General features: G+C 39.6%; 2 protein-coding genes across 2 annotated transcripts; one reads left to right on the plus strand and one right to left on the minus strand.

Moving 5' to 3' along the window:
* Positions 1-10,462: 10,462 nt before the first annotated feature.
* On the plus strand, positions 10,463-22,698 carry LOC137270137 (uncharacterized). Its single transcript, XM_067803929.1, has 5 exons — positions 10,463-10,491; positions 16,035-17,134; positions 17,528-17,697; positions 17,971-20,055; positions 20,379-22,698. Exons 2-5 carry the CDS (start codon positions 16,071-16,073, stop codon positions 20,726-20,728), a joined length of 3,669 nt encoding a protein of 1,222 aa, XP_067660030.1. The 5' UTR covers positions 10,463-10,491; positions 16,035-16,070; the 3' UTR covers positions 20,729-22,698.
* Positions 22,699-28,379: 5,681 nt separating this feature from the next.
* LOC137270134 (leucine-rich repeat and immunoglobulin-like domain-containing nogo receptor-interacting protein 1-B) lies at positions 28,380-31,825 on the minus strand. Its single transcript, XM_067803927.1, has 2 exons — positions 31,760-31,825; positions 28,380-29,336 (listed from the first exon to the last, which is right to left on the minus strand). The coding sequence occupies exons 1-2, from the start codon at positions 31,772-31,774 to the stop codon at positions 28,380-28,382; spliced, it is 972 nt and encodes a 323-aa protein (XP_067660028.1). The 5' UTR covers positions 31,775-31,825.
* Between the last annotated feature and the right edge of the window lie 40,264 nt (positions 31,826-72,089).

Consider the following 72,089-nt stretch of genomic DNA (forward strand, 5'->3'; position numbering starts at 1 on the left):
TACTTATTGGATGGACATATGTTGATCAGGCACAAATACTTGTGACTGGCTACTTATTGGATGGACCTATGTTGATCAGGAACATATACTTGTGACTGGCTACTTATTGGATGGACATATGTTGATCAGGCACAAATACTTGTGACTGGCTACTTATTGGATGGACATATGTTGATCAGGCACAAATACTTGTGACTGGCTACTTATTGGATGGACCTATGTTGATCAGGCACAAATACTTGTGACTGGCTACTTATTGGATGGACATATGTTGATCAGGAACATATACTTGTGACTGGCTACTTATTGGATGGACCTATGTTGATCAGGCACAAATACTTGTGACTGGCTACTTATTGGATGGACATATGTTGATCAGGAACATATACTTGTGACTGGCTACTTATTGGATGGACCTATGTTGATCAGGAACAAATACTTGTGACTGGCTACTTATTGGATGGACCTATGTTGATCAGGAACATATACTTGTGACTGGCTACTTATTGGATGGACATATGTTGATCAAACACAAATACTTGTGACTGGCTACTTATTGGATGGACCTATGTTGATCAGGCACAAATACTTGTGACTGGCTACTTATTGGATGGACATATGTTGATCAGGCACAAATACTTGTGACTGGCTACTTATTGGATGGACATATGTTGATCAGGAACATATACTTGTGACTGGCTACTTATTGGATGGACATATGTTGATCAGGAACATATACTTGTGACTGGCTACTTATTGGATGGACCTATGTTGATCAGGAACATATACTTGTGACTGGCTACTTATTGGATGGACATATGTTGATCAGGCACAAATACTTGTGACTGGCTACTTATTGGATGGACATATGTTGATCAGGAACAAATACTTGTGACTGGCTACTTATTGGATGGACCTATGTTGATCAGGCACAAATACTTGTGACTGGCTACTTATTGGATGGACCTATGTTGATCAGGAACATGTACTTGTGACTGGCTACTTATTGGATGGACCTATGTTGATCAGGCACAAATACTTGTGACTGGCTACTTATTGGATGGACCTATGTTGATCAGGAACATATACTTGTGACTGGCTACTTATTGGATGGACATATGTTGATCAGGCACAAATACTTGTGACTGGCTACTTATTGGATGGACATATGTTGATCAGGCACAAATACTTGTGACTGGCTACTTATTGGATGGACATATGTTGATCAGGCACAAATACTTGTGACTGGCTACTTATTGGATGGACATATGTTGATCAGGAACATATACTTGTGACTGGCTACTTATTGGATGGACCTATGTTGATGAGGCACAAATACTTGTGACTGGCTACTTATTGGATGGACCTATGTTGATCAGGAACATATACTTGTGACTAGCTACTTATTGGATGGACATATGTTGATCAGGCACAAATACTTGTGACTGGCTACTTATTGGATGGACCTATGTTGATCAGGAACATATACTTGTGACTGGCTACTTATTGGATGGACCTATGTTGATCAGGCACAAATACTTGTGACTGGCTACTTATTGGATGGACATATGTTGATCAGGCACAAATACTTGTGACTGGCTACTTATTGGATGGACCTATGTTGATCAGGCACAAATACTTGTGACTGGCTACTTATTGGATGGACATATGTTGATCAGGCACAAACACTTGTGACTGGCTACTTATTGGATGGACATATGTTGATCAGGAACATATACTTGTGACTAGCTACTTATTGGATGGACATATGTTGATCAGGCACAAATACTTGTGACTGGCTACTTATTGGATGGACCTATGTTGATCAGGAACATATACTTGTGACTGGCTACTTATTGGATGGACATATGTTGATCAGGCACAAATACTTGTGACTGGCTACTTATTGGATGGACATATGTTGATCAGGCACAAATACTTGTGACTGGCTACTTATTGGATGGACCTATGTTGATCAGGCACAAATACTTGTGACTGGCTACTTATTGGATGGACATATGTTGATCAGGAACATATACTTGTGACTGGCTACTTATTGGATGGACCTATGTTGATCAGGCACAAATACTTGTGACTGGCTACTTATTGGATGGACATATGTTGATCAGGAACATATACTTGTGACTGGCTACTTATTGGATGGACCTATGTTGATCAGGAACATATACTTGTGACTGGCTACTTATTGGATGGACCTATGTTGATCAGGAACATATACTTGTGACTGGCTACTTATTGGATGGACATATGTTGATCAAACACAAATACTTGTGACTGGCTACTTATTGGATGGACCTATGTTGATCAGGCACAAATACTTGTGACTGGCTACTTATTGGATGGACATATGTTGATCAGGAACATATACTTGTGACTGGCTACTTATTGGATGGACATATGTTGATCAGGAACATATACTTGTGACTGGCTACTTATTGGATGGACCTATGTTGATCAGGAACATATACTTGTGACTAGCTACTTATTGGATGGACCTATGTTGATCAGGAACATATACTTGTGACTGGCTACTTATTGGATGGACCTATGTTGATCAGGAACATATACTTGTGACTGGCTACTTATTGGATGGACATATGTTGATCAGGCACATATACTTGTGACTGGCTACTTATTGGATGGACCTATGTTGATCAGGAACATATACTTGTGACTAGCTACTTATTGGATGGACATATGTTGATCAGGAACATATACTTGTGACTGGCTACTTATTGGATGGACCTATGTTGATCAGGAACATATACTTGTGACTGGCTACTTATTGGATGGACCTATGTTGATCAGGAACATATACTTGTGACTGGCTACTTATTGGATGGACATATGTTGATCAGGCACAAATACTTGTGACTGGCTACTTATTGGATGGACATATGTTGATCAGGCACAAATACTTGTGACTGGCTACTTATTGGATGGACATATGTTGATCAGGCACATATACTTGTGACTGGCTACTTATTGGATGGACATATGTTGATCAGGCACAAATACTTGTGACTGGCTACTTATTGGATGGACATATGTTGATCAGGCACAAATACTTGTGACTGGCTACTTATTGGATGGACCTATGTTGATCAGGAACATATACTTGTGACTGGCTACTTATTGGATGGACCTATGTTGATCAGGCACAAATACTTGTGACTGGCTACTTATGGTATGGACATATGTTGATCAGGCACAAATACTTGTGACTGGCTACTTATTGGATGGACATATGTTGATCAGGAACATATACTTGTGACTGGCTACTTATTGGATGGACCTATGTTGATCAGGAACATATACTTGTGACTGGCTACTTATTGGATGGACCTATGTTGATCAGGCACAAATACTTGTGACTGGCTACTTATTGGATGGACATATGTTGATCAGGAACAAATACTTGTGACTGGCTACTTATTGGATGGACCTATGTTGATCAGGCACAAATACTTGTGACTGGCTACTTATTGGATGGACCTATGTTGATCAGGAACATGTACTTGTGACTGGCTACTTATTGGATGGACCTATGTTGATCAGGCACAAATACTTGTGACTGGCTACTTATTGGATGGACCTATGTTGATCAGGAACATATACTTGTGACTGGCTACTTATTGGATGGACATATGTTGATCAGGCACAAATACTTGTGACTGGCTACTTATTGGATGGACATATGTTGATCAGGCACAAATACTTGTGACTGGCTACTTATTGGATGGACCTATGTTGATCAGGCACAAATACTTGTGACTGGCTACTTATTGGATGGACATATGTTGATCAGGAACATATACTTGTGACTGGCTACTTATTGGATGGACCTATGTTGATGAGGCACAAATACTTGTGACTGGCTACTTATTGGATGGACCTATGTTGATCAGGAACATATACTTGTGACTGGCTACTTATTGGATGGACCTATGTTGATCAGGCACAAATACTTGTGACTGGCTACTTATTGGATGGACATATGTTGATCAGGCACAAATACTTGTGACTGGCTACTTATTGGATGGACATATGTTGATCAGGAACATATACTTGTGACTGGCTACTTATTGGATGGACATATGTTGATCAGGAACATATACTTGTGACTGGCTACTTATTGGATGGACCTATGTTGTTCAGGAACATATACTTGTGACTGGCTACTTATTGGATGGACCTATGTTGATCAGGCACAAATACTTGTGACTGGCTACTTATTGGATGGACATATGTTGATCAGGAACAAATACTTGTGACTGGCTACTTATTGGATGGACCTATGTTGATCAGGCACAAATACTTGTGACTGGCTACTTATTGGATGGACCTATGTTGATCAGGAACATGTACTTGTGACTGGCTACTTATTGGATGGACCTATGTTGATCAGGCACAAATACTTGTGACTGGCTACTTATTGGATGGACCTATGTTGATCAGGAACATATACTTGTGACTGGATACTTATTGGATGGACATATGTTGATCAGGCACAAATACTTGTGACTGGCTACTTATTGGATGGACATATGTTGATCAGGCACAAATACTTGTGACTGGCTACTTATTGGATGGACATATGTTGATCAGGCACAAATACTTGTGACTGGCTACTTATTGGATGGACATATGTTGATCAGGAACATATACTTGTGACTGGCTACTTATTGGATGGACCTATGTTGATGAGGCACAAATACTTGTGACTGGCTACTTATTGGATGGACCTATGTTGATCAGGAACATATACTTGTGACTAGCTACTTATTGGATGGACATATGTTGATCAGGCACAAATACTTGTGACTGGCTACTTATTGGATGGACCTATGTTGATCAGGAACATATACTTGTGACTGGCTACTTATTGGATGGACCTATGTTGATCAGGCACAAATACTTGTGACTGGCTACTTATTGGATGGACATATGTTGATCAGGCACAAATACTTGTGACTGGCTACTTATTGGATGGACCTATGTTGATCAGGCACAAATACTTGTGACTGGCTACTTATTGGATGGACATATGTTGATCAGGCACAAACACTTGTGACTGTCTACTTATTGGATGGACATATGTTGATCAGGAACATATACTTGTGACTAGCTACTTATTGGATGGACATATGTTGATCAGGCACAAATACTTGTGACTGGCTACTTATTGGATGGACCTATGTTGATCAGGAACATATACTTGTGACTGGCTACTTATTGGATGGACATATGTTGATCAGGCACAAATACTTGTGACTGGCTACTTATTGGATGGACATATGTTGATCAGGCACAAATACTTGTGACTGGCTACTTATTGGATGGACCTATGTTGATCAGGCACAAATACTTGTGACTGGCTACTTATTGGATGGACATATGTTGATCAGGAACATATACTTGTGACTGGCTACTTATTGGATGGACCTATGTTGATCAGGCACAAATACTTGTGACTGGCTACTTATTGGATGGACATATGTTGATCAGGAACATATACTTGTGACTGGCTACTTATTGGATGGACCTATGTTGATCAGGAACATATACTTGTGACTGGCTACTTATTGGATGGACCTATGTTGATCAGGAACATATACTTGTGACTGGCTACTTATTGGATGGACATATGTTGATCAAACACGAATACTTGTGACTGGCTACTTATTGGATGGACCTATGTTGATCAGGCACAAATACTTGTGACTGGCTACTTATTGGATGGACATATGTTGATCAGGAACATATACTTGTGACTGGCTACTTATTGGATGGACATATGTTGATCAGGAACATATACTTGTGACTGGCTACTTATTGGATGGACCTATGTTGATCAGGAACATATACTTGTGACTAGCTACTTATTGGATGGACCTATGTTGATCAGGAACATATACTTGTGACTGGCTACTTATTGGATGGACCTATGTTGATCAGGAACATATACTTGTGACTGGCTACTTATTGGATGGACATATGTTGATCAGGCACATATACTTGTGACTGGCTACTTATTGGATGGACCTATGTTGATCAGGAACATATACTTGTGACTAGCTACTTATTGGATGGACATATGTTGATCAGGAACATATACTTGTGACTGGCTACTTATTGGATGGACCTATGTTGATCAGGAACATATACTTGTGACTGGCTACTTATTGGATGGACCTATGTTGATCAGGAACATATACTTGTGACTGGCTACTTATTGGATGGACATATGTTGATCAGGCACAAATACTTGTGACTGGCTACTTATTGGATGGACATATGTTGATCAGGCACAAATACTTGTGACTGGCTACTTATTGGATGGACATATGTTGATCAGGCACATATACTTGTGACTGGCTACTTATTGGATGGACATATGTTGATCAGGCACAAATACTTGTGACTGGCTACTTATTGGATGGACATATGTTGATCAGGCACAAATACTTGTGACTGGCTACTTATTGGATGGACCTATGTTGATCAGGAACATATACTTGTGACTGGCTACTTATTGGATGGACCTATGTTGATCAGGCACAAATACTTGTGACTGGCTACTTATTGGATGGACATATGTTGATCAGGCACAAATACTTGTGACTGGCTACTTATTGGATGGACATATGTTGATCAGGAACATATACTTGTGACTGGCTACTTATTGGATGGACCTATGTTGATCAGGAACATATACTTGTGACTGGCTACTTATTGGATGGACCTATGTTGATCAGGCACAAATACTTGTGACTGGCTACTTATTGGATGGACATATGTTGATCAGGAACAAATACTTGTGACTGGCTACTTATTGGATGGACCTATGTTGATCAGGCACAAATACTTGTGACTGGCTACTTATTGGATGGACCTATGTTGATCAGGAACATGTACTTGTGACTGGCTACTTATTGGATGGACCTATGTTGATCAGGCACAAATACTTGTGACTGGCTACTTATTGGATGGACCTATGTTGATCAGGAACATATACTTGTGACTGGCTACTTATTGGATGGACATATGTTGATCAGGCACAAATACTTGTGACTGGCTACTTATTGGATGGACATATGTTGATCAGGCACAAATACTTGTGACTGGCTACTTATTGGATGGACCTATGTTGATCAGGCACAAATACTTGTGACTGGCTACTTATTGGATGGACATATGTTGATCAGGAACATATACTTGTGACTGGCTACTTATTGGATGGACCTATGTTGATGAGGCACAAATACTTGTGACTGGCTACTTATTGGATGGACCTATGTTGATCAGGAACATATACTTGTGACTAGCTACTTATTGGATGGACATATGTTGATCAGGCACAAATACTTGTGACTGGCTACTTATTGGATGGACCTATGTTGATCAGGAACATATACTTGTGACTGGCTACTTATTGGATGGACCTATGTTGATCAGGCACAAATACTTGTGACTGGCTACTTATTGGATGGACATATGTTGATCAGGCACAAACACTTGTGACTGGCTACTTATTGGATGGACATATGTTGATCAGGAACATATACTTGTGACTAACTACTTATTGGATGGACATATGTTGATCAGGCACAAATACTTGTGACTGGCTACTTATTGGATGGACCTATGTTGATCAGGAACATATACTTGTGACTGGCTACTTATTGGATGGACATATGTTGATCAGGCACAAATACTTGTGACTGGCTACTTATTGGATGGACATATGTTGATCAGGCACAAATACTTGTGACTGGCTACTTATTGGATGGACCTATGTTGATCAGGCACAAATACTTGTGACTGGCTACTTATTGGATGGACCTATGTTGATCAGGAACATATACTTGTGACTGGCTACTTATTGGATGGACCTATGTTGATCAGGCACAAATACTTGTGACTGGCTACTTATTGGATGGACATATGTTGATCAGGAACATATACTTGTGACTGGCTACTTATTGGATGGACCTATGTTGATCAGGAACATATACTTGTGACTGGCTACTTATTGGATGGACCTATGTTGATCAGGAACATATACTTGTGACTGGCTACTTATTGGATGGACATATGTTGATCAAACACAAATACTTGTGACTGGCTACTTATTGGATGGACCTATGTTGATCAGGCACAAATACTTGTGACTGGCTACTTATTGGATGGACATATGTTGATCAGGAACATATACTTGTGACTGGCTACTTATTGGATGGACCTATGTTGATCAGGCACAAATACTTGTGACTGGCTACTTATTGGATGGACCTATGTTGATCAGGCACAAATACTTGTGACTGGCTACTTATTGGATGGACCTATGTTGATCAGGCACAAATACTTGTGACTGGCTACTTATTGGATGGACATATGTTGATCAGGCACAAATACTTGTGACTGGCTACTTATTGGATGGACATATGTTGATCAGGAACATATACTTGTGACTGGCTACTTATTGGATGGACATATGTTGATCAGGAACATATACTTGTGACTGGCTACTTATTGGATGGACATATGTTGATCAGGCACAAATACTTGTGACTGGCTACTTATTGGATGGACCTATGTTGATCAGGCACAAATACTTGTGACTGGCTACTTATTGGATGGACATATGTTGATCAGGAACATATACTTGTGACTGGCTACTTATTGGATGGACATGTGTTGATCAGGAACAAATACTTGTGACTGGCTACTTATTGGATGGACCTATGGTGATCAGGCACAAATACTTGTGACTGGCTACTTATTGGATGGACCTATGTTGATCAGGCACAAATACTTGTGACTGGCTACTTATTGGATGGACCTATGTTGATCAGGCACAAATACTTGTGACTGGCTACTTATTGGATGGACATATGTTGATCAGGAACATATACTTGTGACTGGCTACTTATTGGATGGACCTATGTTGATCAGGAACATATACTTGTGACTGGCTACTTATTGGATGGACATGTGTTGATCAGGAACATATACTTGTGACTGGCTACTTATTGGATGGACATATGTTGATCAGGCACAAATACTTGTGACTGGCTACTTATTGGATGGACATATGTTGATCAGGAACATATACTTGTGACTGGCTACTTATTGGATGGACATATGTTGATCAGGCACAAATACTTGTGACTGGCTACTTATTGGATGGACCTATGTTGATCAGGCACAAATACTTGTGACTGGCTACTTATTGGATGGACATATGTTGATCAGGAACATATACTTGTGACTGGCTACTTATTGGATGGACATGTGTTGATCAGGAACAAATACTTGTGACTGGCTACTTATTGGATGGACATATGGTGATCAGGCACAAATACTTGTGACTGGCTACTTATTGGATGGACCTATGGTGATCAGGCACAAATACTTGTGACTGGCTACTTATTGGATGGACATATGTTGATCAGGCACAAATACTTGTGACTGGCTACTTATTGGATGGACCTATGTTGATCAGGAACATATACTTGTGACTGGCTACTTATTGGATGGACATATGTTGATCAGGAACATATACTTGTGACTGGCTACTTATTGGATGGACATATGTTGCTCAGGCACAAATACTTGTGACTGGTTACTTATTGGATGGACCTATGGTGATCAGGCACAAATACTTGTGACTGGCTACTTATTGGATGGACCTATGTTGATCAGGCACAAATACTTGTGACTGGCTACTTATTGGATGGACCTATGGTGATCAGGCACAATACATTATCAACTTTTCTCCTGAACCGTTTTTTTTCATTCTGGTTTGCTTGGATTAAAGGCGACCTTCCTTTTCATGGTCCAAAGTCTGTTGTAATCACTTTAGTAGACGGCCTTGAATACCATATGTTTTTTCAATACTAGATCATAATAAATCGATATGAAACCATCGTCAGTATGACAGCACATTCTTTTCTGCAACGTGGCAAATATTTTTGCATCAGGTTATCGCTGAAACTAACCAATCAAAGTTCACGCCGCGCGACGACGTAGTCCAGCAGTTGCAGTGTTCGCTCGTCATGCCGCAGGCCCGGGTTCGATTCCCCATATATGCGTACAATGTGTAAATCCCATTTCTGGTGTCCCATGCTAAAAGCTCATTGCTAGAAGCGGAGTAAAACTAAACTCACTCACTCATATCTCAACGTCGTTTTACAATAAGAAACGTCTCTGAATGCACTTTATGAGTTTGCTTCTCTTCGAATCAATTTTTCAGAAATGTTTTATATACATGCTGTAAACACTCTGTCGAGTGAAAGAGTTTACATGTAAAATTACAGCCATTTTGTTCACGTGACTTTTTCACAAGGAAATTATCTCACAGCGATAAACAGCCCGGTCGCACGGAAAGCGAAACTAGGCTCCCTCTGAAAAAGACAAGCAGAAAAAACATTACCTCATACTCAAATGCCGGGACTAACAGAGACGGTGAGATAACATTTTACTGTTGATGTTTCATCATACTGTTAAAATACGGGTAAAAATCAATCGATTCCTTAACTCACCGGGTTGTTCGCTTCTGATTTGACCATTTAATAACAACTTTCGTGTCATCATAGTGTAGAATTTCAGTTTCATTCTCTTTACCGTTATAAATTCGCAGATTTAATTTCTAAGACTCTCACCATGTAGGGATACGTGGTTTTTATGCTGACTTAATTAAGGTAAGTTGTACAATAAACGTTATATTACAACCTTTCATGCAATTTATCACTTGGGGTTTATAAACCATAAATACATGCTCTGTTACAGCTGTAACATCGCTGAAACAAATATCTGCTCATGATATCGTCACAATTGTACAATCAGCTCCTCTTTTCGCAGAAATTTCTAATAGATTTTCGCCTCTATTCACTCATAATGAACCGTCGTTGGTAATAACTAGAGTACATGAACATGTGGACACTGTTAGAGCGTTAGAGGTTTGGGTCAGACAATGAAGCGCCTGGAGAGATTTGAGTCAGTGTATCTATACAAAATAGGTCTATAGCTCACAAAGAATACACACTTCCCTGGTAATGTTTCACTTTCAGTGAGTGAAGTCACTGGAGACTTAAGTTTCATAAGTCATGACTTAACTAGCTTCTATGGCAGTTGAACATCGTTATCCATGAACCCCTGGTGTTGGATGTTTGGTGTAGCTTGTGATATGACTAAGTATAAAGTTTTCAATTTACGTCAGTGTCTCTCATGTACACCACTTTGTAAAAATATTGGACCATTAATGGCAATATAAAACATTACCTGTTTTTTTCTATTACGATGCAACGTTCCTGTGCAGGCCCGTTGTCAATCAAGCGTGTTTTCAGAGATTCATTCATGTGTACACGTGCTTGACAACGGTACAAGAACAAACCTCCCAGTCATAATAGAGTACCGATTTTGTCCTCCACAAGAATATCTTGCCTTTACCCTTTGTCTCCATCTACATATATCAATCCAACAATAATGAATAGCTCAGTCATTAGCCCTGATTTTGAGGAATTTTCCACCGTCATCATAATATGAAGAGCTTCTTTGCGTTTTTAAGCACAGGAATTGTCGATGTATTCCTTGAAAATAAATAATTTCCTTATTTCTGATTGTACGAAATGGGGGTCAAATGTTGATGTAACGTTGTATAATGTATCACCTAATTTGCAGTCTTTGGGAAGCGTTCAGAAATGGTTCCATGGATATACGTATTTACAGTACACGTTCCATTTATGCTAATCCCGTTATCAAGCAAGGAATGAGTACATCATTGTTTGTTGGAACTTTAGAAGTTGGTCAGTCAATAACAAGCCATGCGCCTTTATGGATAACACCTTTTTGTGTAATTGCGTAGAGCGACGTGACAGATTATATACATTATTAAGTTGTATATCAATAAAACTTTCTCTCTTGTTAAAAGTCAAATTTCATCAGAATTAGAAGAATGTCATAATGTTCATTATGGTTCATGGCTAGAAAGTTAATAAGGGATGATAAGGCCACATATAAAAATATTCTTGTTTTTCATATACCGTCCAACCCAAAATACGACCCTGTCTTAATATTCTTTTCAGTTTTATACTCCTTCGAAAATGCAACTTTGACTCAAAATCTGCATGAGCGTTTCACAGTTTTGAATTTCCATGGGAGAAAAGGTGTAAAGTTCCCCCGAATTCAAGATGTTTTGTCATAAAATAGATTTATATGTAAAAGTTAAATCCGCCCGTAAGACACAAACACGCTTATCCCTTCCTCTCGGTACCATGAGTGAGCAAGCGCTGCTTGGGGCGATACCACGTCAGGTCAACAGGTCATACCGATAAGTGAAGTTCAGTGACCATGATGTTGGTGAAACAATAACAGTTTCTCGTGCTGGTGATTCAATGCTGACTTCAGGCACGATTTGAGTAATTCACGTATAAACAGGTAGTGCCCCGTGTTATTAACGTATCGCTTAATGGCACCTTCGCCAACATTCCATCTGAGGCTATGTTCATTTCACTACTAGCAATTGTACACAATTAGCACTCATATCGTGACCCGAAGTCATTTAAGTCTTCACATGAAGATATTCCCTTGTCTGTTTTCCAGCAAGCCAGTCCTCCTTATAAGTAAAACAAGATCGGTGCTTGGTAATTTGATTCATAGCGTTTATCATCCTAAACCACTGTTTATTGTGGATCGTTATATCAATCACTGGATTGTCTTTTTTCTGGCTCCACTATTTACAGATCGCGGTCCTACACATGAAGAAGAAATACAGGGGAAGACGATTTTTGTTCTGACCTACACTGGATGTTTTGTTTTTCATCAAGTAAAACATGCTCTGTATGAGGTTATTGTGCTGATTCTTGAACTATTGCGTCCATCTGTCTGAACTACTCTCAAACGAGCCATTTTATAACAACTCAAACACAATTTTGTTGTTGTTTTTCAAAGATAACTGTTGTCGTATTTACTGTGTTTATAGATTACGGGAGCTTAGATAATATGACTAATTAGGTTAGTGAAACCATTTACACTTTGTCCGAGGTAACGGAGATTTGGTGACATCACACGGAAGTCAGTGAGATGTCTGTGGCAAAAGTATAAATGACATGTCGTCAAACTGGAAGACTTTTTTTTAAGAGTGCAGTAAAGCTTCACCATCCGAGAATGTGCTATTTTAGCAAATTTCATTAAACTCGTCATTCGAGCTTGTTACATGTATTAGTTTAATTGTAGGCTCAAAAGACGCACAACGATACCGTTTAGTTTCTGTGAAGAACTCATTTGTAGCAGTTGAATGAATGAATGAATGAATGAATGAATGAATGATAATTGATTTGTATAGCGCCGGGCTTCCAGATTAAACATCACTGCTCAACGGCGCTTGCTGATGTGAGCTGAAAGTATGAGTTAGAATGGAGTCTTTTGTTGAACGATTTCTGATTTCCCGTTGTTGAACATTCTGCCGTTTTGGAGATGCAAAACATAGAGCCACTTCACCCATTTGCGGACGATTTCAAGCATTAAAGTCCAATTCTACATGGGGTTAAACTTGTTACAATTGCGCCATTATAATGCTTGGTTCTGTGCAAGAAACGAATGCACAGTTCTCGGAAACGTTAATGCACGTTTACGTTTGAAAATGTCAATTTACATGTAAATGTCACAAAACGGTGGTTAGTAATATACATTTTCTGTCCTGAGGAATCCTGAGCAGTCCTTTGCCTACTTAAGGCCTTTTGGCTTTTATACAGAGGTTAAGCAGAGGTTATAAAAGGTTAAGCACCAGCCTATTTCAAAACTAAGATGTGAAGCTGTGGAAAGGCTGAACTAATTGGGAAGACCAATCCACAAGTTTCAGCTGGTAAGTGTTTTAGGGATGTCATTATCATTTGCATGTACAAGTAAAGGAAATAGTGTTACAGATATGATGAAGCCGCTTTTAAAATCAAAATAACTATTCCTGTTGTGCTTATACAAGACTTTTACATTTAGATTTCACTTGTTAACAGTGACAATCATGTGACCATATAACAATCATTTCTGATTTAACTTTTCAAAAGAAGCTAACCTTTTCAGAAAAACAAGATGCATGTTTTCCAAAAGCGCATGCATCTTGTTTAAAGCAAAAGATAATACCTGCTGTAAATGGAAACACTGGATGAGTTGAGGCTGAGGAGTCTCAGTCTGCCGTCACACGTCACCCGTTCACCAGGACTAGTGAAGGTCGGGGTAGAATAGGCCTTCAGCAACCCATGCTTACCGCAAAAGGCGACTATGCTTGTAGTAAGAGACGACTAACAGGATCAGGAGGTCAGGCTCGCTGACTGGGTTGACACATGTCATCATCGGTTCCCAATTGCGCAGATCGATGCTCATGTTGTTGATCACTAATTTTCTGGTCCAGACTTGATTACGTACAGTCCACCGCCACATAGCTGAAGTATTGCTGAGTGCGGCGTAAAACGTAACTCAGTCATCTATTCACCAAGGTATCAGCAGTCGTTTGTGGGGCCGATGTCAACAAACCAATCCTAAGCAACATCAGCCTCGACATATTAGACGTTGGATTATCACTGCAGGATCACTGCCAATCACAGCTTGTCAAGCTGTACGTTGCACTTCAAACTTCAAAGTTATGTTTTATTAAGTATTGACTGATGTATCTGCTGATACCCAGTTTACTGTCGTGAAATATGATAATGCTCACTGCAGGAATAACTGGGCATTCGAAATATGAATTTGAGTCTGCATATTCTGTCGGAATTCACAACAGACTTGTAAATGTTTCTACAATTTACGTGACGTTAAAGATCTAGTTAACAGTATAGGTTCAAGTAACGTTTAGTGGTATCAGGGCAATTTCTCTTCTGGGGAGAGACAAGGGCCAACATATTGAACTCTTTGGGAATCAAACCCATTAAACCACCAGACTCACCCAACGCCTTGAAACAGAAATTAAAGAAGTTCATTAAAATGTAAAATCTTTATGATGGATTTCTTCATCTGTTCTGATTAACTTGATTATATCTGATTATCGCCAAAAACATTCCACTGGGCATGAAAGGAAATATAGTTATGACAACTGTGTGATTTCTAGCTGAAAATCGGAGATTTCACCTGGTAGTCTGTCCTAATCTGAACTGTATACTAAGGATAGAGTGATTATTTGTATGTTGTAAGTAGAGACTCCAAGGTTAAAACCAGGAAGTGGAAAGTGCTGTCAGTGACCCAGGAAATCGAAACCAGAGCCCACAAAAATGATACTATTGATTAACATATCTGCAATATGAAATATGAAAAGCCTTCAGTTAATATTTCCTTCTAAAAACACACGTGGTAATTTAAGTACAATATATGCAAGTGACAATAATCCTGAACATTAGAAACTTGACAACAATATTATTGTTGATAACTGTGAAACTGTGAAGATGGTAATTAGTATTACATTCTTTGTCCATACAGTCAGCAATGACATGTTGCTATATGCACATTGTCTTGACGACATACATTGCTAAACAAGAAGGAAACCATTCAGTATATTTCAAACATAGTTATGCAACAATGCATTACTTATCGTCTGTATTTCAACCTTGATGATAGAAATGAGACACACACCTCTTCGTAATAATGCACAGAGCATTCCTCTGTCGGATTCAGTTTTACAAGTGTCAAGTTTCTTATTTGGTTGAGTATATACATTCAGGTATCAGTTAAGGATATTACCATCCTATACCTAACAGTCAAAAACGTCTGTAATGTTATACTGCAATCTGCATATTGCAATAACGAGCCAAAATAGTGAATTAATGAAAGGTCACCATGACATGCCGATCGTGTTTTTGGATTCTAGTCAACAAGTGTCCAGTAATTTGGTTCAGCATATACACAATTTATGACTTTAGACTGCCTTCCCAGTATCTGTTTATTGTCCAGTTTGTAAGTAGGTAAAGTACATGACTATGTTCTTGTTTCTACTTATTTTAAGTGTATTTCTCTACTTTTTGCAGCCATAAGGTACACCAGGGTCCCTACAGCCAGTCGCCATGGAAACGGATAGAGTCTACGTGAATTGGAAAGGCATTGATCCTACAGGACAAACCATGAGTCTGAACCGCCTTTATAGCAGGGATTCCTGGGATCGCGACGACCCAGTGCTGTTGCACGACTTGTCTTCACATAACTGCAACTTGAGGCGCTCCATTGGAAACCACATCAACCAGACTATGGGTATAGCCGTGCCTTGTGAAGGGATGAACACGTACTTTGATGAACACTTTGACCACCAGGAGCCTATTTATAGCACAGTGAAAAGCACTGCCAAACAAAGAGCCATATGCTTCGAGAACAACTTGTTTGATGAGAATTCAACAAATCTGATAGATGATAGAAAATATTCGGTAAACGTTATCAATATGAGTGCTGATGATACTCCATGCTTGCTGCCAGAGGTGCCGAGGTCAATACCTCTTGGAAAGGCCCAAACAAACTCTAGAACAGAACTGTCTCCAGTAATGTTCCGAAATCGACCACGCCCTTGTACGTCAACGATTCAGTCAGAGAACATATATGAACCTGTGGGGAATCGCAGAGCGATCAGCGCCCCTCGGACGGTTCATAGTCAGTATATTAGCTTTGAGAGAGCGTTGTCGATGGAAGAAACACCACCAAGAATTCCTCCAAGGAATAAAATCAATCTTGACCAGCGCGACAGCTTCCTTTGCAACATGACCAGAAACGAGAGGGCTGAAAATACCAAGTCACACGACAAAAAGATATGTCTGCCAACCCAAATGCAGCCACAGACCATGGCTGGTAGATTATCTTGCCAACGCAAACAGAGTGCTAACCTTAAACCGTCTCAAGACCCAACAAGGAGCTGTTGTCGAACTTGCAAGTCGATGGGGCTGAATGACCCAGGAATATCCTTCTCAGACACTTATGTCAACATGAAGAAAGACCGACAAAGTGAGACTGGTGCTGGGTTATCGAAAGACATGGATTGGAACCTGTATATCAGTACGGTCGCGACAGAAAGAACACCTTCAAGTGGTCATGCGCTTCAAGTACAGCCGACTGCTGTGACGCAAACGTCTGATTTTGAAAACAGGTATTCTCATTACAATATTGTCTAGCACATATTCATTGCAATGCTATCTTGCACGCATTCATTCAAAAATATCCTGCACATACTTGGTTGCATGCTTGAATGCCGACTTGAATAGATTCCGAGTGTTGTCTCACAGTGAGAGTAACTCCCGAAATGATGCATGCCTCAGACGTTTATCACTACTGTTAAGCCCACAAATACGGGCATGATATGATAAACTTAGAATTAACGCCGATGAATCCAACTCACGTACGCAGGTTCCTGATATATCCAAGGGACATACTTTCCACCTCGAATGGGTGGCACCTTACGCCTGCGCTATTCATACCCCATCAACACTAGGTAAGCACTAGTTTTTGCCACTTGAATTAATAAGACATCTTTACCTTTCAGGCAGTCGAGCGTCTTGTCTCGCTCCTGCAGTATTGATACTCTTTCATCGGTGGCCACTTCCATTCACACACCAGCTTGGTTTGATGATTTGATTTCAACCAGTTTCGCTAACTATGCTGTGGGTCATCAGCGACACAGCCGCAGCATTGGCACTCTGCCAGAGTCCATAGGTAAGTACAATGCATCTTAAGATGTATATTATAACCGTAAATTTTTAAAAATGACTCATGATATGCTGTGAAAATTTTATATTTAAATGTAGTTCTTTGTATAGTTGGATAGCAATGTACAACTAATTATTTTGTAAATGCCATACAGGTTTCCATAAGTGTAAGAATGATCGTATCAAACTAAAGTATTTCGTATGATTTCAAGCATATTATAATCATGTGTTTATGTGTCACTATTACTTAGTTATGTTCTGAATAATTTTGTAATTTAAGGTAGTATGGACTTTATGAACAACATCAAAAGAGATCAACGAGTGTACTCAAAGACACATATATACCAACAAGTCAAAGCTCAGTTCAAACGAGATGGTCATATCATCATCACTGGTCGACCAGGGACGGGGAAGACAGCCATGGCCTTTCAGATTCTCCGAGATATTACTGCTGAAGGAGCAACTCCAATTGTTGTTGACACCCCGGGAGACTTTCCAGATCGCAAACCGTGTGAAAATGTCGTCATCCTGATTGATGACATGTTTGGGTCATATAAATATGAAGGCCATGACATTGACTTATGGACGAAGATACTTAAAAGGCTGGAAGGAATCTTGGATGAACAAACTAGAAAGCAGTACAGCAGTCCATCATTTTTCTTTATTTGTACGTCAAGGACGTATGTCTTGAAAGAGGCACTGCCATTTCTTGGAAAGTATAACAGCACGATCTTCAGTAGCGAGTATATCGTTGACTTGGGAAAGGAGGGTGGCTATACGAATGTGGAAATGATGAACATGTTAGACAATCACACGAAGGAAGGAATGATGCGTGGCCGTACAATCGATCGAGCAGAGAAAGAAGACATCGTTCACTGCGGTACATATGCATTCCCACAAACATGTCAGCTCTTTACAGTAAGTCAACAACTGCCTGGAAAGCCATTACTTTTCTTCCAATGGCCCGTGAAGTATCTGGTGGATATTCTTGAGCCCCTGTACCTCAGTGACAAGATGAAGTTTGTTGCTTTGCTCTTGATTGCAATCTATAGGAACAAACTGGACATCACACTGCTTTCAAATGACAAGAATGTTGACGACGATTTTAAGGAAAGCGTCCAACTTGCTTTGAAGTACGCAGACGTGAAGGATCCCACATTAAAGCCGTCAGAAATCTATCAAGTTCTCAAGATACTGACTGGAAGTTTTATAGTATTGGACGGAGATTCCGTTTCCTTTCTTCATCCAGTCATATACGATGCTGTAGTCTACATCATCGGTGAGAGAGATTCTGAATTTGTCCTGAAACACAGCACAATGAGATTCATCTACGACAGAGTCAGATTGATTCCATCAACTGAATCCGGAACGGCCTCACGACCTACAGAAGGGGACAGGTCACATTTTTTTCTCCATTTGTCACCAGCTCACTTCCAAATGTTGGCAAAACGTTTTGGGCAAGAAATATCAGCGGGGCATTTTGCACTCGTTTGTGCGCATGAAGCATGTGCACTTCCTGAGTTTGTGACGATCTTGTTTGAGTACCTTAAGCGTAAAGGGCGAGTGGCACGACCAGTTTCAAAACTCTCCAAGAGACTGGGAGCGAGATGTACAATCCACAATTCTGACGTCATGTATGGTGGCAAGTTCCTGTATTGGACGGTATGGAACAAATCAATGGAGCTTTGTAAGATCTTCCTCGGGAAATTGTTCTTCACAAAGAGAGAACGATGTCAAGCTGTCATAGGATGCGCTCTATCTGGAAATGTCAAAGCAATGTCACTTCTGTTGGATTCACTGGGATCCGACCATGCCACGTACGAGCTTGATTCATCATTGCCCTACCTAATGACGGACCATCCAGAACGTGTACAGAAGCTTGTCCTGCAGATAGTAATCCTCGGTTCGACGCCACTTCACATTGCATCAGAGAGAGGCCGACTTGGAATCGTGAAGCTTCTGCTATCAAGAGATTATGACATCAATGAAAAGGGACCAAGGGTTGCCGCAACACCACTCCACTACGCATGTCAAGGTGGCCACATGGATGTTGTTTGTCACCTACTGCAGAATGGAGCTGACATCAACAGTCCTGACTGGGTGTGCAGGACTCCATTGCATTGGGCTGCGTCTTGTGGAGAGTCAGACGTCGTTAAGATCTTAACGTTCAACAATGCCAATCTTGATGTAAAGGATGATGAAGGGCTGACTCCACTTCATTGCGCAGCATGGGGTGGACATTTGCAGACATGCATTACTCTCTTGAATGGCGGGGCCTCACCTAAAGTTCGGACATGCTATAACAAGACTCCCTTGGACATCAGCATCGATGACAGCTTCAGAAGAAAGTTCCAAGACACAATCGGTATTTTGAAGGTTTTTTGGTAAATGTATTTTTTCCTCTAGCGGCTGTAGAGCAATAAAACTGACATGATAATTTTGTTCCTTCACTGAAAAAGAAATTATGGAACTGAAACATCGTGGCCAAAGCCAAATTCACATTGCTTACAACTAATACAGAGTTAATGTTAAAAACTGATGAAGGAGTTAGCATGCGCTCTGAGACGTTGTGTTGTCCACAAATATATAAGTTGATATCCATAAATCTGACTTTTCATACATACAGCGATTTCCACGACGCGTCAGATCTTGGCGTCAGAATGCCTTATGTCTTGTACGTTGTTTCAGTTTTCGACTTTGATTGCTACGTGGACAATTCCGGGCAGGCTGCATACAGGGTTGGACTCCGTGGACCATTAATTCTGTCGGTTGCAGCGTCAGCAATAATGATCAAGAGAACGAGGAATCATGAAATACTGTTCGAGTGGTCCTTCCGGTCAATCAGGCGGTTTGGCCACACTGAAATATCTTTCAAGTTTGAGGCTGGCAGAAACTGCGAGACTGGGGAAGGGGTGTTCATCCTGCTCACGATAGATGGCGCTGACATCATGGAATGCATCAGAATGAGACTGAAGTCACAAGAAGAATCCACAGAACCGGATCTGTTGATACACAGGAGGGCGCCGCCTGTCTATTAAAGGGTCAGATTTGTGCACTTCAAATCCGCAGTGCCTTTAACGACAAACCAACTTTTCCAAGAACAGTCCACTTAAACATTTGTTGCCAATGCGCCAGATATAACTTCCAATGAAATTTAGACAGGCTGACAGGTAGGACAATTCAAATTGTTCCTGACATTAAAAACATAACATAGACAGTTTAGATTTAGACAGACATATCAAATGGTGTCATAAAGATGTTTCTGACGTAAGAAGCATAAGATTCCAGGATTCAGCATTTATACACACATTTCGTGTCAAATGGTGTCATAAACAGCCTGGTAGAGTAAGTCAAACCTCTTGAAATGAAAATTGTGCCTCTTCGTATTATTATGCATTTTTATGTACCAGCGGAGAGTGTGTAAATAGTCAGTTGTATAACAACTATATTAACCTACACATAAAACGTGAAATGTTTTCCCCTCTTCCCTGAAGAAAATTTGGTTCCTTACAACTGATGATGGTTATGAGTTACGACATCAGTTGTTGGTAGACACACTTGATTACCTGTTAATGTTCTCGATAACAGGAATTGTTGTGCATAATGTCAGTATTGAGACTGCCTTGTCCTCAATGGATTTCTACTCACCACCGTTATACACCTGGAATATCGCTCCAGGTGGCGTTAAACGACAAACGCTTAAAAACATTGCTTTTCCTGAGCATTTAACCTATACAGTCTTGGTAAGGATACGCTGAAAATGTTTATGTCTTCTTAAACTTTGCGCAGTTTGAACACTGAGACAAGGTTTTTGTTTCGTTGTTTATATTTTTATTATTAAGGATTGGTAGATCATTGAACCAGAGGTTGAAAGATTAAGATTAGGTATAGGTCAGACTCGGTCACGGAGGAATGGTCACATAATGAATGGTAGAGGTGATGTCAAATATAGGACTTTGAGGCACAGATAATAAGGTAGTCTAGTACCAATGGGCGTTTTATTGATACTTATCCCTCACTTTAATTGCTGTCTGCTTATTCTGGGCAGATTATGCCCTTTAACTTATAATGTACAGTTCACTATGTATAATGCCCCTGGTTATGACACCAATCCGGTTATGACGTCAGTTTTTGCTAGTATGGATTTCCACCGATTTCATGGATGTTACATTAAAATGCCAATGCCACCGCCACACTTTCTCAGAACAAATGTTCCCGCCCCCTTGTAATGCCACTTTTTGTGCCAAATGACGGACTTTGCAAGTTGGTTGGTCTGATCAGCAGAATCCTCAGTGTGTGTACGGAGTGAAGTAATGCTTTTTTATCATCTGCTTCCTTGGTTATATTGCCACCATGCTTATAACACCAAGATGACGTTATAACCGGGTAGACTACATGTAGATCGTTGTTCATTTATGTAAGGCTCTTTATCACTGGCTTCCCCAGTTATTTTGCAACCCTGGTTATAAGGCCATAAGTGATCCTATACCAATGGTGACGTTATATGTAGATTGTTGTTTATTTATGTACAGTTCCTGGGACGTCTTTTTCAAATTTTTAATTCGTCCAGGACGTTCATGTGTGTTTTGTATTCCAAACTACGGCTGTGCGGTGATTACCTCCCTTCAACTGTTACCCGACCAAAACGCATTCGCATTAGTGTTGTCACGTATATTTTTCCCGGGACCACGTTACTGTGTAACATTTGAGTTTGAAAGGTGAAAAAAACATTGTCTGTTCTTTCCGCTAAAGTCTAGTCCATCGTACCATTCCAAAATATGACACAGACATGTATTAATATCTTACATGAATCATAACATATGGTATGGATACTAAGTTCTCAGGAAATATGAATCAGCATAGGGGAGATGGGGCTTGCGGGGAAGAAATGGGGGGGGGGGGGGGGGAGGGGATTTGTAAATTTGCTATGATAACAATGAAGTTTCATTTTTCCTTAAACACTCCTCGTACTCTTTTTTTAAAATGTTGCTTGAAATAAATTTGTTCTGAATCTCTTATTAAAACGTTATCTTTGCCCGGTATTTTAAAAGTATTTACTGTCTTACTGCAGCTGTTTATCTGACACGGGTTTCGTACAGGCAATGATTTGATTGAATGTGTTTTATGAAACAGTCGTTTAACAAGGAATCGAGGTTGTTTGTGAACTCTTTAACTCTACTTTGAGGTCCGGGTAGGTGGTATCGATTTCATTTGGGTAGTGGAGATATTTCCTGCTGAACTCATTGAATATTCTCGAAGAAGAACTTAAATGTTTCAAATTATATCTAGCCTCCGTGCTCCATTTACCCCAAGAGTTTTAATCAGGTTCTCGTTGAAGGTACATAGTATTAATTTACATTGACCGTTGACATTCAAATGTTACTATTCAAGATTTGAATGCAATAGATGTGAAGTTTCGTTTTGTGTATATTTTTATCACAAAAACTTCTCATGAGCTTCATGTATATATTCCTGAAATACATTTCTAATTCTACTGTCAAATGTTTATGTTGGCATTCGCTACAGAACTGCTGACAGGCAGCTCATGCTTGTTGAAATATACGGCTCGGTGGGATAGCCTTGTGGGTAAAGCGTTTGCTCGTCACGACGAAGACCCGAGTTCGATTTCCCAGATTTAGTGGTGTGCCCCGCCGAGATATTGCTGGAGTAGTGCTAATGGCGGCGTGAAACTAAACTCAGTTACTATATCCGGATTTCGTAGATGAATGGTTGTGATGTCGGTTACGGAATTAACTGGTCTCGACATATTTTACAGAACACCGTCGAGCAGATTTAATTTGCCAGAATACAACGTTAGGCAATAAGCAAAACAAAACGATAGAATTCGAAGCTGATTGCGAAAGTGTTTGCTCAACCGAAAACATATATCTTATTGTTGTTTACTTTCTACAGCGAGAGCGGACTGCCTTGCTCATTTCCAATCGGCTAAATTTGTCAAGGATATTAGGCTTGATACGCGTGCTAAGAAAGTAACTTTTAGAATTCTGGAAGCGGATCTTTGTAAAATAAGAGGAGCAACTGCACCCCAAATATTTCACAAAAACCTCAGCCAAAGTCAGCGTTGAATGTACAGCTTGATCCATGTAAGGTGAAATGTGGCTTAAAGTAACTTTGTTTTATTTTTTAACTTAAAGATGCAGTGCTATATTAAGTAGAACTCTACACCTACACCGGGCTTATGATACTTTGACTGAGATACCATGTGATAGTCCAACCTGGACACCCTTCTCACACACATTACACTGACTCCGACCCTTGAAGATCCGGGTTAGAAGTATTGGTTTTCACACACCCATGCTTGTCGTGACTAACGGGCGACTAACGGGACCGGGTGGTCAGGCTCGCTGACGTGATTGACACATGCCGTCGTATCCCAGTGAGGTCGATGCTCGTGCTGTTGATCACTTGGTTGTCTAGTTCAGACTCGACTTTTCACGTACCGTCACCGTACAACTACAGTAGTATAACAAACACAACCAAGCCTTTCGTCAGTTTATTCATGTAGGACAGCAGGCTGTCAGCTGTCAAGTAGGACAGCATGCAGGGTAAGAACAAGTACCATCTTTTATCGCCTTTTGGTATGACAAACGCCATTGGGGATTCAAACGCCGTTCTTCCGCCCATCCCCACCTACCAGGACAGATATAGGCGTATAACAGTACGTATGCATTAATATTGTACAATATCGACCTCCAGTGGGGTAACCCTCCTATATAAAGTGACTTAGTTTAGTTTTACGCCGCATTCAGCAATATTCCAGCTATATGGCGGCGGTCTGTACATAATCGAGTCTGGACCAGACAATCAACTGATCAACAGCATGGGCATCGATCTTCGCAACTGGGAACCGATGACATGTGTCAACCAAGTCAGTGAGCCTGACCACCCGATCGCGTTAGTCGCCTCTTACGACCAGCATAGTCGCCTTTTATGGCAAGCATGGGTTGCTGAAAGCCTATTCTACCCTGGACCTTCACGGGTCCTCTATAAAGTCATGTCGTATCAAGGTGTCACGATAGCCCTGTGTGGTAATAAATCTGCCACAGGTCAGCTGGGTGTTTGTACGAGTGCGCTATCATGGAGGCCTGCCCGGCTGCCGCTCCTGCTGCATTGATTTACAATGTAACTGGGGACGTATTTACAATGTAACTGGGGACGTATTTACAATGTAACTGAGGAAGTATTAGTCATTCACAAACTACTCTGATCGAATATTTATTAAGACCTGCTCTTTTTGGGGGTACATTACACACGTGACGTCATATTTTAACGATTATGCTTCATGTGAGGATGAACTCCTAAAATCAGAGACAGTACTCGCATTCAAAAACATTATTTCGAACAGTTACTTTTTTATGTATGTACGTGTGCTCACACAATCATTACCTCACAGCCGCGCACACCTACATACATACATATATACGTGCATACACACACATTCTCCCTCTTTCTCATACACACACCCTCACACACATATGTACATGCATACATGAACACGCACACACACACATACACACGTACATACATACATACATACATACATACATACATACATACATACATACATACATACATACATACATACATACATACATACAAAAAATGATGCATGACACAAATTACAAGTGCACTCTACGTGAGAACCATCACATTCCGCACAATCGTAATATCAAACAGTGGACCCTATGATAAGCCTGAACCATCCAAACATTCAATGTGTGACTCAATGGAAAATGCACAAATGAAGGGGCGAAGCAAACGGGCACTGTATATAACATAAACTACGGAGGTGTTAATATACATCACAAATTGTCTTAAGGTAGGCTTGCTTTAATTGTCTTGTCCTGAAATCGGCCCGTGTGTGAGCGCTTATAATGAGTGAATGGGTAATATGGTTTTGCGCCTTTTTAGACACAACCCACAAATATCTCGACAAGGACACTATAAATTGTTTTGACGCAACGAAGGTGAGATGCGGTGAAATGTAGTTTCAAGTAGTATTTGAGAATACTTGAGAATATGTCGCTCATTAGTGTAACGACGTGCGTGCGCATACGTGTGTATGTGTGCGCATGTGTGGCTGCTTGTACGCGTCCTATAAAGTGGTAGCTTACTGAGATGCCATGCCGCAGGTAAGCATCAAACATTATGCTAACTCCGAGCCGACCAGTCCTTCCTGTGCCCATTAATGCCAAGCACCAGGTAGAGAGTGTATAGTGGCCGGGGATTGAACCCGCGACCATGTAGGGGAATCAAACCTGGGCTACTGACGTTATGAGCAACAATTTAACCACTAGGCTATCCACCGCCTGGTCAGTACATAAATTTAAGTGCTGACTGAGTTTTATTTAAGTGATGCTCAGTAATATTCCAGCTACACCTACATACATACATATATACGTACATACACACACACATTCTCCCTCTCTCTCATACACACACCCTCACACACATACGTACATACATACATGCACATGCACGCACACACACACACACACACCCATACATACATACACACACACACATACACACATACACACATACACACACATACATACATACATACATACATACATACATACATACATACATACATACATACATACATACATACACATACAATATATCAGCTATATAGCGACGGTCTGTAGTTTAATTTAAGTGGTTCTCAGCAATATTCCAGCTATATGGGGGCGGTCTGATATAATCGAATCTCTACATAATGAACAATATCGAGACGTGTAATATCACGGTTCCGAACCTGTAAAGATGTACATGAAACGGATGTAATGATATCTGAAACACATAGTTTATTTAGAGTAGAAAAGGAGACGCATTGCACACGTGATAAACTATGCCTATAATACATATTTCAGTATGACAATATATACTTCAGTATGATATATACTTCAGTATGATATATACTTCAGTATGATATATACGACGAGTATTCAACATATGAGTCATATATGTCGCGATGTACACAGCAATCACGACATCCAGTTCCAAAGGTGCAGGTGCACATCTATATGAAGCCTTAACGTTGTTAATACGTGTTCAGAGTCACGATTCAGTGTGTACGTTTCACAGCGACCATGGCCAGGGACTGCAATAGACCAGCGAGCCGGAAGTAGTCACACAGTTTTAGTAAATGCTGCGAACTAGGTCAAGCAGCTGGTTGCAATGTCCTGTTGTCTTGGTGATTTGACTCTGCATTAGTAACAAAGTCAACACTGATGCTGTAAATCAACTACCAGATGGGAAATATTCAGATTTCATATGTGCCCTTACCAGATTACATTTTGAAATGGTGTATGTTAGATACCGTTCGTACATGTCTGTCAGTGATCTTCACTTACCTGAGTAGAATAACACCGTCAATATGCGGCAGTAAATTCAATTATACATCAGTTGAAGGGTCCTATTGCACAAAGCGATCCTAGCCCTAAGACGGTCGTAACTTCCTACTGTATCATAGATCTTAGTCTTAGTTCTACGATCGTCTTGTTGAACGTAGCCCAGGGCCTAGATTATCAAAGCTTTCTTAGCGCTAAGACAGTTCTAACTGCCATACATTCACATTAACTTGACTGTATTAGTGCTACGAGAGTTTCGAAAATCTGTGCCCAGGGTGCCATTGTCCAAAGCAACCTCAGAGCTACGGCTGTCGGATGTCAATGTTAAGGCATGGGAGGTCCGATGAGCCTAGCACTAAGACCGCTCTATACAACGACACACTGGTTACCTTATACAACATAGATTGACAGGGGAATTTGGTCGTCGTCATTTGGCAGACCAGAATAGGCCCCTCTTATTTCTAAATGAATATGATTATCACCGACTTTGTTCCTGTTACCACTGACATCGTATGGGATTGTGCGGTTGTAAATTTATGGTTTTATACAGGCTTCCTGACATAGAGATTTAGGGGTTGACTACATATTGTTTCAGTTATAGAGTCCACAAGTAACAACGATTAAACGTAAAATAACTAGTACTCATTACAGTTTACAGGAGATGCTCAGCGTGGGCGTGGAATGTAATCCTCGCTGATGTCTTGAAGAGGGGCATCAGTAGTATGTGTTTCACGAGACCTTCATGTTACATTTCAATACAAAAGTTTTGTGTGACAGAAAATAAACCGAAATATCAAATGAGACAGAAGTGTATTTATAACAGTAAATAAACCTTCCTGACGTGTTACTGTATCCTGTTCCCTCGATGGTTCCAATAACAAACACATGCAGGGACATATTCATCTGACATCCTTTTTCAAATAATACTTCTAAATGTACCTAAAGTGAGTGAGTGAGGGAGTAAGGGTTTACACCACTTACAGCAATATTTCAGCAATATCACGGTGGGGAACAGCAGAAATGGGCTTCACACATTGTCCCCATGTGGGAAATCGAGGCTGGTCTTCGGCTTGACGAGCGAACGCTTTAACCACTAGACTACCCAACTGCCTTGGATGATGTTTGAACAGTGAAACATGATGTAACAATTGCACACCTTAAAGCATGTGTGTAACACCAAGTCACCACTGTGATCATCTCCATTATTTAATTTCTGACGTTCTTTCTATAGTGAATGTGGATGGTGTACTATGCAGCTATAAGTAGAATTTGTACAATGGACATTTCACACTAAGAGTTATCACGTCCTGTCTCACTGAGCTAGCATACTGACGGAATAACACATCAGATATATGATGAACACACTGGACACCAATGCGTTTCCAGCATTAACATCCGATGTACAGGACGTGGGTGGCGTGGGAGACAGGTTCTGACAATTGGGTACGGACATGCTACTACACAGATCTGTTGCTGTAAGACTTTTTAGGTGAACATGGTGCAGTGATGCTGGCTTGTAACACATAACATCTTCGAGTTTCAAATCAGAATCTCTCTGACTTGCTTCAAGAAGCCACACCAATCCACAGTCGCAGTTTACACGGAAGCTATGAAAGCTGAAGTTGCTCCCCATCTGAGACCGCAGCGTTTCGACAGTATTGCATTCAAGGTAATTGAACGTGGCATGGTAAATGTCCATGGTTTTAACATTCGTGACATCGCTAATTGCAGAGCTCTGCATTTCAGTGATGTTCATATCAAACATCATGAACTCGTCAATATTGCTAAACTTATACATGGCAAATGATTGGATGAGTTCAACTTCTGTTGAGTGCATCTGGAACAAGCTGAATCCTTGGATGTTCGTGAAGGCGAAAGACTCAATCCTACTGATGGTTGAAGAAGACAAGCTGAAGTCTTTGGTACCGGAGCCGTGCATGTTGTTAAATGCGTTGGCTTCAATGGTGCCAATCTCACAAAGTTCGAAATCAAAGCCAGTCCCCAAGGATGGGAATGCGCATGGCTTGATGACACCTATGCTGACCTGACGGAAGTGGAAGTACTGAACATTCAGGGCATCCTTGAAGGCGTTTGGTGGTATCTCGGGTAGAGATGACAGATATATCTCCACTCTTTGGGCCGATGTTTTGAAGGGTTGAGGTAACGCTGTCAGTTCAAAACAAACGATGCGGTCGACTTCGCATGTGCATCCCGTGATGCATGATGTCTCACAACTCACGGAATATACTGCTAGCATAAAAACGAGGACCTGAAACAAAAGAAAAAGTGTTTAAAATATATTTGTACTTTTAACGCTGCACTGGGCAATATATTAACTACATGGGGTTGTAAGAATGAAGCTTGGGCCAGCCAGTCCAATGAGTTCTATTAATATAAAAATCAAATTTAATTTGTTAAAAAGTGAAAAGCTGATTAAAATTTTAACCCCATCGATGCCGGTTGATCCCTTAACTAACACACCGCTTATCAGCTTGATGCAGGAGTGGCTGGCTGGGAGTGATGAAAGCCTTCTATGTTTACCATTTTTATGCGGATGCAGGCAAATATATTCGCTAAAAAAGCGTGGGTCGATGCTCATGCTGCTGATCACTGGACTGTCTGGCCCAGACTCGATTATTTACAGAAGGTCGCCATACAGATTGACATTAAACAACCAACCAACTTTTTGATGATGATGATTCATGAGAAGATTATGCTGATTATAAAGTCACAATCGTGCAGCTAATTCCGCTTTCGGTAGGGACTGCTTATACAGGATTAATTGGATTTTCGGAATAGTTTAGTCAAATACAATACAAGTGGAGTAAATGTGAGAAGTCTAAAGCGCATTTTGACGAAGGGGAGTGCGGCGTAAAACTAAACTCACAAAAAAATTTGACGAAGGGACCTACAATGGATTCCCTGCACTGGACTGGTTTAGTTTTACGCCACACTCAGCAATATTCCAGCCATATGTTGGAGGTCTGTAAATAATCGAGTCAATCAGACAATCCGGTGATCAACAACATGAACGTTGATCTGCGCAAATTGGGAACCGATGGTCAATTAACTCAGCGAGCTTAACCACCCGATCCCGTTAGTCGCCTCTTACATCAAACATAGTCGCCTTTGCTGGGTTGCTGAAGACCTATTCCATCTCGGATCTTCACGGGTATTTACCAAACGAAGATCTCATGTAATGATGCTCGACACAAAAGGTAAAGGTGATCATTGAACAGTTACAGGCATTTCTTCTGCAAATACAATCTTGTTGAAATCGTACAGTGTGGCCACCAAAGATTTGACAGACATGGCCTAGTCACAGTATAACCAGGGATATTCTACAACAGGGATAGATCCCTCGCTTGCTTTCTTTACCATTTGTACTAATTAACGTGTGCCTCGTCATGCTCCAACGCAAACAGAGACTTGGTTCATTCCCAGCGCAACTTCAGTTGTGTTTAACAGAACTTCAGACAGTTTATTGTATCAGACGGAATTTTACACTGAATGAATGAATGAATTATAATAAGAATTAAGAGCAAGAATTATGTGAATGAATGAAAGAAATAAAGAAAAAGCATAAAAGAAAGTAGTACAAATGTGAATGAATGAATGATTAAATGATACACCGCGGCCTTCCCTCCTAAAACATGTTAAAGGACGCAAAAGTATCGCGAGAACACATGTTAAGATCAGTTGTCCTTATAAAAAATCTACTTTGATACATTTTGTTTACAATAATAATTAATTCAGATATCTTATTGCATCTGGGGAATGGAATGGACATTAACGAAATGTTAACTGACACTGTCACACTACCCTCAGAAATAAAGTGTAAAACTGTCACAAAGCGTTCTAAAACACCTTTCCAGTTTTGTCAAATAATAAGATCAAAAAGAAAGAATGAAGTTACAGAGCTATAACCCTCAAGCATTAATGGCAAATCAGATCAGATCGGCAATATGTCATATTTTTCACACACCTCAAATACACTCTAACATTTTGTTTTAGATTATGAAACTATCACTATTACTTCATATAAATTAAAGGTGTATGTGAAAGATGTTTTTGAAGTCATAACTAGAAACACTCAAACAACGGCGTGTAGTATTTCAATGGTGGATCAGAACAGATCGGCGATGTGTGATATTTTTCACACACCTCAAAAACACCGTCACCATTTTTTAAAATCATAAAACTGTCACTATTACTTGCACATACATTTCAACTGACGGTATGTTTTCCTTCTAAACTTAAACGAATGTGTGAAAGAAGTTTTACCGGCACAATTTAGTCTATCTTCACGGTGAATCGAGAACAGAAGCCAGTGAGCTATAACATACCGACTTGAAACTTTACTACAAATCTACTGTCATAATACGGACACTAATACCAATTATTTGACTTAAACTGAAGTGACAAGACAATTAACCTATCTTCTGCATGTAGGACTTCAGTTCTTACTACAACAGCGAACTGAAACAGCTCAATCCTAAATACTACGCTGCCACCACATTGGCTACACTGGTTACGTAACGACCCGAGACTTACGTTCAACGGCTTTTCGAGGAGTTTCTTCTCCCCCCTCTATATAGGCTCCCTGATATAACAAAAAAATCCATTTGAACTAGTTATTCGGATCTTGAGTGGACAGTGAGACGTGGAAAAAATATGCCATTTTATACTTACTGTAAGAATAGCCATATCAAACCGGATCGACCTTTCAACAACTCTGCTCGGGAAGGTATGTTCTGTAACTGATTCGTTCTGTTAATTCTAGCGAAGTCGGACCACTCCAGTGTCACTGTTTATTGCCTATGAGTAGCTGTTCTGATACTTTATGGCCGCGTGGTGTAGTCGAGGAGTGCTGGTGTCTATACAATGTGCGTCTGTCTTGCGGGATTGGAATTTTGTATGATAGTAATTGGAAGACGTTGCACTGAAAGCTGTGTGAGGGGTTTGGCATTTCGCCTTGAACAGTTACAACAAAAACGGACAGTAATGCCAAATAACCTTTCATGCTGTATATTAGTGTGTGTGTGTGTGTGTGTGCGTGTGTGTGTGTGTGTGTGTGTGTGTGCGTGTGCGTGTGCGTGTGCGTGTGTTTGTGTGTGTGTGTGTGTGTTTGTGTGTTTGTGTGTGTGTGTGTGTCTATGTGGATCCAGAGAATAATGCCACGGCACGAATTCCCCTATACACTGCTTCACACAAACGCACACATGTACGTATGTATGTAGGTAGGCACGCACGCACGCACGCACGCACGCACGCACGCACGCACGCACGCACGCACGCACGCACGCACGCACGAACTTGCGGGATCGGGTGGTCAGACTCGCAAGGTTGACATATTTAATAGTATCCCAATAGTATTACCCTACAAGGACCGAACAAGACTGACACCGGTGCACATTAAATGCTGACTGCCCCGACAAAACATTTGTTTTCCTTTGATGAAGCATTAACGGATTACGAAACAGTGATTTTATTTCGTACTTAAAGCAGTTCCAAATAATATGTCTTGTGGAAACTTTTGTCGACAGCGGTTTTATCAAAGACTGGTTAGATGATTATGACACTTATTATAGCCCAGCAATAAAGATATCTGACTACGGCTGACTATCCGGTGATGTGTATGTGTGTGTATGTGCGTGCGTGCGTGCGTGCGTGTGTGTGTGTGTGTGTGTGAAGACTTAGGGTAACTCGTACTAGTCCGGAAAACGTCTTGTGAAAGTAGATTTACTGAAACAAATATGAGAATTCTTGTCGGAAATTCAAACAAAAGAAACTGGTAGATTCTATGAGCAACGCGTCATCATTCTAGAAAGAAATACGATACCTAGAAATATGGAGCCCATGTTAAAGACAACATATCCAAAACACAGTGGCTTAGTCATTTTAAGAAGGTTTTCTCAAATGAAACAATATTAGAGACAGAAATTGATGACATGCAGAATGATTTTACTGAATACCATACTGCTGGTGATGAAATATTTGATGTAACAGATCACCTAAAAAGGGGGAAAGCAGCAGGCCCAAATGATTTAATTATTGAAATGCTAAAATGTTCGAGATTTGCCATTATGCCTTTCCTATGCAAATGCTTTAATATGCTATTTGAAAAGGGTGTTTCCTCCAGCTATTGGTCATGTTTCATAATAATTCCCCTGCATAAAAAAGGTGACCGTAATGACCCAGATAACTACAGGGGTATTTCACTGATGAGCATACTAGGAAAAGTGTTTAAATCAGTACTAAATAATAGAATTTCTAAATGGGTAAACATGCGTGATAAAATTCCTGAATTTCAAGGTGGCTTTAGAAAGAATTATTCTACATCAGATCATATATTTACTCTTTATGCACTTATCCATAAGACGTTGTCACGACGAAAACCTACATCATTTGCAGCATTTGTAGATTTCAAAAACAGTTTTTGATTCAGTTGACCTCCCCAAGTTATGGAAATGTGTTCGGAAAGCTGGACTACGGGGGAAAATACTTGCTATTATAAAAGCAATATACCGTAATGTGACATCATGTGTTCCTTTCAGGGAGGCGTGAGAGATCTCTTTGATTGCCCATTGGGTTTAAGACAAACCTGTATTTTGAGTCCTATATTGTTTTCACTTTTCATTAATGAATTATATCTTGAAATAGCTTCAAATGGCAAACGTGGCATCCAAATATTTACAAATCTAATAGAAGTTTTGGTGTTACTGTCTGCAGACGGTGTCATTTTAGTGTCGGATACTGTGGCTGGTCTCGAAAGGCAACAAAATATTCTAGATGCATACACAAATGAACGGAAATTATCTTGAATCTAGATAAAACTAAAATTGTGATCTTTAGGAAAGGTGGTCCAATATAATGGCCAGTTGGTCAATGTAGCGGGTCATTATTCATATTCAGGAATCTGGTTTTCACATACTATGAACTTGAACAAATGTACCAAGGATTTATCATTGCGTGCAAAGAAAGTCCTAATGAGTGCAATATCAGTTGTTCATAAAGTTGGACCCATGCCACCTAAAATATTCTTTAAACTGTTTTATACCCAGATACAACCAATTTTATTACACGGCTCAGAGGTATGGGGATTCCAGCAGTATGAATGTTTGGAGAAGGTCCATTTATTAGCATGTAAAAAGTTTTTAGTGCTGGGTCTTCTAAACCAAATTGTATAGTATATGGTGAATGTGGTAGATACCCCTTATATATTAATTTCCAAATTAGTTTAGAATGCTGGTTCAAACTTCTTCATATGCTCGAACAGCGTCTTCCCAAAATAGCATACCATATGCTTTTACATTTAGACAACTTGGGGAAAAATACATGGGTAACGCATATAAGGAATCTTCTATTTTCCCATGGTTATGGCTTCATATGGTTATGTCAGTCAGTTGGTAGTGTAGATATGTTTCTTAAGGAATTTAGAACCCGGACTGGAAATATGTCTTACCAGGAATGGTCAACTTTAGAAGATATGCTTATTTCAGAACTTTCAAGATTTTACTCCAACCAGAAATTTATTTACCAATACTCACGGCGGAAACTTTAAGGAACCATTTTATTAGATATGAACTAGGTTTATTAGACCTTGTTGAAAATAAGGGAAGAAATGTGTCCATTGCAAAATCGAAACGAATTTGTCAGTTATGCAATATAGAAATAGAAAATTTTATAGTGACATTCGATAGCTTTCGTATATGTTTTAGCTGCTAAAAACGAAGCTGAAATATTAAACCTTTCACTATATATTAAACATGCATTAGTTAAAAGGTATGAATTGCTTAGAGAACGTGTTACTCCCTGTGGGTAACAGTATGTTATATACGTACTCTTTTGTATATGGGCCGGAGGCCTTTTGTGCAATAAACCTTTTGACGTAGTATCTCAGTTGCGTTGATCGATGTTCATGCTGTTGATCACTGGACTGTCTCGTTCAGATTAGATTATTTACAGACCGCCGTCATGCTTATAGCTGGAGTGCGGCGTTAATCAACAACCAAACCAAACTTCAGCGTGACGAGTGAAAGCTTTAACCATTAAGCTACCCCGCCGCCCCTGCCAGTGACTAAACTGACTGATAGAATGTTCAGTGGCAAACATCGGCTTCACAATTTTACTGGTGGTTCAATCGGTTTGTGAAGACACTGTTTCGAATGCAATTGTAATTGTTGACACATTGCATGGCATGTTCTGTGATTTCACACACTGACTGTTGCATGTAGTAATTTTATGTTTTGTCATGACAGCATGTCAGTCTGTTGTGGGAGGAACACCTCAGATAGGTACCTTGGCTGAAACGCTCCAGCATTTTACGGAAACATTCCAACATGTTACGGAAACATGATCAGATCGTACCTGTGACGATTCGGGTTAGAATTAAGTCTTCCGCAACCCATGCTTGTCGTAAGAGGCGACTAACGGGATCGGGTGGTCAGGCTCACTGACTTGATTGACACATGTCATCGTATACCAGTTAGATCGATGTTCATGCTCTTGATCACTGCATAGTCTGGTCTAGGCATAATGTAAAAATCCATGATCTTAATGTTCCACAGGTCAATCAAGTACCGGTTAGGCGGCTAACGGGATCTGGTGGTAAGGCTCTCTCACATGGTTGAGACGTGTCACTGGTTTCCATTTGAGCAGATCAATGCTCATGCTTTTGATCACTAGGTTGTCTGGTCCAGATTCGATTATGTACAGACCGGAATAGCTTGAATAATGCTGAGTGTTGTGTTACGAAACAAACCAACCGACACAACCGAATGGACGTGCCTTAGTTCATTATGCCGGGCAGTAGGTAGATTAACATGCACCATAATTTAGCATCTTTCGCTATGACACGACTGGAAATTGAAGCACCGTTCTTTTACCACCCATCCCTCACCATCTGGGCAGGTATAGGTGTAAAACAGTACGTATCGACAATCCTGTTGTTGATAACTGGATTAACTGGTCCAGACTCGATTATTAACAGGCCGCCGCCATATTGCCGAGTGTGGCGTGAAACAAACCATCAAGACATATGCAGGTATATGAAGCATATATCTTCAATGAAATATGTAAAACAGTGTGAATTCAGAATCGACAAGCATCCCCATCAGTTTCGATAAATTCAATAGGTACACAATGCCTCTTAAAAAGGTGGTTAAATGTAATATTCGTGATTACACTCTCTCAGTAACGTTCAGGTTCTAGAACATTTTGGCATTATTATACAATATTCATCAGCACCACAAAGAGGAAGCTTATACAAGTTTCCAACTCACACACGCGAATGGGAATTGTTTTGCTGATAAGGCAAATAGTATAACATTATATTTCAGCAGTAATCAGTTAGATTATACCCCATACTGACGAAGTCGCGGTAAGTCCTGCCATGATTTAGTGTACACGTTGTCTCCCGTTTGAACTTGCATGTTACCTTGCTGCCACAGACCTGTAGGAATTTAGGATGAATGCGGTAACATAAAGATGTGAAGGACCACAGCCACCCCACCTACGTCAGTCGCCACTGAAGTGAAGTGTGACCACATTGTCGCATTCTAATGGCGACCAGTTATGCAAAAATAGTTACAAAGCTGGTAGTTATTTTTGAATTTCGTTACCCTGGAATATCGACTTGTGTACGTAAAACCTTCAGACATCGTCAGAGAAGTCCCTATGTTGGACCCTTAAAGGTCACATGCAACGTAAAACACAACTTTGCAGATTCTGGTACCTTTCGGTATGCACTTACCGAAACAAATCATAAAAAATGCCAATTCAACCTATAAAGTTGAAAAAAACGCAATGAAAAAAAAGCCCGCGAAATCGGAGTTCAAACGTTTCACTAAATTCCCCCCAGCGCTGGGGGAAAAACTGGTTTCAACTGCTGTGCTGCGCTGCGTCCATAACGCATGCGCAGTGAATAGGTTCGCGGAGCATGAAACAGTATGCATGCTCAGCGTCTGAGGTCGTGAGCAGTAGTCTAATCTTGGTTGTGTACACAAACAAGTAAATAATGTACTCGTTACGTCAAAAAACTTGTTGATTGTGGTAAGCAGTCTCTGTCACAGAGAAAGCTCAATGTCTGATTTATTCACACCTGTATGTCTGTCTGCCTGTCTGCTAAAGACAACATGCAATACACAGCTTCAATCATTGACCACGTGCAATTTAAACTTAGCACCTATCAGACTATACGACATAAAGAAAATAAGTTGATTCATGACTCGTGCACCCGTGTCCCGTGTCTGCCATATTATGTAATTAGGCACGTGTGATACACATGACATGTTTTTATGTCTGTGGGTTGCAAACAAACTACATTCATTTTTTTCGGATGACTGGATCTGACGCAAACTGGTGCAAACTCTTGTCAGTTTCAAGTCCTGCTTTGTACTTGGACGAATGACAGATTCCAGCCACGCAGTAGTTTACCATCTCTATTGACATGGTTTTTTATTGGATCGAGCGCAAATTCAGAGAACAAGTATTTTCCAAACCCAACATCTCTATATACATTCTTCGTGGATAACGACTTCTTTTCGTGTATATGTTTTTGTTTGACAACAGTATATGAATCCATACTGAAACGACGCATCAAGTACACAAAAAGAAGTTGTTATCCATAAAGAATCTTACTTTCTTGTGACTGGCTATACTTCTAAAATGCCCATCAAACAGATCATCTTTCTGTACACACAATGAACCCTCAGCATATCAGCAAATGAAACAGCCAATCGGAAGCCGTCGTTACACTTGAATGCATAGCCACTGGGTTCGGTCTCCCGAGGGCTTCGTTTCGGGGGAAGTAAGCCCAAGTACAAAATATTGCACTTTTGAACCGCGATTGTACGCTTATAATTTTGTTTATTTGTTTTTCTAAAAGCAGCAATGTATATTATATGTCATGATTAAGTGATAAATGTGCTTTAATTATGTTTGATTTTTTGGTTGCATGTGACCTTTAAAGTCGTTTTGTAAGCAAGCGCACGTGAGTATTTGAATCACTCATAGTTCATAGCATTATAAAATTCAAATTAGACAATATTATTTTGTTAGCTATATTCTCTGTAATGCCAAAGACATTCGCCTACTGCCTTGACCGACTTAAGTACTCGGGATTGCTTTTATCAAAACACCTCAATCCTTATGTCTGGTTCACACTGGGTATACGATGGTCTACGGAGCTGGTAAACTGCCAGAAGCTCCGTAACGAGAAGCGATCAGCGTGCGCCCTCCGTACGATCTCCGTACAGCCTCCATACGATGCTCGTAGACAATGTGAACACGAACGTCCATGTCGGAGAGCGCGGTCACCCATGATGGCTTACAAATCGTAGACGACTGTAGCTTCCGGCGCCCGTGAAAAATGCGATACAGGTCTTATGCGTGTTCTGATTGGTTCGTCGTACACGGGGGGTTACGATAAGGGACCAGTGGTGACGAACACAAGAGGCAAACGGGCAAAATACGACATAATGATGAAAACGATTTCATAGCAAAATGACTACAAAGCCGAGGCACTTGGAGTTTCAACATAGTGGCACAACATCCTGAAAACACCACAGAATACAACGCATTTCCCCGGCATGTCCCACTGTTGGTGGATAACATACGGGACCTTTACGATCTTTCCATACAAAATGTCAGGAGAAAAACACAGTTTTTGAACCACTAAGAGTGGGTTTGCCAGTGCAGGTTATCGAAGGATCATGACCCTTCTTGCCGAGGTAGCTATGTTATCCATGAACGATCAGGGTCAAATATTTGTCAGAGGCACCTGTGAGTGTCAAAAGAGGAGAAGAGTCGGGTTGCAAGTCATGCTGACTTTGTTGGTGCATGTCATCAAGTCCCGACTGCTCAGAGCCAATCACTGTATTGTCTCATCCACATCCATTGCGTATAACGGGATGTTGGTAGTTTATGGCTAGATATCTCATAACGAATAAACTACCGGGAAAAGCACGTTTCACCGTACTCATCAGCTCCATAAAGAGAAGGACGTGTTTTATTTATATATTTTACATATTTATAAGATCCACTGATTCATGTTAAAACTGACTCTCATTTAAGGACAGGGTGGCTTGGGCTAAGGTTTTCTCATAATGTTCAAACCTGTCGAAGAGTATCTGATTCAATAAGTGAGTGAGTCAATATTTAACGTGACATCAGCAATGTTTCAGTCATATTCACCTGATACAGAGGTTGTATGTTTCCGATACCAGCAGAGCAAAAAAATCAATTCAAACGTGATCTTTTCATGTAAGCATAAAGACTATACATGGTAAATCTGCAATCTAGTAAGGACAGGGAGGGTTGCACACGCTATGTACCGGTTACTGCTCTGTCTCTCCTTCTGCGTGTGTCTGTGTTCGTGTGTCTGTGTCTGTGTGTCTGTGACTGTGTCTGTGTGTCTGTATGTTTCAGCCTCTATATGTACGTGAATTATTGTTGTATGATATGGGTTTCCTTCTCAAATCTTCCATAACGGTGTTCATTCATGTAACGTGCTTAACGAATCCTCTCTAAAGTTCTGATTTTGACATTTGGCAATACCTACACAACCCCCAAATACTTCGATACGCCGCGCACATAAAGGAAGAAATCCCTCCTCCCTACAAACGCGCGCACGCACACACACGCACTCAAAAAGTGAACTTCCTGAATGAATCATCGATTATGTCATCGGAAACTTCCCCGGTAATATCTTGAGCTCACTGACATAACTCAGCCTTTGAGTCATGAATACATCACGCCAGGTGAAATTCATCGCCAAGAATAACACTTACAACAGTTATAAATTAAGTAGTTAGGGTGTGTCTCGGCTGAGACAACTCCGTGAAATGACCGCTTGTTCAGTCAGGTACTGAGATACTGAGCAATCACCATGTGTTAGTGTGAGTCAAGTCCCGTGTCTACAAGTCGTCACGGTGCTGTCATCATCATCGCAGTCTTCAAGTGTTATTTTATTAACCGATATTTTGTTTTATTGGTATAATTGGTGTAGGATCGGTGTGCACGTGTGTGTGAATATGTGTGTATATGTATCGTTTTGTGTGTGCCCATGTGTGTGAATGTGTGTGTGTGTGTGTGTGTGTGTGTTTGTGTTTGTAATCATCATTGCAGATACTGATATTTTCTAAACACTTTTACGTGTCAGAAACTGTAATTAATATCATAAGAATATTGATGAAATTTCTTTTTATCCAGTACTCCGTACTTGCGAAGGAGATGAAGTGGTGCAGGCAGCTCCAACCCTCTAGAGAGTTGACTCGGTTCTATACAAGTCCAGAGCCAAGTCGGAGTGCAGCATGTTCATGATATATTGCATTTCAAAATGAGACTGTGAAGTCTTTAGCTAAATTTTGCATTTCAAAATGTGACTTTGTAAACTTCAATGCAGTAATGGTGTTCCATGTTGTTTATTACTTCTTCCATTAAAGTATGGTGTGAAGTTTGAGGTGAACCCTGCCTGATCTGTTTGTTTTACGTATTTGTACGGTCACCGCTCTTAATCCCACAACAATACCTGCCGGCTAAAAGAGAACGTGCCGTTTGTAGCAACATGTGAATAAATTCAGCGCAACTAAGACCAAGTATACTGATGGTGTAGATGTCACTATCAAAACATCCAGACCCCTATACACCTAGACCACGCCCAGTCTTACACCGACACCCTCACCCCCTCCCTCAAAGTCAGCAAGTGAATGAGTAATATAGTTTTACACCCTTATCAGCAATATTCCAGCAATATCACAACGGGGAACACTATACCAATATTGTGAATCGACCCGGGTGGTCGGCGTATCAAGTGAACGATTTATATCCCTTTAGCGTGACACTGTGGTTAAACGTCCGACAGTGAAACCATATTGATTACTTCAATGTGTTTAGTGAACACATTTTGAATCCATGTTCGAACTTCATGGCTCCAAACTATGAGAAACTAAAAAAGGCGGGACTGTGAGTTTGAAAGTGATCCATCGTTCTAGAAATCCAAATTGATTCAATAACATATATTGTTTCATGATACAGTATGTTGTAAGTTGTTGCCTACAGAAACAACAGTAAAATGGTTACATGCAGTTAACTGTGTCGTACAACGAACTCCTGGATGTAAAGAACGTTATTTTAGTTCCTGTCACGTGGCGTGTATATTAGTTGAAATGGGTCTACCGATCTAAAAGTATGGGTCCCAATGAGTTCGATATACTGTAGTTCGTTCGTACTGTACGTATGACGTATTGTATTATCCACCGACGGACCTGGTCCATAATTGAACTAAGAACGTTCCCTTGACCTGACGTATTGGGGTCACCAACTGAGATTAGGTTGGTGACACTCCTAATTCCAGTATTATGTCCAGGTCTGATATTGAGCTCGTGTCAAAGCAGATTCATAGCGTGACCTTCATGTTTATTAGCGCTGTGTCATCCTCTGAGGCAGTGCGACTGTCCCTCGCTTCTCCGATAAAAACGCCTGATTAACGTGCAACGTTAAAAACCAAGATTTTGTGTACACGTGACTTTAGTTCACTCGACTGGCAGCGGCCATTGCCTGTATTTATGCTTCTTGTCACAGAAATTAGTTGTGTGTTTTTCTCAACCACGCCGTTCTCATTCACTCCGCAAGCCATATGTGATTGCGATTCTTGTGTTTTCGTGAGCGTTAGCAGGTTAGAGACAAAATACTATGGATGTCAACACTTTTATTTGTGTACACAACGTTTCTACGTTTTTCTTTGTCCCACCGCTAAATATCTGACGTTAGCGCTAAGATCAAAAGGATCTTTTCATAGACATTACTAAGAGCGCTGATCATATACAAACATAACAATTGGTAACACGATAACTACTGACTGAGATATATGGTTTCTCGATGTTTATTTTATTTCAAATTCTGGTGTCTCGCTTATTTATGTACGTGAACGAAGAAGTGAAGAGTCATTGGTTTACAGATGGTTTACAATTTGGATTTCATTAACTGAGTTTTCTCGGATTTCTTCTAAATTTGAAGTATATAACAAAGCATGTAACAAATAGAACAGTTTACATGTCTAGTGGATTATGCGTGTCCATTGAAATATTATGTGGTATTTTCTCATCATTGGAAGACAGATACACCGGATATGTCTAGTCATATGATATATGCTCTACGTCCGTCAAAGAAGTGGCTGAAAGGGTTTCAACGACTCTTTCGTTATGCCTTTCGAGGTTCACCACATGTATAGAAACGGGTAGCCTATTAGTCTATTTCTGACTCCCCCAACCATAATAATGGTAAAATAATGCTAATACGGAGTAAAATAATCCTGAATGACTGTTTCACTCACTGAATCACTTTGATTCACTCACTCATTCACTCACACGCTTACTCACTCACTCATTTCATGCCTCGGAGCCTGCCTAGCTACATATGCCTTCTTTGGAGGCCTTTGAAAGTTTCGCTGATAGGAGTAAGAAACGAGGAAATACAACTTGTACTCCAGTGCTGCTTTCTCTGTATATTGAGAGCAAAATGTCCTCATGTTCCCATGAACAAGTAAGCAGCGGTTTGGGAAAGGTGATATGGCGGTCCTATTTGATACATACAAGGAATGTCACCAGGAGAATATATGCACAATGTACATGCATAGGATACAGACATAATATACTGTTATGTTTGTACTTGTCCAAAATGCATCGTCATGTGAACATAAAGTCAACGCCAATGGATCACGTATCAGTCACACACTGAAACAGATTCCATATGATGTAGAAGGGCCAAATAGCGATGAATGTTATAAATATAATGAATGATATAGGCAAGATGTACACGTGTCACTATAGTGACACAGGACGAGAGCACACTGAACAAGACATAAGCAGGAAAGGTCGCCTAACAGCAACTTAACTGGGTGTTTAAAATCAACAGGGGCGGTGTGCTTGCTCAATGAGGGAATGTCAAAAAGTAGTGAGTCTGAGCAGGACAACGATATAAATGCAGCAGTGTTTTGTTTTATTTTCTACATAAAGTCTGTCAACCTCAAGCAAGTTGATTTGCTGTGTACCAGTCTCGCGATCCCCATTTTGTTTAACTTGTATCTGACCCAAAACGCAACATCTGCAATAAATGCATCACTAACTTCATGAAACAAAATATGCAAGAAAACGTTGAGGTATGTAGAAGTCCACTAAAATCAAGCTTATATATGAAAGTGCATAAGAAAGCGGTTTGAAACTACAATCGCTTGTTAACGTGACACCCCTTTATGTTTTACGAAACAGTTTGTTTTGGAGAAACTACCCACCTCCTTCCAGATGACTTCATCATAAATAAATAACCGATTCACCATTCATACATGATTCCAAGGGGTTAACCTAAATACTGAATAGTCACACATGTGTCAGCATCCATTATATTGTAAACAGTGCCAGGTTACACGTCTGGAAACACTGTTTATGGAAGATTGAAGTAGGGATGTAATTAAAAATAACCCCTGTCTAAATCTAAACCAAACAATCTAAATCATTTGGCTGTTGATTATGGCGGGAATGCATTCAGTATCATTCTGAACATATTGTATATGATATTATGTGAGGACATATCGTTATCCAAGAGGAACCAAATGACATATCGTTTTCATTTTCTTCAATTAGTTCACAAACATTGTATTATTCGCCCGTTGAAGATACTGCAGTGTAATATTTTACGGCAATATTGCACTAGTGTAACACCGCTTGACGTATGACGTTGAAATGGTTCAAAGTTGTGACGTCACAATGCTAATGACGATGTCGCAGTTTTACTAGACCTCGCTTGACTCGCGAAAAGCTGAGAGTCCTCACACTGTAGGGAATTTCACAGCAGTTTCTGTCAATTTACGTTGGCGAGTAATAAACAGAATACTAAACTCGCTTGCGTGAAATATCATTTTTATTAAACTAGTTAAAGATTTTGTATCAAACTTTCTTTCGCTCGTTTGACACCCAATCATTAACACCCAATCATACTAAAAATGGTATTACACAGAAGGTTGTTTAGTATCCCTTACATATCCAATGCGTCGTGATGACTTATACTCGTGAACTACATTACCTACATGGCTTTGCTAATGATCCCATCAAAATGAAATGGAAATCTTACAAATACTGGACATCGAGAATATATTTTGGCTCACTACTTTCTTACATCCCTCGATTTTCCTGTTCTGCCACATCTTTCTCTAGTCTCATAGATTAAGTTCAGTAGGCTGTTCACGGACGGTATTACAATCGCCCATGACTTTCACGTTACTTTTTGAGGAAGATGTTATTATGTTCTGAAGTACAATAAAACACCTCTTACGATCAATAAGTCAACAGGAAGGATATTGTAATAATGGACGATAATGAACTAATTCAAAGGTCAATAGGTTCGTTGAGGGAATACACTTGGAAAACAACCGAAACGACATGTCAAAGGCAAACAAGTAACCATATCCATCAGATAAATAGTTTTTGTGTAACATTCTCTGATGACCTTACGGCTTTGGTTGAAACAGTACTCATATGTACTCATATGTACCATTATTACATTGTTAAGCTCTGAAGCAACAGGTTAATCAGCCAGCTGGATGTATACAGTTATGAATAGACGCTCTATGCTGCTATGGATATGTCTAAGATTAACGAGGAGCATATATAAACTCTAAGCCATAACTACTTCACATATGTGCTATACCGGTAATAACGAATATATACAGATATTATGTTTTTTTTCCTGCAGCATGTGGGCGATGTTCTGAATGATATTACTTTCACCTTTGTTTCTCAAAACATCAAACCTGTAAAATGAAGGTTGAAAATGTTGAAGTGCAATGACATCGATTGGCCTCACACCTTAGTACGTCACTGAGACCAAATATTGTTGATGTGTACATCGAATAGTGGACTTTGCTTGGAAGAAGTACTGTTGCGTACCTTAAATACTGACTTATTTTCAAGCAAGTTGTCATGTCAGCGGATGTAATGGTAGGACATGTTCAACCTATTCCTGAACACCTATTGATATCAACGATGTTCTGTGGTTCATTCATGTGACGTTCCCAGCTAGTTTGGCCTTTACGTTAATTCTAAACAGAAAATCTGTGTAAGGTTTTTCACAGAGTGCGCAGTCCTTCACACTGACGTTACAGATTCGATTGTATAAGTGGCGATACGGTCAGCTGTTCAATTCATAATTTCCTACTGAGAGGAATTTATTGGATGTTTACGTGAGAAAGTATCAATATCAAATCACCATTTAGACGTGTTTCAATAGATGAATTACTTTTAACATGACACGAAACTATACCAATAGGGTGCAGATTGTATATGCAATGTAATTCAAACTTTACAGAGGGTGAAAATCAACTTTATTACTATTTTTGTCAAGATATAGTACCATGAAGAAAAATGCGCCTTCACATTTAATCATCCAAATGTAAATAAAATTTGTTTCCTTGATGAAATCAGTCAATCTTATTATTTGTGTGTTAAATATGCAAAATACAAATATTATAGACCGACTACCAGTATCTTTGTGTTCCAATAACAATTATAACTATAGAATGTCAGTGCAGAGGAATACCCAGAATCGGCTATGCTAATAATCAAATGTAATAGGGTGTAAAGAAAAAAATGTAAAAATAATCTGAACGACTCACTGAGAGTCAACTATAAAACCGCGGTGTTCTGGAAAAGGGTTAGCATATTCTGTCCTATCGGTAGCATCCGCCATTTTTTCCCATCCTATATCATAGTCAACATTTCTGTGTTATTTAACTTTCACTGTGATATCAGTTACGAGATAAACATCATGTGTTGGCCAATTTCCGGTTGTTATTGAGTATTTGAAGCACGGGGATGCATTTGGAACCGACGGCTTAAAGCAGCCTTTCTAAGTTTGACATTTGGCAATGCCTACAGAACCCATGTATATCTTGACGAAACACAGATATGAAATAGAAAACAGCCTCACCTTCCCAACAAAAACAAAGTCAAATCAGTTCCAGCCACATTTAACACTATGACAGATGAAATATCACTTACAATATATAGTACATATAACGCACTAAGATTAAAATACTTGCCATGTATATATCAGAAACAACCAAACTACTATAAATTTAAGTCTCTGTTATCAACGAACAATGAAACAACTTTAAGAAATTTATGTAAATATATCTATCATGCTTATAAAAGCAGGACAATCAAACTCCAATAATTTTTCTTCAAACCACAGGTTCGTACATTTTAACCATATATTTACATTTGTGTGTATATATGTTTATATCACAATGTTATATTTATAGTGACAAGAATCTGTTAATACAATCCACATGTACCATTAATATGTATACCCTGTAATAATTAACTTATATTTGTAACAATTGCGTGTATATTGTATATGGGCCTGTGGCCTACGTACGGAATAAAAATACTTGACATAAGTTCAGTAAGAAGGTGTCTTCAGCATGTGTTGTGACTACCATGAGCCGCCAAAACTGCTCTGCATTGTCTCTGCATAAGTCTTAACTCTTGCAATATCAATAACAGTTGATCCTAACCTTTTGGGCGCACTCGGAAGTAGCTATGCTACGTAGCTATGGTATATATATTGCGAACCATGTTTTTCTTCATGACATTTTCTTTCAAATTGGAACGGTCCGTTTCGAACAGAAACGCACACGAAAGTTTCCGAAGATGCGTTTATGCTTTGTGCGTTCGTTTCATGTACACATATCAGCTTTATCATGGCCAAATTATAACAAAGAGACTCTATTTTATTGTCACCTGTGCATTTATTTCTTAGGAGAGTTTAATTGAAATGCGTTACCTCGATAAAACTGTAGTGTACTGTATTACGTGTTGCAGTAACTACCAACGAACTTGGCCCATCAATGAATGTAAAATCGTTCCCATGACCTGATGGTTTGCGATGATTAACAGATAAGGTCAGTGACACTCCTACATCAGTCAGTCCATTCACTTAACTTTTCTATTTATAAGCAATCACAAAGACGATAAACCGTTCCATGTGTTCAAACAGTGTCGTGCCACTCTTGTTAAAGGCCACGATCAGAGTACATCGTTCAAAACGTTTCTTGACACGTGGTGGACATTTGAGCATCACTGACAAAAATGATCTCCGATAAATTCAAGATTTTGACTCGTATCACATATTCCCGTTTGTTTCAGGTGAACGATTAAACTTTGTATGTGCTTTTGAAGGATGTCATCGGTAACGTTGAATGGGTTCACCTTGATGCGAACTCATAACTCATAACTATTTGAAACTTTGGTACCCTTATGTTTTCTTGTGTTATTCTTTTCTACAGAGGTTTGACGTTCACGTTAAGACCAAAAGGTACAACGTGCCCAGCGAGATTCGATGTAGCTGTCATTTCGCGAAAACGTCATATCTCACTTGACTCAAAACCATTTTCTGTGCATCTATCAAACATTAGGAGGTTTGGGTAACTGGGGTCTCAGTGACTGACCCACCGACCAACAGAACGACTCATCACCGAACCAACAGACCAGCCAGCCAATGAATTAACTGATCAATCAATTCATCAGTCAATCAGTCCACCAGACAGTCACAAGTGCAGCTCAGTCCAATCCCTCCTGTGGTTACTTCCTACATCAACTCGTGAAGATCCGGGCTAGAATTGATCTTCAGCAAACCCTGGTTGTCGCAAGCGGTGACAAACGGGATCGAGTGGTCAGTCTTACGCTTAGTTGACACGTCAAACCAAACAACTAATAAACTGCATTGTCATTGCCAAGTAAATAATCTTTTCTTATTTGTTACTAATAATCTGTTTATTATCAACCATGTTATTTGCTACTGTCTCAAAACTATGTCTTTTCAATTTACAGTTTGACACTGTCACAAAGGCTATCTATTTTCGCACTGATAACTAAATATATTCCCTAACCTGAGGCGTTCACCATGTATAAAGAACACATCATCTCCTACCTGGGTTTCAGAAGGTTTTTGAAATAAACGTTTTCAGATATACGACCAGTGACTTACTTCTTTCTGGGTCAGTTCGCACATACAGTGGTTACATAATGGGTGAAGAGACAGGTGATGAGCTGCAAAGTGGGTCGATCAAAGTTCGCCTGGTTTTATTCATTTTGATTGGATAGCGCTACCCACGTTACCGTCGAGAAAGGCCACGTTGGAAACTATTTCATTCATAAAAGATATCCATCGTCATATAAAATATAGTCAAAGTCAGAGGGTCATGTATCGATCATCCATTAAAACAGATTCCACTAGGCATAAAGGGGCAAAATAGTGATTGATGTCATATGAATAAAATGTGCAAGTCGTACAAGTGTCACTACAGTGACAAAACATATATGGGAATATACACAGAACAGTAAAGGAACCTTGGTTAGGTCGGTAAACTCCTCTTCAACAGACGGTGTACTTGTAACGAATTCCGAAAACATACATATAAACCAACCAACCAACCAGCCAACCAACCAGCCAACGAAAGAAACAAACAAACGAACTTGTTTTGTTGACACTCTATGAGTCGCCAGAGGTTGAATAATCAAAGTCTCTTGTTAGTGTTTTTGGATCCGGGATCCAACACCATTAGAAGGCAAACGGCCAGAACATAAAGGTTACCTGCCATTTAAACCCATTTAAATCATAAAATGTAAGGTCTGCTTTTAGACTAATTTGGCTTTGAAATGTGTTACTGTACAATCACGAAAACTACCTAATTAATAATCGGATACGAAAGAAAAATAGAATCAATTACAAAAGTTACAATTGCCTCTTTTCATGGGCGTGTTTTGAGAGTTTAGAATAAAAAGCAAATGTACATTCATACATAAACCTGAGAATTGAATGAATATCAGAAATGTTTCGATTTCTGTTGTTCATGGGCTTCGGATAAGATAAAGTAAGCGTGACCAAAATAGTAATAGCAATGGCCTCTTAAGGCACAGGTCATGAGAAGTGACATTTGGACCATGTAACTTGTAAGTATAAAAAGTGAAGACGTCAGTGCTCTTCAGTTCTCTTCAGTTGCAAGAATTCAGGTAAGAACAAAGAACAACCTCATGTGCTTTCTGGTGTAATAACCACTTGGTTAATAACTTGACTCTTGTGGCTGTAGAAGCATTTTTCCTACACCACAATATTCTTCTTCATCACAAGCCTTACATTCTAAAGGCTATTCATGCACGGGATCAAAATCACCATGAACATTTTTGTTTACTTTTTGCAGTTGATATAGTTATGCTCTAAATTAACACCATTAAATGGTGAGCTGAAACTACATTGTAACAGGGAGCCTATACAGTGAGGGAGAGGAAACTCCTCGAAAAGCCATTGAACGTATACCTCGCCTCGTCACGCGACCAGTGTAGTCAGTAAGGCGGCAGCTTAGTATTTAAGACTGAGCCCTGTTTACATTCAACAGCTGATTACATTTGCTGAGTATTGTAACAAATGAAAACCTATATGTAGAAGATAGGTTAACTATTTTGTCACTTCGGTTTAAGTCAAACAATTGTTATTAGCGTCAGTATTGGGACAGTAGATTTATTGTTCAGTTTCAAGTCGGTATGTTATAGCTCATTGGCTTCCATTCTCGAATCACCGCGAAGATAGACTAAATTAAGTCGATAAAAACTTCTTTCATGTCTCGTTTAATTTTTAGAAGGGAAATACACCTTTAGTTAAAAGGTATTTGCAGGTAGTAGTGACTGTTTTACGAATTAGAAAAATGGTTACGGTGTATTTGAGGCGTGGGAAAAATACCACACATCCCCGGTCTGTTCTGATCCGCCATTGAAATACTACACGACGCTGTTTGAGTGTTCCTAGTCATTGCTACAAAAACATCTTTCACATACACCTTTCATTCTTATGAGGGGAATATACTATTAGGTGAAATGTAATAGTGATAGTTTCATCATCTAAAACAACATATGCTAGGGTGTATTTGAGGTGTGTGAAAAATGTGACATATCTCTGATTTGATCTGATCAGTTATTGAAATACTACACAGCGGTGTTCGCGTGTTCTTAGTTATTGCTTCAAAAACATCTTTCTCATACACCTTTCATTCTTATGAGAGGAATACATTATTAGATGAAATGTGTGTTTGCAAGTAATAGTGATAGTTTCATCATCTGAAAAAAACATGTTAGGGTGTATTTGAGGTGTGTGATAAATGTGAAATATCGCTGATTTGATCTGATCAGCGATGGAAATACTACTCTGCGTTGTTCGAGTGTTTCCAGTTATATTCTAAACCGTCTTACACATACACCTTTAATTTCTATGAAGGGAATGTACCATCAGGTAAAAGGTATTTGCAATTAATAGTGATAGTTAAAAAATATGATTTTAGAAAAATTTTTGGGGCGTATGTGAAAAATATGACGATCTGATCTGATCCGCCATTGATGCTTGTGATGTTTGAGGGTTATAGTTCTGTAACTTCTTTCTTTCTTGTTGATCTTAATATTTTTTGTTGATCTTATTATTTGACAAAACTGGAAAGGTGTTTACCACGCTTTGTGATAATTTTAAACTTTCTGTTTTTGAGTGGTCTGTGACGGTGTCGATTAACATTTTGTTAATGTCCATGCCATTCCTCACATGCAGTAAGCTATCTGAATTAATTATTAATGTAAACGAAAATGTCTCAAAGTAGATTTTTTTTAAAGGACAGCTGATATTAACACGTGTTACTTTTGCAAGTATTTTGCGTTCTTAAACATATTTTGGGAGAGATGGCCGTGGCGTATCATTTATTCTTTCATTTCTTCAAATAAGTACTTATTTCTTTCTTTCATTCATTTACTGATAATTCTGTTTTATAATTTCTTTATTTTTGTTGCATTTTTACAGTCACGCATACTCATTTACAATTCATGAGAACTAACTAAAAAGCAAATGACAACTCGACCAATATTTATAAAATCTGTGAGATGTTTGAATTTATGGAGGCTGCATATTTAGTTAGTCTATAATAATCTATTAGCTCCCTTTGGATTTCTTTGAATTTTGGCGCTTTCTTTTGTAATCTCCTGGTGAATATGCAGTGCTTTGTTATTAGTGTGATAATGTTAAGTGGGTTATTATTTCTTTCGGTATAGCCAAGGAAAACCATTTCTTTTGATATATTTATATTTATCTGAGCTTCTGTTAGCAGCCACCTTTTCAAATCATTCCAAAGGGAATGTATGTATTGGCATTCCCAAAACAAATGGACTATAGATTCCTTTTCTGATGAACAATAGCTGCATAAATCACTTTCAACGTATCCCATTTTATAGAGGCGAGAATTTGTAGGTAGAATATTGTGTAGAATCTGATACTGAAACCATTGGAACTTAGTAGAATCAGTGCATTGAAAAACTAACAAGTTATAGCTTGTGCGCTCTCTGTCATTGATATTATGGGATAATATATGTTCCCATTTGGCAAAATTTTGGTTTTTGCATTGATACTTTTTTATCAGAATTTTGTAGAAGTATTGTGAGCCTTTCTGGGTTTTTAATAAATGAGCAATATGAAATGGTAGTAAAGGATATGCACTTTTGTGTATTTTTGTAATATTTTGTTTCCTACAGTATTGTTTAATAGATTGTATAATGCCCATATAATCTATGTAGTTTATGGAGATGGAGTTTAGCTTACAAAAGTCTCCATAAGAGTAAGATTGTCCCTTTTCATCGATAAAATCGTTTATATATTTTACACCTACTTTGTACAATTTTTCTATAAAGATCGCGTTATTTCCTACATATATGTTATCGTTGAACCAGACAGGTTCAGACATAATATCAGTATTAGTTAAAGTAGTTTTGTTCAGGCCCTCTATGAACAACCACCATCCTTGTATTAAATCTTTGTAAAACGGATTATTTATGTTGGAAACGAGGCGTACATATTGTTGTTTACTCAAGATATCATATATACTATGATTTTTGACGCCGGGAGTATTTAGGAAAAACAAGCGAGTCCATTTAGCGTTAGTAGTAAAGGCTCGTCGTAACATACCTAGCTTCTGAGAGTATATAGTCTCTCTTATATTAGGGCATTTTATTCCCCCGTCGGCTTTATCACAAATGATTTGAGATCGTTTTATCTTATCAGGTTTATTACCCCAAATAAAATTAAAACAGTTTTTTTGAAATTTGTCAATAACACTGTCATGTGGATTTGGGAGTGAAGAGAACAGGTGGTTGAGTTTTGGAAGTATCAGTGACTTAAGAATTGTATTTCTACCTATTGGAGTTAAATCACGAGCAGACCATATCGTCATAAATGTTTCACATTGTCGAAGTTTTTCTTCATAATTCATGTCGATCATTTCAATCAAATCCAAAGAAAGCTTGATGCCAAGCAGTTTGAACGGTTCTTGTTTCCAATCGAGGTTCCATTCTGGACATAGTTTCAGTTTTGATCTTTTCTTTGAACCTATCCAAAGAAGTTTTGTTTTGTCAGTGTTTACTTTCAAACCAGAGAAACGAGCAAAAAAAGTTAACGTTTGGAGTACCGCGTAGAGGCATCTTTCCGATCCATCAAGTGTACACGTTGTGTCATCTGCATATTGAGAAGGAAGATATTCTATATTTCCAATTTGAATACCTTTTATGTGTTTATTATTCCGAATAAGTATTGCTAGAATTTCTACACAAAGAAGAAATATATAAGGAGATAGTGGATCTCCCTGACGACATCCTCTGGATATGGTAAAGAACTTAGATCCAAAACCGTTGACTAGAATGCATGATTCTATTCCATTATAGAAAGTATTTATCCATCTTTTTATTGAGTCCCCAAAGCCGAAAAAGGTCAGTGTTTTTCCAATGTAGCTCCAATCAACTGTATCCGTTTGAAATGCTTTTTCGAAGTCTACCATAAGTAATAGACCAGGGATCTGATGATCTTCCGTGTATTGAATCATATCATATATCTGCCTTGTTATTTCTCCGATATAACGACCTGACATAAATCCTTTCTGATCTTCGTTTATGAGTAGTTCTAATACGTTTTTAATTCTATGGGAGATGGCAATAGAGGCGATTTTATAAAAGATTGATAAAAGAGAGATTGGGCGCCTATTTTGTAAAAACTGTTTTGATTTATTTTCCTTTGGAATACAAGTTATGAGGCCCTGATCATTCTTGCTCTTCATTCTTACTATAATTCATTCCTTCATTCTAAAATTCCGACTGAACTGAACTGAAGTTCTGAAGTTGCGCTGGGAATAAGCCAAGTCACTGTGTGCGTTGGAGCAGGACGAAACAGACTTTAATTAGTACAAATGGTAAAGGAAGCAAGGGAGTAACCTATCCCTGTGGATTATCCCTGATTGTAATAATGAGTGAGAGAGTGAGTTAAAATTTCAGTCACATCGGCAATATTGCAGCCATATAACATAATGAATGCTCAAAGAGGTTAATGAAATGAAACAGGACAGTTGAAGGACAAAACGTTAAAAACATTTGCTTCACATTTTGTGTCATATTCTCAGATGTGTTGTTTTGTAAGTAACATATCAATATGTACCAACATTATTTGGCTCTGATCCATTGAGACAATGCTAAGAAATATGTATATGCTACAATGGACACCGTTTGTGAAGGTGATCATAACGTTGTATTGTTTTTCACTAACGTTACATACTCTATTATTTAAATGGTGTAAACATATTTTTCTACTGAAATAGATTTAATGGCTGTGTATTTGAGAAATTTAAGCAACATCACACTCGCTGTTTAGATGCAGTTCGTGGATGGATAACTTAACTATGTAGACGCTATGATATACCAAAACCTTACATATTGTATATGTGTATAATTCAAATTTTGCAGAGGAAAATTATCACCTTTATTTGTATTTACTAAATCTAATAACTGGCGAAAAAACACTTTCGCATTTTATCATTTAAATCAAAATAAAGTGTCTTACTTTTGTAAATCTTGTGAATATGTAAATATGTGGAAATCATATGCAAAGCTCACCGAAGGTCAATATGAAACCGTAGTGTTCTGGAAAAAGGTGAGCATTTGTTTTCCTGCTCGTATCATAGTCAACATTTCTGTGTTATTTTACTTGCACTGTGATATCAATGCCTTTTACCCACAGGATGAAGGTGGCCCTCGTTTTGCTGTGTCTGCTTCCCTTGGCCTACAGCCAACTCCTTGGAAACGGTGAGTCTCTTTAATAGGAGTGAGTGAGTGAGTGAGCTGCAATCAAGGAAGGATGGCAGCTGCAACATGTCACCAGCCCAAAATGGATTTAACCAGACCAGACATCAAGATATGGTGAATTTACTCAGATGTATGGAACATCTGAAACATTTACCACACCATCGGTCTGGTTAGCTGTAAATTTAGAAATCTACCCGTCTCGGACGGGCCTTATTTCATACGCTGCCAAAATACTACACACTATCTAACTAGGAAGACATTATCACGACCTGTTTAATTAGGTCCTCGTGTGTGAATATATAACTGATGACTGAATTAGATGGTGGAACTGAACATGAAGTTTTTTATGGTATGCTCCCGTGTTTCTTGTGTATTCATGCCGTATTCGACTTACTGCTTTAGTGCTGAGAACTTTGAAGATTCAAATACGAAACAAAGAGTAATCGAGCGCGTTTCTTTCTCAGTTCAAAAAGCTGGAATAGCCATCCATGCAACCATCATAGTTAACACGTTCTTTGTCAGCAAAGGACTTTGTTAAAGTAACAAGTAAATCTGTCGAGGCAGCTGATTCAGCAAATCTGGTGCCTTCATAGCGAATGATATATCTCCCATTTGCTTTGTTTTGGGGGATTGTTAAAATAAGGTTAAGTAACAGACGTATAATTAGAATTTCTATTTCAGTCCTTGACACAGCTGAGCTGCACAAACTGGTGAACGCTGTTGTTGAGAAATTCGGAACGGACGCTACCGAAAAACAATGTGAAAAGGAATGCACTGTTCTCTTTACCAACGACATTCTCGACCTCGGTTGCGACTTTGCCTGCAGGGGGTAAGTTCATTATGAAGCACAGAATCCAGATTGGATACCAGCTCGAGACACTGATGGAGTATTACAGTTGTTTTTGGTGACACAACAAGCTGGGTTTTTCAGTTATGGTGATCATGTACAATATATCACTGCGATGATTATGTGAGGCGAGAAGACCAGAAGTAATCTATTTAGCTTTCGTTTTGTTTGGTTAAATGTTCAGATATAGAACTTGAAAAAGCTGGCTTTATATCACATGGACCATATCTATATCATGTGCATTTGCATGTGATTTATACTGAGGCAAGAACTAAATCTGCTTGGACGATCTTTGTTATAATGATTTGTTATTACATCTCAAACTGTTGTTTATTCACAGAATCCAGGATCTGATCAAGAAGCTCCATACATAAAGGCTGATGCTGTAATGAAAATTCTTGAAATAAATTGATAAAAGAGGCCTTTATTTATTGAATCTTCAGTACACCTACAGAGTACCGGACGCCTACCAATCATAATGTTTAGTGTAACGTGCAATTGCATTCGAAACATAAGGGACGTACTTTGTGTGTGAGATCGTACGGGTAGATGATCCTACCCTGTTTGCAATGCGAGACACTTCACAGGACTCTGGTTTCACCTGCTGTGAACTAGCACCTGAAAAGGTTGGTTCACTTCATTCAATGTTATTGGAACAAAGAAGCCGCCTCAAAACAATTTACAGGCCAAATCCAAATCCAGATTTAGATGCCTTTGGAAAGTGGTCAAATGAACGAAAAGTTATGTATGGGCATGTTCTGAGTGAGGGTGAGAATCTGCGCTGGATGAGTGTGTTGCCCGTAAGGACCGGGTTAGAATACTGGCTTTCAGTAGCCCAGGTTTGCCGTAAGATGTGAATGACGGTATCAGGTTGTCAGGCTCACTGGCTTGGCTGACTCATGTCATCGGTTCCCACTTGCGCAGGTCGATGCTCATATTTTTGATCACTGGATTGTCTGGTCCAGACTCGAATATGAACAGATCGAAGCTATATAGCTGGAGTATTGCTGAGAGCTAACTAAACCCACTCACTCACTGGATGAGAGTGTGAAATCGCTCTCTATTAGGTGCCTAACCCTGAATGGGAGGTTCAAACGCCAGGTGGGAATTGTCTCAACTGACTAGGACTAATACCAAATATAACATATGCTGAGTTCCATTCAAACGCCAGAGAATAATATGTGTCGAATATCTCAAAAAGTCAAGTATCTGGAAACACTTTGTGTGGCCATTATATTAATGGTAATATTGCGAAAAACATGATAAAGCCATTCTCAGTCATAAGATCCAATCTCCTTTATAATGTAAAGAACGAAGAAATAAACAAGTAAGTACCATTTGTTTCTAATCCTTTTCTTCTCCTCATTGTGCAAGTCTAAACAGGTTATCTTGTCAGGGCAATACACGACGGATGTTATCAGGAGAGGTTTGATACCCTAGTGCTTAGATCATCAGATCATCCGTTCGTCCCTTCTGGACACAATACGTGAAGTCTCTTCCAGCAGCTCATTCAGTATTGGTGGAATATTGATGAAAGGGCCGCAAACTTACTCCAATATTATCAACTGGGACGTGTGACCCATTTACGTCTCTTTGACACCAGAGTAGGACCTGAAAATTCCACTTACAGCCATCTTGACGTCGCAAGACTATTCCGATTTTCACAGACGATAATGTCTGTGATCCATTCACGAAGCTGTCTCAATGTTTAAAAGCAGAGACACACGCTAAGCTAAGTTGATTCTTGAAGCAAAGTTAACGTAGGTAAAAGACAAGTATTGCCAAACGCCATTCTGATGCAAAACGATTTGACAGTATCATTTGCACCTGGCCATGGAGTATTCAAAACAGAGGACAAAGACACTGAGAGGGAGATCGGTAACATATGAGATACCATCATTTTTCTTGAGAAAATGCTACGTGTTGGAAGTGGGAGCGCCTTTGGATGTTATCGAAATGACTGTGACCTTTCTTGCAACACTGTCTACTCACATAAATAGCATTGGTCAGAACTGATTTTTATCACAAGACATTTTTTCCTTATTCACAAGCTCCATACAGAAAAACACAGGCATGTTGTTGTTATGATATGGTCCTTGTGTTTGAAAGGAACAATGTGTGTATGTGTCCGTGTGAGTGTGTCGCTCAGTGCTTTAATGTAAATTCTTGAAATAAATTGTTAAAAGTGGACTTTTTAATTGTATCGTCAGTACACCTACGGAACAGCGGATACCTACCAGCCATTTTGTTTAGTGTCATGTGCGGCTGCTTTCGAAAAAATATAGGAACATCAGAAACAAAAACACCCCTTATAATCGGATTACTGGGGACGCCATCCGGTTAGTGAAACCATCCGACAATTTTGTACATAAAAGGTTAGTTATCACGAACGTTACAGTTACAGATTTGCCATGACAAGGGTGGAAAAAAAACCCACAGAACCAGGAAAATATAACACTGACAAGTCTCAGAGGGGATTTAGCAGCCATGTTGGTGTGAAAGAATGACAAAACCCAGTGATAGATTAACGAGTGTCTTTTTTATGCATTATGAAAATGGGAATGGTAAATTAACACAAAATGCCAAATGCCCAATACCTGTCCAGCATGTCATATACATGATAATTTATCAACTGAATAATACCTAAAATTACATTTTAGTAAAAAGTTGTATGCGTTGAGCTTGTTAGAAGTTTTAAAGATAAATGGAAAAGATAGAGGACACCCCCTCTTGGGAACTTAGCCTGCTCCAGTGAGACGCCACGGTTCAGTGGTTAAAGATCTACGACCTTCTATGCTCTCTGCTTATTATATTAAGGATGGTGATGTAGATGAAGGTTACGCAGGAAAATAAATTAGGTGATGTGGGTATACTACGTCAACAGGCAACTGTGCACTGAAGCAGATAGTTTGTTATTTTAACCTGTCTGACAATTGTTATGTCTGACCAGGGTGTCTCTTACAAGCTGATGTTAACACATTTGATCTAACGATAGTTTTGCATTCTTAAAGATCACATGCAACAAAACAAATCAAACATAATTAAAACACAATTATCACTTATTCATGACGTCTAATATACATTGCTGCTTGTTAAAAAAACAGATAAACAAAATTATAAGTGTACAATCGCGATTCAAAAGTGCAATATTTTGTACTTACTTTGGGCTTACTTCCCTCCAAACGAAGCCCGCGGGAGACCGAACCCAGTCATAGCGGGTGACTGTGCACTCAAGGTAACGACGACTTCCGATTGGCTGTTTCATTTGCTGGTGCGCTGAGGGCTCATTGTGTGTACAGAAAGATGATCTGTTTGATGGGCCTTTTTCTAAGTATGGTTAGTCACAAGAAAGTGAGATTCTTTAAGGATAACAACTTCTTTTATTGTACTTGATGCATCGTTTCAGTATGGATTCATATACCGTTGTCAAACAAAATCATTTACACTAGAATAAGTTGTTATCCCTAGTGAATGTATATAGAGATGTTGGAGTTTGTAAATGCACGTTCTCTGAGTTCTTTGAGTTCGATCAAATCAAAAATCATCTCAGCAGAGATGGTAAACTACTGCGTGACTGGAAAGTGTCATTCGTCCAAATACTAAGCAGGACTTGAAACTGACAAGACTTTGTACCAGTTTCCGTCAAATCCAGTCATCCGAAAAATGGCTGTAGTATGTTTGCAGCCCACAGTCAAAAACATGCCATGTGTACAAGTATCACACCTGTCTAATTACATAATGTGGCAGAGACAGGACTCGGTTGCACGAGTCATAAATCAATTTATTTTGTTTATGGCGTATAGTCTGATAGGCGTCAAGTTCAAATTGCATGTGGTCAATGATTGAAGCTGTCTATTGTATATTGTCTTTAACAGACAGGCAGGCAGATATATAGGTGTCAATACACCAGACATTGAGCTTTCTCTGTGACAGAGGCTGCTTACTACAATCAAAAAGGTTTTTTTTATGTAACGAGTAGATTATGTACTTGTTGGTGTACACAACCAAGATTAGACCACTGCTCACGACCTCATACTCCGAGCATGCGTACTGTTTCAAGCTCCGCGAACCTATTCACGGCGCATGCGTTATGGGCGCAGTGCAGCACAGCTGTTGAAACCAGTTTTTCCTCCAGCGCTGGGGGAAATTTAGTGAATCGTTTGAACTCCGGTTTTGCGGGCTTTTTTTCATCGCAAAGCATAAGGTTTTGCCCACGACCGAATGTATTCAACAACGGAAACTTTGACAATATACCGTGTGTCACCTAGAAAGAAACACAGATTTGGTGCTTTGTGTTTCCTTTGTGAGGTCTTTTACAAGGACATTAGCTCACGACTGGTGATGTCCTGGACAGAAGGTGACTATTTTGAATTCTGTCCTTAATTACCCCGTTGGGGATCCGTAATTACTTATTTGTTCTGAAGGAGCACAGTCTATGTATTCTATATCTAACTGGTTATTGGCGAATGTCGGTGGGATTGACAAGACATATTTCAATACAGTTTAAAGATCTCACAGCACTGTTAATCAATGTGCCCAGCACAGTCTTTATGTCACTGGAGTTCGGTCCCTCTTGATTTGGGCTTTAACATATAACTTCAACGTCATTGATATAGCTTGAATTGTGTTATATTTATAGAATACCTAAATTCAAAAGAGTCTCAAGACTTAGAATTCTAAGTTTACATTGTATATGTTGCTGGAATGAAAGTTCTGCGTTCAGGCCCGTGATGATCTGGAGTAGAACAGGGCTTCAGCAACCCATGCTTGCCACAAAAGGCGACTACGCTTGACGAAAGAGCGAATAAAAGGATCGGGTGGTTAGGCTCGCTGACTTGGTTGACACGTCATCGGTTCCCAGTTGTGCAGATCGATGCTCATGCTGTTGATCACTGGATTGTCTGGTCCAAACTCGATAATCTATAAACCGCCCCCATATAGCTGGAATATTGCAGTGTGCGACATAAAACTAAACTCACTAAATTAAACTGAAATTATTTGTCATTATAATTTCATCTATTTTAACCACATGTTTGAAAATATTGAAAACAGGCAAATGAAAATATTTTTGTCCACGAGCGAGATTAGTCGAGTTAAGAGCGGGATGATTTCAGTTTTTTTGTCTTGGTACTTATAAACACACTTTCATTCATTTACAACCTCCATAACAATAGAAACAACCTATGTATTTTGAGTGGAAGTGCAGATTCTTGTAAGTAGCGGAATTCAGTCAAAATGAGTTGAATTTTGTGTGCCATGATACTTATAAGTATATTCACATTCATTTACAACCTCCAAAAAACACAGGTAAAGAGTAAATGTAATTACTCTCACATATGTTTTAAACTCCCCCTGAATTCGCAAAAATAAATCAAAATCAGATCAAATTTATGTCATGATACTCATAAATGTACTTTCATTCATTTACATCTTCCAAAACATTGGAAAAGATATATTTGGATTAAATGGAAATATTCTCACCCATGGGCCAAATGTTTTCCCCTGGGCGAGATGTTTTAAAAAATCGCTCTATATTAACGGAATTAAGTCAAAATGAGTTGAAATTTGTGTCATGATACTCACAAATGTACTTTCATCCATTTACATCCTTCAAAACATTGGAAAAGATATATATGGAGTAAAAGGAAATATTCTCGCCATGGGCCAAATGTTTTTCTCCCATAGGTGAAACTTTTTTTAGAAAAAAACCCTGTAAATTAGCAGAATTGAGTCCAAATGAGTTAAATTTGCGTCATGATACTCATAAATGTACTTTCATTCTTTTACATCTTCCCAAACATGTGAAAAGATATATTTGGATTAAAAGGAAATGTTCTCACCCATGGGCCAAATGTTTTCGCCCATGGGCGAGATTTTTTTAAAAAATCACTCTAAATTAACGGAATTAAGTCAAAATCAGTTGAAATTTGTGTTAGGATAATTATGAACATACTTTCATCCATTCACAACTTTAAAACATGGAAAAAATATATATTTGGAGTAAAAGGAAATATTCTCACTCATGGGTCAAATATTTTTCCACCTGGGCGAGATTTTTTAAAAAATCGCTCTGAATTAGCAGAAATCAGTCAAAATAAGCTGAATTTCCGACACTAATAAATATACTTTCATTTATTTAAAACTGCAAAACATGGAAAAAAACATGTATTTTCAGTGAAATTAAATATTCTCGTCCAAGCGCCAATATGTTTTTCACCCATTGGCGAGATTTTTTAAAATCGCTGTCAGTTAGCAGAGTCAAGTCACAACAAGTTGAGATTTGTGTCATGATACTTATTAACAGTTTTTCGTTCATTCACAACCTCCAAAGCATTTATTCCGGGCGAAATGAAACACTCTCACCAATGGGCATGCTCATGGGAGAGTGAGTTTAAATTTTGAATTTTCGACAAAAAAAATTGTTTTTCATTTTTTCGTCCTTAGCACATGTTCATAACAGCTGCATGTTTATCTTTGCTAAAGCGCTTGTGAGAGAGTGGCTACAGCAGGAAGAGTTTCTGGACTTTTGTGAGTCCAGAATTAAATTGTGACGTGTTATATAAAACAGGCAAACAAACAAACTTGTTTCGTTGACACTTTACGTGTCGCCAGAGGTTGAATAAACAAAGTCTCTTTTTAGTGCTTCTGTATCCGGGATCCAACACGATCAGAAGGCAAAAAGGCCAGAATATAAAGGCTACCTACCATTTAAATCCAACTGATGCCCAGATCAAAGAGATTGCCAGCGTTTAAACCCGACTCATGCCTAGAGCATAAAGGTTACCACCGTTTTAATCCGATTCATGCTCAGAACATGAAGTGTACCTGTGCTCACACCTATAACATTTAGGTTATGGCCAGAACATAAAGGCTACGTGTGATTTAAACCACCCTGATGTGCAAGCATATATCATCATGGGAGTGTTTTGAGTGTTTAAAATGGAACGTTACTGTACATTCTATGCATTAAACAGATTTGAATGAGTATCAGAGATGTTTTGGTTTCTGTTGTTCATGGGCCTCGGATAAGATAGAGAGAGCGTGACCAAAATAGTAATAGCAATGGCTTCTTCAAGCGCAGGTCATGAGAAGTAGCATTTGGACCATGTAACTTGTAAGTATATAAAGTGAAGACTTCAGTGCTCTTCAGTTCTCTTCAGTTGCAAGAATTCAGGTAAGAACAAAGAACAACCTAGTGTGCTTTGTGGTATAATAACCACTTGGAGTTTATGACTCTTGTGGCTGTAGAAGCATATTTCTTACACCACAATGTTCTTTCTTCATCACAATCCTTAAATTCTAAAGGCTATTCATGCACGGTATTATAATCACCATTACCATTTATGTTTACTTTTTGCAGTTGGTGTAGTTATGCTCTAAATTAATACCATTTAAATTGTGAGCTGAAACTACATAGCAGTAATGGATGATCGAGGAGATTCATGAGTTCCGAAAGGGAATAGTTTTGAAAAAGAAATGAAAGCGGACAATTAAAGGGCAAAAAGTTAGAAACATTTGCTTCACATTTTGTGTCATATTCTCAGATGTGTTGTTTTGGAAGTAACATATCAATATGTACCAACATTATTTGGCTCTGATGCATTGAGGCAATGCTGCGAATGATATATATGCTAAAACGGACTCCGTTTGTGAAGGTGATCATAACGTTGTATTGTTTTGCACTGACCTTACATATTCTATTGTTTAGAGGGTGTAAACACATGTTTCTACTGAAATAGATATAATGGCTGTGTATCTGAAAAAATTAAGCAACATCACACTCGCTATTTAGATGCAGTTCGTGGATGGATAACTTAAAAGTATGTAGACGCTATAATATACCAAAACCTTACATATTGTGTATGTGTATAATTCAAATTTTACAGAGGAAAATTATCACCTTTATTTGTATTTACTAAATCTAATAACTGGCGAAAATACCCTTTCGCATTTTATCATTTAAATCAAAATAAAGTGTCTTACTTTTGTAAATCTTGTGAATATGTAAATATGTGGAAATCATATGCAAAGCTCACCGAAGGTCAATATGAAACCGTAGTGTTCTGGAAAAAGGTGAGCATTTGTTTTCCTGCTCGTATCATAGTCAACATTTCTGTGTTATTTTACTTGCACTGTGATATCAATGCCTTTTACCCACTGGCGAAAATGCACTTTTATCATTTAAATCAAAATAGAATGTCTTTTGAAAATCTAGAACGTCGTTGCAAAGGAATACCCAGTATCGACTCTTGGGCAGAACCAAATATCATTTGGAGTAAAATACGCGAATATGTGGAAATCATATGAAAAGCTCACTGAAGGTCAATATGAAACCGTAGTGTTCTGGAAAAGGGAGAGCATTTGTCTTCCTGCTCGTATCATAGTCAACATTTCTGTGTTATTTAACTTTCACTGTGATATCAATTCCTCTTGTTTACCCACAGCATGAAGGTGGCCCTCGTTTTGCTCTGTCTGCTTCCCTTGGCCTACAGCCAACTCCTTGGAAATAGTGAGTCTCTTAAATCGGTGTATGAAATGAATGAATGAATGAATGAATGAATGAATGAATTTAACCAGACCAGACATCAAGATATGGTGAATTTACTCAGATGTATGGAACATCTGAAACATTTACCACATCATCGGTCTGGTAAGCTGGTAATTTAGAAATCTACCCGTCTCGGACGGGCCTTATATCGTAAACTGCTAAAATTATATACAAGGTTTGACTAGGAAGACATATTATCAGGACCTGTTCATTTAGGTTCTCATACCAGTGGTAGCGGCGAAGGAACTTGTTACAAAGTAATGAGTAGATCTGTGGAGGCAGCTGATTCAGCAAATTTCGTGCCGTCATAGCGAATGCTCAATCACCCATTTGCTGTGTTTTGGGGATTGTTAAAATAACGTTAAGTAACTGACGTATAATGAGAGTTTCTATTTCAGTCCTTGACTCAGCAGAGCTGCACAAACTGGTGAACGGTGTTGTTGAGAAATACGGAACGGACGCTAGCGAAAAACAGTGTGAAAATGAATGCACTGTTCTCTTTACCAACGACATTCTCGACCTCGGTTGTGACTTTGCCTGCAAGGGGTATGTATGTATGCATACACGCCTGTCAGCAAGATAAACCGAACAATCCAGACCAATCACCGAGACTGAGTCTGACATACTGAGGGACAGTTATCAGAGTTGTGATATTTCATGTAGATATTTCACTCATCATATCATATTACTGCGGTGATTGCATAAAGATATGAAAACAAAAATAACTTAACTTCTATTTTGCTGGCTAATTGTTATAATATATAAATAAATAAATATAATAAATATATAATATAATATATAATATATAATAAATAAATATATTATACACTGATATTTGAAGTTGTATGCCTTACCTTGTAATTTGATCATCGACGTTGTCATGGCACACTGCTTGTCTTGTGTTAATGTGCATATGCGTCCTATATACTAGGACATCCTATAGATCCTTCCCGTTCATATGTTTTGCAGTGTGGATGAGAGAATGTTTTACGCCGCTTTGAGCACTGTTGCAGCAATAATGCAGTGATCGGTCACAGGGAATGCGCACCACACATTGTAACCATGCCAGGAATCCCCAAACCTGACGCCGGAAAGATTCATTCACTAGTCTACATGTACATCACGCTCCCACAAGCAAGGAATTGTTTTAATCTGTTTATTGTTTGCAGAATCCAGAACCTTATCAACAGACTCCACACTTAACAGACCACAGAGGAGGTTCTAGCTGTTGCCATAATGTAGACATGTGAAATAAAGTGATAAACCGACGTTATCCTCTTCTGGAAATGTTCTTCTCCACGGTGTTGTATCTGTAACACGAGGGAACTAAATCCCAATCACCTGAGAGACCAGATGAAGGGACAGACTGAATGACTGGGAGAGAACTGATATTAAGAGAGAGTTCTTCCCTTTTTATTAAATATACTGAACAGCAAACGAAACGCAAGTTTCGAAAAAATGAAATGTCACGAATGTGTGTATGTTTTCTATTTAGAAATTCGAGAAAAAAAGTTTGTTTTGCTATGCAATATAGATGAAGTTGTTTGAAATTATGGATTAATGACTTTCACATATTTTATTCATGTTGGGTATCGCATGAAGTCTTTCACTTCTAAAAGGTAAACATAACCCCGCGCAGTTCGTATGTTGACCTTGCAAAGTGACTCTACAATGATTTAACATTGTAAAGCATTGCAAAATTTGGAAGTTATCTGGCTGAGTCCAGTATGGTGCTGGAAAACAGGCACCTGAACGTTTGGTTTGCCGTTACTGGAATAGGAGAATAGGAGTCACTTCAACGAGCTGTCAGCAAGATCACAGATTATGTTGTGACGAATCGCTGAAATTGTCCTTTAGTCTATTTAAACCGCAGTCAGCATTCACGGAATGCCCCGCACCCCGCACCCTGCACCCAATAAGAAATAGCGTGTCCATTGACACATTTGAAGAAGCAGTCAAGAACCCCGTGCTTTGATGTGTGAATATTGTATGGGTCGCATATGTTCATTGTTATTTTGCACAGGCTCATTGCTCTTTCTGTTGTGAAATCCCTGACGCAAGAAACAAGAAACACTTTTCTTGCGTATTTCAAACCGGTATTTACCTAAGTAATGCTCCGTAAAAAAAAGAAGGGGTCTGTTCTGTCACGTTGTTTCGGCCAGTCGTCTTCACTTCAGCTTGTTGTTCAACAGTTGAGATGTAATACGGCCTTCTGTAATGACTGAGTCTTGACCAGACAACACAGTGATTGACATCAGCAGATTCGTTTGACGTAGTTCATATAATCTACAAAGTCATTGTGACCACACGTTCTATTAACTAGAATCCCCATAGCATACTGTCCCTGCATAGTTATTCGTCAATGCTTGTTGAATCCACTGAAAGCCCACGATGGGACATTGAATAAATTTCTTAAAATCGTAAAATAACAATTGACTACATGAAAGCGAAATTCCTATATTGATATGATTTTCAACAAGTGCGTGATTCTGACTATTTCATCAGTGCATGTTAATGAATATCGAATAGTGCTGACACTAGGTGTTCGTGAAAGGGAGAGGGTATGGTGTCCCGCCATGAGTACCTATGACAAAGAATAGTGCTGACACCATATGTTCGTGAAAGGGAGAGGGTATGGTGTCCCGCCATGAGTACCTATGACAAACACTTGTCTAAGCAAACCAGCTGGGCATCTCAAAAACGAAAAAGCAAAAATGTGGTAAAAGTCAACATCGTTTATGTCATTGATGTATCAGATGACTACAGAATGCAACCCTCAGTGTGCTTTACAAAGATAGAAACGTGACACTTATACTATTGTCCAAGTGGTGAGGAGTATTATTCTTCGTTTCTCCTTATGACACGTAGTAATGTTTGAGCGTGGTATTGGCGACCACATGAAACATTAGGTGATCACAGGTGTAAAAGACACTAATCATATGCAGCAAGTCAAGTGATCACTCTGCGACCGCAAACTTCTTTTTAGATCGAATGTGATTTTCATGTTCTGTTGTGTACCCTTGGGGGGAAGCTGAATGATCCATGCCAGTTTCATAATGAAAAGCTACTTCCATTATGGGATTCAAGTTAACAAGTTTGAAATGTCGTTAAACACGCATTACAATTTCGTTAACGTCACTAACAGCAGGATTTACTTAACCGTTCAACATACTAGCAATGCGGTTTTGATTATCGGCGAACAATACAGACAAGGACAATTTAACAGGTAATGTCATCATGACATGCTAGTGCACTTTACGTGGCAGATAAGATAGTGGACGCTCCTTGTACTGACAACATATGCCCCATGCATTATAAGAATCATTTCCATCTCGAGATAAGATAGGCATGCTAATATCTGCATATGTGGCACACCTGGACTATGCACTCATGTTTTAGAGTATTTAATAAATAAATAATTGTTCATCTCGATCACAGACTACAGAGAATGAAATATTACTTACAGCTGATAATTAAACAGCTCTGGTGGCGTGTGGCCCTGTGCAGAGCTCAGATCAAAAAATCGGTTCCAGTTTATCAACGCTGACCGTGGAGAGTCTTTGGATGGGTAACCGTGTTTGGCAGTTTGACACCTGAGAGTTTCTAGAACTTCGTTCCTACCTCACAACGAAGCACATGCAACAATGTGGTGTCACCTCAGACAGGTGAGATTGTTCAAGATTGGATTGATACTGTTGACCCAGCAGAAAGTGGGCACCTGGTGGGACAAGGCATGTGATGACTGACCATCTAGCGCCTCACGGGCAGCTTGGGTTACCCTGGGTAATAATGTGTTAGCAGTTTGAGCATGCATGAGTGTGCGGAAAAGGTGCGTTATATGTGGCCAGAATTGGTAACTCTTCATGTTTATACAGATGCAGACGTTAGACAGAAAGTCTGAAGAATAGGTTTCCCTTACGGATTTTGTCAGTGAACCTTCTTCAATACACAGTGGCGCTCCGTCCTACCTGCAGGAATAAATAAAGCCTGACATTCCTCATAGATAAGGATGTCAGCATTGCCAAGGATACCAAGACGTGGACATGGGGTTAGGCAGGGATTCCTATTTGACCTCGTGGAATTTTGGCATTTTGTGTAAGGACTAAAACTTTTTCTGATCATTATATAGATTTTTCTGAAGAACCCCTAAACATGTATCCGTTGTCCGAGGGTGTGTGTGTGTACCTTTATCGTTTACAGGGGATCCAGTGTGGAACCACTTGGACTTGTATCGCTTAGAAACGACGTCCGAACGACATATAGGTGTATAGATCCTATGGCAACATCTACATGTCATTTTCTCGACAGTAAGCAAGCATTTTCACCAAACTCACTGGCAATCCTGCTCACTTGTCGGCCGCAAATTACCTTGAGATTCAAGTTACCTGAGCAGATCCGCACAAACAGACTCGGGCCATCCGATTGATGGGAAATAAAATATACAGTGGGATTTTTTTTCTGTTTGCTGATGAGCGCGAAACATTGAACTTGGCAATATTTCTTATAGTTTGAATAATGTACGGAACATTAAATTGGTAAGAATAATTTTAGAGGTGAAATATTTATAAACATAATTTCCCATTGTATATTTTATACGTAATCACAGCGCATCGGTGTTCCTGATCGCTTTACCTTTGACTGTAGACGAAAACGGAATAAAAAATATCTTGCGGGACTGTCTCTTGGGACCAGACATGGTTATACACATCTTAAGCGCTCGTACTGGATAAAGAAGCAACTCCTCCTCCTGGGGCCCTAAAATAGTAGACAATGCGGAAAATGGAAAACATTCTGTCTGGCTGTCCAGGCACTTGACTTTGCGGCTCTAGATGGGGCTTCTCGACGTCGATGGTCCACCCCAGTTGCTTGAGGAGACGGGTCCAGCTGTTTGCGTAGCAACTGAGGGTCGAGATGGTTCAGGATACAATCGTCTATACACGGATCAAAGTCTGTGCCCCTGACATGTTGAAACCGGGTGATCGGGGCTATAATTTTAGTAAACAGCCATGGGACCTTGGAAATGCCAAATGAGAGCTGATAAAGGCAGTCGTTGAACACAAACATCAGGAACCTCCTGCGATGGTGATGAATTGGTACGTGTAGATAAGCATAAGATCGAGACTGGCGAACCAGACCTTGGGCGCAAGCTTGGCACGGAGATGCTCTAATTTAGTTATACCGTGTGGAAGTGAGATGGCTCCTGTTGAAAACTGTGGATCATGCGCAATTTGGGTGAGTAAAACCCCAGGGATTGTTGGGGTTCTAACACTGTCTCTCTAGCATTCTTGTCTATATAGCTAGCAGTGTCTGAATGCTGTCTGCTAGCAGAGATTGTTGGGCTGCAGAGTACTCGCGTGACTGAGGTGTGGAAGTCAGAGGCGGCGACACATCAACGGGAAGTTTATAGTCATCTTCTAGGAAAGTCCAGTTTTGCAAAGAGATCCACAGTCTCCCACTGTTGGAGTTGGTCAAACCTGAAGAATTTGCGGCGGGAAGACCCAGTTGCAGAGGTTCATGTCTTCATTGTCTAGAGTAGGAGCAGTTCCCTCTGCCCCTACCAGGCATCAAGGGAGGCTCCCGGGCACACTCCTGTGGACGGCGCTGTCCATCGGCGTGTCCCCTGCCGCGGCTGTGTCCTCAGTACGTGAAGTACTGTCCCCCGCCACTGAAACAAGGTAGACAAGCGATCAACTCTTGATGCATTATCGTCCGTTAGATCCCAAACTGCCGCAGACGTCACAGAAGCTAAGACTGGGATGGGTTTCAACATTCGTTTCAGTTCAGGGTCTATCGACAACATCCTCGAGTCCTGTACCCGGTAAGAAGATTGCGGCAAAGTTGATTCATCGTGCGCCGCTCCATTGTGAGCAAAGTCCCGGGTGTGAATCTTGTTGTCACTCTACGAGACTTTGGAGCTTTAATTGTTGAATTAAGGGACAGCTTAGCAAAGTCCTTATCAAGGGAGACAATCGCATCGGCGACCATCGGGTAAGGTGGTATCAACAACTCAGGCGAAAACATAATAGCCTTCTGCTCCTCGGTCACTGCACATGGTGATGGGCAATCAGGGAGCCTGTCATATTCGCTGAAAGAGGGAGGTAGGTGCCTCTATCCTCCTCATTGTAGTCTGGAGAAAAGTAACGTTCCTCAGTATTGTCCCATGAAATCGAGGGTCCCTCATGCCGATACGTAGAAGACGTAGGGCGAGGCTCCTTAACAGAAACTACAAAACTTCTTGGGATCGGGAACGCTGGTGAACGACGGGAAGGAAGAGTTCTGGATGAGAAGCGACATGTGCACTAACCACGCCCTGGTGGTCTGGAGCGTCCCTCCTTATCTAAGGAATGATGTGGAGAAAATAATTCGACCTGGACAAACGGCGACGGGCTTCTCGAACGCCGACGAGATCTGGGAGGATTGGAGCGAGACCTCCTCGTACGTCGGGAACGCTAAGCATCTCCGCGCCGAGTGCGCTCTTCCAGCAACTGTCGCTGTAAATCATCCTCTTGAGACACAGTCACAGAAGGAGCCCTTCTAGGAATCTTGTTAGCAGCAAGTGGCGTTGGCATAGGCGTAGGCACAGGCAGGGGCGTAGACGATGGCGTCGGCATCGGCGTTGCCATCGACGCAGTAGTATGCAATGGATCAATGGAAGATACCATAGGCGTCGGCGTCCGAATCCCCGCAACAAATGTAGAGACCGGTGCTGGTGTCGGCTCTGGAACGGTGCTCGCTTGCGTAGGCACCGTGGTCGGTAACAAGAGTGTCCGCAGACGTTTCTGAACTTCAGGGTGAGAGAGATGGTCCTGTTGAGACAAATCTGCAAAGGCGTCAGAAGAGCGCTACGGTTCTGGTGTCGGATCATTCGACCATAGGTGAAGAAGAACGGTTGTCCGGGGTACTTGCCAACGACGACCGAGAACCAAGCGATGAAACCGGGACGACATCTTACGTCTGCGTTTCGTAAAGCGTTTCATCTTAGCCACAAGGTAAGCCTTAAAATCCTGGATGGACAAACAAGCACAGTGGTGATACCATTGGACAAAAGAACAAGATACGAAGACGAATTCAAATGCAACGCCACGAGTTGGAAAACAAACCCCCCTTTAACAGAAATGGGAACACCCCTGCGGAAAACATAGGTACGCCCCAACAGGCGGGACAGGACAGAGTAAACTGCTAAAATGTCTGGCCCCACTGTATCGCGAAGGGCGTGAAAAAAGAGAAAATATAATACCTAATGTGACAAAATACCACAGATCAAGAACATTATGGTGAGAGAGACATTCAAGACAATAAACACCACAAAGGACACGCAGGAGACGTACCAGCAACGTGGAAAACACATCACAAAGCTGTGAACGAAACATGAGGTATCCAGGTAAGTGAAGTTAAAATGTTCTAACCTTCTCCCACATGACGAGAGAAAAGGTAATAAAGCATACCTACCAAACTCACAACTTTAATACTCAAAGTAAGCAGCGAACACGCGAACCAAAAACGTCCGTCTCGTGATCCGCTAGGAGTAAAAGTAAATTGTTTGGATAGTTCGGGAAGGGAGATCTCGTTACTTCAGCTGTTATACATTTGTAGATACGTGAGGTAGCTGTTTGTGAGAATGGCGAATCAACGACTGTCTGATCTCTTATAAGATATGCTTGAGGTAAATGAATAAGAATACCCCAGGTAAGTTTAAAGTATAATGCTTCAGAATTCAAAGTAAGGAATCACGCCGTGAGCGCATTTTTGTCATCTCCAGACTTAAGTTGATAATCTGAAATTAAATGAATTCATACACCATAATGATGTAAATGTGAACTTCAGTGGCCCCGTCTCAATGGGTAGAATAGGTGACCAGTACTTGTGGCACGTGATGTGACCAAGGTGGATTGTACATATAGCAGTAATACAGGTAAATGTATTGCACCGTGCACCGTTTTCACCATAATCCGTAATAAAATCATAGATTTTCACCGCATTCACGAAAGAGGTGGAATTAATATCATGGGGGTTTTCAGAAAATAAACGGATTTGATCGATGCAAATGACAGAAAAAAGTATCACTGTGTCGATTTGGATAAGTAAATAACAAAACTGTCATTGTTGCGATTGGGGTCCGTATTGTACACTTGCTAATAAATCCATCAGCGAGTCCGTGTTAAACTGAATCCAGGCATTGCCACAGTTATTTCTTTTAACTTGTTTTGAAATATTTGTCATTTCGCATCAATTATTTGACTGATTCATTAGTTTTGTTTCGTAAGAAATATCGTCTAGAAAATACGGTGACTGATTTAAACTCGGGTTGGATATTACCAGAACAGATCAGTGAGACATCATTTGCTCAACTCACAACAACAAAAGTTTTTATCATTGAATTCGGAAATGGAGGTACAACATGAAGACTGGACACACAACAATGTT

This window comes from Haliotis asinina, unplaced genomic scaffold (genome assembly GCF_037392515.1).
Source record: "Haliotis asinina isolate JCU_RB_2024 unplaced genomic scaffold, JCU_Hal_asi_v2 scaffold_47, whole genome shotgun sequence".
NCBI lineage: Eukaryota > Metazoa > Mollusca > Gastropoda > Lepetellida > Haliotidae > Haliotis > Haliotis asinina.

Excerpts from the sequence above, each read along its gene's own strand:
- LOC137270137 (XM_067803929.1), top strand. The coding sequence starts at position 16,071 with ATGGAAACGGATAGAGTCTACGTGAATTGGAAAGGCATTGATCCTACA. Across the intron at positions 17,698-17,970 it reads CACTCTGCCAGAGTCCATAG|GTAGTATGGACTTTATGAAC; the intron begins GTAAGTACAATG and ends TTGTAATTTAAG. Across the intron at positions 20,056-20,378 it reads AAAGTTCCAAGACACAATCG|TTTTCGACTTTGATTGCTAC; the intron begins GTATTTTGAAGG and ends ACGTTGTTTCAG.